The sequence below is a fragment of the Rattus norvegicus genome, chromosome 2 (assembly GCF_036323735.1).
Source record: "Rattus norvegicus strain BN/NHsdMcwi chromosome 2, GRCr8, whole genome shotgun sequence".
NCBI lineage: Eukaryota > Metazoa > Chordata > Mammalia > Rodentia > Muridae > Rattus > Rattus norvegicus.
The window spans coordinates 228,704,623-228,776,711 of record NC_086020.1 but is presented as its reverse complement, the minus strand read 5'-3'; the positions used below and the strand labels follow the sequence as shown (position 1 = coordinate 228,776,711).

The following is a 72,089-nucleotide window of genomic DNA, read 5'->3' as shown; positions in this document are numbered from 1 at the left end:
ATGAGGAGCTGAGAAGAAGGTATATCCTTTTGCTTTAGGATAGAATGTTCTATAAATATCTGTTAAGTCCATTTGGCTCATGACTTCTCTTAGTCTGTCTACGTCTCTGTTTAATTTCTGTTTCCATGATTTGTCCATTGATGAGAGTGGGGTGTTGAAATCTCCTACTATTATTGTGTGAGGTGCAATGTGTGTTTTGAGCTTTAGTAAGGTGCCTTTTACGTATGTAGGTGCCCTTGTATTTGGGGCATAGATATTTAGGATTGAGAGTTCATCTTGGTGGATTTTTCCTTTGATGAATATGAAGTGTCCTTCCTTATCTTTTTTGATGACTTTTAGTTGAAAATTGATTTTATTTGATATTAGAATGACTACTCCAGCTTGCTTCTTCCGACCATTTGCTTGGAAAGTTGTTTTCCAGCCTTTCACTCTGAGGTAGTGTCTGTCTTTGTCTCTGAGGTGTGTTTCCTGTAGGCAGCAGAATGCAGGGTCCTCATTGTGCATCCAGTTTGTTAATCTATGTCTTTTTATTGGGGAGTTGAGGCCATTGATGTTGAGAGATATTAAGGAATAGTGATTATTGCTTCCTGTTATATTCATATTTGGATGTGAGGTTATGTTTGTGTGCTTTTCTTCTGTTTGTTTTGTTGCCAAGACGATTAGTTTCTTGCTTCTTCTAGGGTTTAGCTTGCCTCCCTATGTTGGGCTTTACCATTTATTATCCTTTGTAGTGCTGGATTTGTAGAAAGATATTGTGTAAATTTGGTTTTGCCATGGAATATCTTGGTTTGAGGCTTGTACTTTTATCTGTTGCTGCTAATGTGGGTGATATACAAGTATGGATGTGTGTATGTGTGTGTGTAGTCGTGCTTGTGTTAGTGTGTGTGTGTGTGTGTGTGTGTGTGTGTGTGTGTGTGTGTGTAAGTGCATATACACATGGCACTTGTGTGGAGGGCAGAGAACAACTCTTCAGTCAGTTCTCTCCTTTAACTATAACATGGGTTCCAGGCTTAGAACAGAAATCCTCAGGTGTACTAACATGCTAACCTGAACTTTAAAAGATCTATCTATCTATCTATCTATCTATCTATCTATCTATCTATCTATCTATCTATCTCTATCTATCTATCTATCTCTATCTACCTATGCATTGTGCATGTACACACACATTGTGTATGTGTTTGTGTGTGTGTGTGTGTTTGTGTGTGTGTGTGTGTGTGTGTGTGTGTGTCTACGTATCTGTGTATCCATGTACAGGTCCCCATAGATGACAGAAGAGGGTGTTCAGAGAGGGTGTTGTTTCTCCTGGGGCTGGAGTGGGTGCTGGGAACTGAACTTAGGTCCTTTGGAAGAGCATCAAGGACTCCTAGTCACTGAGTCACCTCTCCAGCCCCTAGCTGCTCTTACAGAAGGTAAAATGGACTCTTTTCCTCAGAGTAAAATTTTGATAAAGTGTGAGGAGCATTTGTCCCATCTTCTCCCTCATTTCTGTTATCATTTTTCTCTAGTCAAATACTCATGATACTGTTAGAAAGGAAATTGAGATCACTGCCTTATCAATATTTTTGCTACTATATAGATACATTTCTGCTACTGTATAGATGCATTTCTGCTACTGTATATTCATTTCTGCTACCGTATAGATGCATTTCTTCTACTATATAGAAGCATTTCTGCTACTGTATACATTTCTGCTACTGTATAGATATATTTCTGCTACTGTATAGATGCATTTCTGCTACTGTATAGATGCATTTCTGCTACTGTATAGATGCATTTCTGCTACTGTATAGATGCATTTCTGCTACTGTATAGATGCATTTCTGCTACTGTATAGATGCATTTCTGCTACTGTATGGATGCATTTCTGCTACTGTATAGATACGCTGACCAAAGCAACTTAAGGGAGAGAGGCCTTGTTTTGGCTCACACTTCCAGGTACCGTCCATCATGGTGGGGGAGTCAAGGCAGCACCTGGAGCTGGAGGCAGCTGGTCACATTGCATCTGTCACCAGGAAGAGAACAATAAATGCTCACAGTCAGCTGGCTTTCTCCTCTGTGTGCAGGCCAGGAAGTAAAGCCAGCCAATGATACTTTAATGGATCTTCCCATTTCAATTAACTTAATCAAGAAAATTTTTTAGAGGCTAAACTGTCCCTCATGCATATATCTGAAGACTTGTCTTTCACATGATTCCAGATTCTGTGATGTTGACCGTAGCAACCATCACAGTGTTTCCGTTGTGCTTTGCTGCGGATGCTTCTTTCTACGCAGTCATTTTGATCACATTGAGAAAAGAGGAAGATACCAACGCTGCGTGAAGCCACATAGAACAATATGGGGAAAATGCCCCTTGCAATGGCTGACTGCTACAGTGGCCCTGTGTCTTGATCCTGCCTTCCTCAGTTGTGCAGTTTGAGAAAACAGTTTCAGTTTTCAATCAACAGCGTTTTGGTTATCCAGAGTGGAGCTAGGATGGAAGGCTATGTCCTTCCTCCCTCTACCCTAATGGGCAGCATTTCCTCCTATCCGTAGCAGCATATACCATTGCCGCCCTGCTCCTGGTTCTGACTTTTAGCAACATTAATGCTATGCAGACTTAGATGCTTTCTCTTTCCACACTGAAATGTCACTATCCACCAGGGACAGCCACACACTCGTGTTTACTAAGGGAAATATGCATTCTTCAAGGTTCAAGTCAATGTGCACTTGTATTCGAGCCCTTTCCCACTTTCTTTTCCTTGGAATTTCTCAAGCATCATGGCTGATACTGTTTCTATTGTAGCTAGAAGAGTCATCAGCGCCAGAGTCACCACTGGAACGAATGCACTCAGGGGGTCGCAAAGGAAGGATGCTCACGTACAATTTACTGAGTGATAGGACCTGTGCAGGATGTTTACTTAACTACAGCCTTGCACCAAGGTGAGCACTGACATCTGTCCAGCCCCTGCCTGGTCACCTAGGACTGTTAATCTCTGTAACCAAGGATTATTGTCTCAAAACAACTTACATAACCATCCTCATTTTGCTTTTTCCTTTGCCTGTTTGGCTCCACTGGTGCATTGTCACAGTTCATGGTGGCACCTGTACTTAGATTTACACGTCTTTTGCTTGTTCTTGAGCAAACTCATTTTTTATTTAGAGTCTCTCCTTATTTTTTATTCAGGTTGACACAGCCATTTCCTTTTTCTTATAAGTAGAAGAACTGATATACATCTTATTTTCCCCCATTAGTTTGTGAGATCCTGGAGGATCCTTGTACAGTCTAGAGAATGCACTTCATCACCTGCTGAATGCAGAAAGTTATTTCGTCCCCAAATGCACACATATCAAACTCAGGACTATTTACTCATATTAGTTAACTGCATTCCCTCTGATCTCAGATTCTGTCTGCTACTGTATAGATACATTTCTGCTACTGTATAGATACATTTCTGCTACTGTATAGATGCATTTCTGCTACTGTATAGATACATTTCTGCTACTGTATAGATACATTTCTGCTACTGTATAGATACATTTCTGCTACTGTATAGATACGCTGACCAAAGCAACTTAAGGGAGAGAGGCCTTGTTTTGGCTCACACTTCCAGGTACCGTCCATCATTTTCTGAGTTCACATTGTACTGTGTAGAAGCTTGTCAACAAAGACTGCAGTAGAGGAAAGCCATATCCTCTCATTAGCCATGACAACCTGAGACAACTAGCTTTGGTTTTCATAACGTGCTGCCTGTTGGTCTTAGGCCAACTCATAGAAATCGAATTCTTTCCTGTGCTCTATCTTCCAAAAATGTGTTTATGTAAGAACTGAAGAGACTAGACACGGCTTCTTTTATGTTTATGAAGATTTTTTACTGCATTATTGAGAAATTATCACTAGGTTTCATGAAGGAATAAAAATCTAAATTATTAGAGTGTGAAATGTCCCTAAGCAATACTTTTCTACAATCTCATTAAATATAACTTCCTTAACTTCTAAACTCTAATTTGATTCACGGAAGGCAATGTACTCATGTAACTACAAAAGTTTAAGACATTCAAAAGGATAATAATAATAATAAATGCTCAAGACCCAAGCCATTCATCCAAAGCAGCAAGTAATAAATGCAAAAGTTACTGCTGTCAGAAATGTACACAGAAGCATAAATCCAGGGAAATGGCGTGGGAAGGCTGCTCGCTGTAAGATATTAGCCAGTTTAGTGGCAAACTGATAAAGTATGGGGTATGGGGTATTTAATCACATTGTACTGGATCTCATAGCAACTTCATCTGGAGCCTCAGGGAGAGCAGCCTTCATTCCCAATCCTTTCATACACAGTGTTGGACAGAAAACATTCTAGCTACAAAGAGAATCTCACTGGCAGATGCTGCAAGGCCAGGCCAGGATAATAAAGCAGGCAGGCAGAGAGTGAAGGTGAGTATTTGAGGCAGTAGTTTCTGTGCAGATTCATTAAACACAGTGTGCCTAAGGAGACGTGGAGTAAATTTGAGAGCAGATACAATAAGGAAAGGCCCTGAATAAAAAGGAAGTAATATTATGGCCATGGGCTAAGACAATCCAGGGTATGTAGGGGAACTGGTGATGTGTAAATAAGGACTAGCCAGCCTGCAAGGAAGCCAAGGGGTAGAATTCAATGTCTGCCCCGCTGTTTTTGAACATGAAAACAGAAGCAGAAAGGACCCAGTTTACATTATCTTCTGAATTTAGACGTTTGAATAGATGTATACCCAAGGCAACTGTGTCATAAACTATGTTCGGTTCTTGTTGTACATGGATTCTCTCGCTTTTTGTTCTTGGTAAATTTTACTTTACACCTACAGTCTCAGCATAGGGAGATGCTATGGGAGTGGAGCTAAGAAGCGATTTGCATCAAGAATTCTGTGAGTAAGCAAAGCCAAGGATAGCAGCTTGCAACTACATTCTACTCACCATTACAATGTGCAATATAAACCCAGCGTCTTTATCACATCCAAACTAATTGGCTACCCGTTAGAATCCCTCTTTACTAATTAACAAGAAAAAAGAGTTCAATGTCCTATGGGGTTCACCAAGTCTAAGAATTTCAGTCTTCCATTTAGAAAATATTCTACCAGGTCATCAGGCTTCTGCCTTCTCCCCTGCTTTTCTTCCCAGCACAGACTTCCTTAGTGCCTGTCAGGAGCCTTCCAGCATCCTCAAGACCTTACTGACTCAGTATTGTAACACACAGGTCAAATATGTACCCAACGTGACCCCATTTTGCTTGGGCTCTTGCAGCCTTAGGGATGAAGGTGGCTTGGTGTAATCTATATCCTTTCTGGTTCTACAGTATGCTCTTTGATCTGGGTGGAAATTGCATTGGCTTTTTCCCTCCAGGACTTGAGCTTTTCTCTAGAATCCTTTGGGATGGACAGATGGTTGATAAGCAGTGCTCCCTGTTCCCTCTGGCCAGACTCTCAGCAACTTTGCCAAGTGTCATCTGCCTAGCAACAGTGACTTTGGAATTACCCATCAGGCTCTCCCAGCCTATTGCCCTGAGGTGCTCAGACTGTAGTCAGGGATTGGGGTAGCTCATCTCTTACTTCAGTCTAAACTGAGAGAGAGGGCAAAGGCCCCTTTCTGACCCTCAGTGCTTCAGGACAAAGCCCAAAGGAAACATGAGTGATATGTGTTAAGCCACTTCCGCTCCTCTGTTCTTCTCTCCTTTGCTAGTTCAAACTTGCTATGACCGAAAGGGGAGTATTTTTCCATTACCTTCCCTATATCTTAGTTTTCCCTCTTGAATCTAGACAAAAGCTTGGTAGAGGTTACTTTCCTTGTGTCTGGAAAGACTGTGGTAACTGACTCCTGGCTTGGTGACCAATTTGTCCATCGAGGTTAGTATTTAGAAAAATCATCTCTGAAAGCTAGAGTGTGGATTTTGTTGCATAATCCTCTCTAAATACTAAAACCTTTATATTTCTAATCACTAGTTACCTAACAGCTACAAGGAAATAATTTATGTAATGCACCTAGAAAGAAAGTAGACCCTGGAGAATGCCATTGAGGCTGGAGATATGGCTCAGTGGGTAAAAGCATTTGCTGTGAAAGCAAACATACCTGAGTTCAAATTCCCAGCACTCACCTAAAAGTTAGGTGCATGCCTATAACCCTAGAACTGAGGGTCAGAGACAGATGCTAGGCACTTGCTGGACAAGTGGCCCCAGTCTAGCCATAGCAGTGAACTTCAGGTTCAGTGAAAGACCATGTCTCAAAAATTAGGTGGAGATATATATAAGAAGACAGGTGACATCAAGCTCAGGCGCTCTCTCTCTCTCTCTCTCTCTCTCTCTCTCTCTCTCTCTCTCACACACACACACACACACACACATTACACACAGATACATTGACGCACACACTCTCAGGAAATGAATGAAACATACAAGGTTTAGGAAGTAAACAAAGCAAAGCAAAACAAACAAACAAACAAACAAACAAACCCCAAAACCTCAGACATCTCAGGAAGTTCCTGGAACTTAAAAAACTCACAAGGCATCTCCTCAAGGTTATATGAGCAATAACAGTTACTGGGGATTTCTGAAGATAGGAGAGATTCTGATCCATCCAGCTGTTCATTAGCGCCATAGGCATCTCCAGGGATTCAGCTTTCATGATTCATCACCCGAGTTGGGACAGACTTCAATAATGCAGCTGCTCTTGAATAGCCCATGCTCCTGAAAGTAATCCCAATGAACTGACTGATCCACTAAGGTAGGCTGGAGTGGAATAATTTCTGTTGTCTGTCATCGGTGTCCAATCTAAGGAGACATTTGTTGATGCCTCCCCATGAAAAGTCATGCAAAACATACTAATTTAAAAATATTACTTTATTTGCAAAGCCTTATTTCCCTCCTTTCAGCTTCCCCATAAAGTTATGTGTTTAAATCAGTTCAGTTTGAGGGAATCCCAGACTACAGCAGCCTGCAGCCTGGACACTAACAACACTGATTGCATAGTTGCCAGAGACAGATGAATACTTTTTGCTAAGAATGTGGAGCTTTGAGAAACTCTTGTTGCTTAATAATCGTTGCTAAAACCCAAAGGAAACACACACACACACACACACACACACACACACACACACAGACACATATCTACTTTTGTTTGTACCCATGTGTGTATGCATGTCAACATCATGTATATTTATATTTAATCTTAAACTGTATTTATTTTATAAGTATAGTTCTTGTTGCAAGGTAATTCCCCCAGAGAACAGAGATACTCCTGTCTGCATTGCTGGCCAGGAACTGCACAGGAAATGTACCCAAATCTGCCGCCCTGAGCCTTAGTTCTTTGTCCTTTATAAATAAAAACCACATCCTGACACACGTTGGTTAGAAAGATCAGTTATGGAGAAGTGAAGCTACAGAAGCCAAAGAGCAGAATGTTTAGGGACTTTGCTAAACCCTGGGACTGTGGACTGGGTCTGTGACGGATTAGTCTTTCTTCACAGTTTGCCAGGTATTGGGGCCTAACTGCTGGGTGCTAAGGCCCAAATGGTGCCTCTAAAATGGTGTCAGTTGTGCTAAGGTATCAGAACCTGTAACACTTTTATAGACAGAGATATAGTTGCCCTTTAATACAGTTCCATATGTTGAGGTGATCTCCAACCATAAAATTATTCTTGTTGCTACTTCATAACTATCATTTTGCTACTGTTATGAAAAATCTATGCCCAGTGTTTTGAACAATAATAAAATTCACTTATTCAATTTATGTTTTAAAGCAATATCATTTCCTATATTTGGTAAACATAAATGGCCAATATTAAAATGCTGAAAATTAATCTCCTTAGCATTAGTTTGCCAAATTCAAGGCTGTCACTTTCCGTTGTAGATAGGAATTCACGTCCTTTCCTGTGTGTACCACTTCAGGAATAGCCACCATGCTCCTAGCATAACATTTTTACCTTGATATCTGTGTTCTATGAAAAGTTGCCTGTGACTAAACTTGTATAAAGTTTTTTGGAGTTGAAATGCTGCATCTGGTGATATTTACCCCAAATTCCAGCAATCTGCTGAAGAGTAAAATGTCCCTGGAATCCCTGCTGTTCAGTTTGGAAGGGACGTGTGGCTGTATGCTCTCCCTGCAAGGGCTGCTCTCCAGAGGAAGGTGATAACAGCGGGGACCTGCCTTCCTCATTCTCTCTGCTTGATGTTGAACTTAAACGTTCCTTCTTACCATGTCTAGCTTTCAACTTTAGAATTTATCTCTTCCTGGTACTATTTCGATTTTTAATTGTTTTTTTTATTAGGTATAAATCTTTCTCTGTAACTTTTGCATGCCTTACCATTCTGGATTGTGGAGTTGGGACATCTCAGGGGCTGAGAGCACTTGGGACGCAAGTGCCAGGTCTCTGTTCAAAACCTGTAACCTTCTTTTACTTAATTTTTTCACTTATTCAATTTACATTCTACTCACCCCTGCTCCCAGTCATCCTTTCGCACAATCCTTTCCCTCTCTCCCTGCCCCTTCCCTTCTCCTCTGAGCAGGTGGGGGCCAAAGTCTGAAACCTTAATATTGGGAGGAAGAGGATTGGAGGAAGGAAGATTGTAAAGACTTGCTGGCCAGCCCACTAGTGACCCTAGATTCACTAAGAGGCCCTGCCTCAAGAGAATAAAGGGGACAATGAATAATGACACCCAGGCTTTCATGTGTGAACCTTTGAACACATGGACTTGCATACATATCCACCTTCCAACATTCCTTCTTATAAATAAAAAACCCTTCTGTTTAACCGTGTGTGTGTGTGTGTGTGTGTGTGTGTGTGTGAAGATTCCTCTACTGACCACTTTCTCTAAAACATATCCACTAATTAATAAATAATCAATAATTAAAATTTCATACTTAGATTCACATTTGGCTCTGTTGACAAAGGATAGGCTAAAATGGTTTGGCCAATTTCAACAGTTTTATCAGCTGTATCTAGAAAACTGTATCCCTCTCTGGTCTGCTCCCCTCTCTTCCCCTTCCTTCTAGACTGTTTCTCCTTCTCTCTTCTGAAGCATTTGCATCATGCCGCTGCTTTTTTTTTTTTATACCTTGCTCTTGTATAGACCTCGATAGTCACGGGATGCTGTGAAACTATGGTTTTAGCAGAAGTCCCCTTTGCACGGAGGAGATGTCTGTGAAGAAGGGATAGAGGACCATGGACCGCAAAAGCTCTGTGGGCTGGCCCAAGATTCCAGTGTTGCTCGGTGGAAGTCAGAGCATGAAGAAGAGACAGCTGAGACTGGGGCTTGGTCTTTCAGTGCATGGGCAGATTGCAGCACACTTAAACTTGGCTACTGCAGCAGCCACACAGCGGGGCTTTCGTCATATCTGTTTCCCTTTAGTTACTACCATTGGCCTCTACTCATCTCGAAGAGGTAAATGCTATTCCCAATTCTTTATGGATTAAGAGACTTATTTGCCCCAAGTCATAGTCAGTTAGTGTAGATGCAAGTGGTTTTTCTGATTCAAAGCTCCTGCTCAAAGCACAGGGAACAAAAGTGGCCAGGGTGCCTAGGGAAGTCAAAGAACTCAAGTAGGAAGACCAGAGGACTGTCAGTAGAGACACCAAACTGGATAAAAATAATTAGGGACTATAGGAAATGAGCTGCACTTGTTTTTTTTTTTTTTATGGTTCCAAAGGAAATAAAAAGATTACATGATATAAGTCTCTGAGCCACAGAAAGAAGGCCTTTCTAAATCCCTCTGGTCTAGAGGATTGGACTGGTATTGGAGGAAGTCTGAGCCTGTCTCTTGGCATTAGATAAGCAGTTATCTTTAAAAATCCTTTCAAATACACAATACATGGTTCCGCTTACTTTATAAGCTAGGAAACATGATCTGGAAGTTTGTGTCTTTTCATCTGATTTGTGCACAGTGCTGTTTCCCTAGTAACCTCGAGAATGAGCCACGAACTCTGTTTTTCTGTTTCCCAAGTGTTCAGTGGGGTGGATTTAGGAAATGTATGCCGTGGAGGTTGACATCTGTGATAGGACAAGATAAAGCTTTTGTTTTGTTTTTAGTTTTATTTTAAATTACGTGTGTGTGTGTGTGTGTGTGTGTGTGTGTGTGTGTGTGTGTGTGTCTATGCAGGTAACATAGGAGTGCCCCATGCCCGAGGAGGCCAGAAGAGGGTGTCGAATTCCCTGGAGGTGGAGTTATAGGGCATGGTATGCTACCTGACCTGGAACTGAACTTCAGTCCTTTGCAAAAGCAGCAGGTACGCTCTAAGCTGCTGAGACATTTCCAAGACCCATGCCTAATGCTTTCTGCTAAGTAAAAGTGCTTCAGTTGTAGGGTTACACGTCTACCTGTAGTACCTACTGTAGCTGCTGTCTGGATGGAAACTGTGTTTGTGCCCAGAGACAGTACAAGTGTTTTTTATTATCTTTTCTGAAGTGAAACAGTCACATGTCCAACGACAGAAGAATGTGTCTACCCATCTATAGAATGACTTAAGCTTGATGAAGCAGCAGCACCTGGGTGACGTTTCCTTTCAGTACCCAAATGCCTCTGGGAAGCTGATGTCTTTCACATCTCTTCAGTTGGGGTTTCCTGACTGGTATGCCTGCCATTTCACTTATGGTTGACTGTATAAACCTGGAAGCTGTGTGACACGATTACCAAGCAACGGAGAGTGATGACTTTTAGTCCACGGAACACACGGAACTCGAGAAGACAGATGCAGAATTTCTCACCGCCCAATCTTGCAACGCCGTACAGTCATTTAATCAAAATAATCATCATGCAAAGCACAATAAAGTCACAGAAACCCATGTGCTGCTTCTCAGTCACAACCAAGGAAAGGCAAGAAAAGAAGTTGCAGTGTTTTTAGGTCAGGTCCAGTATTCTGAAACCTTCTGTGGATCAAGGTAAGCATTCTGTAAAGATGATTTAGGGTAAGGGCCCAGCCTGTTTAGACTCAGAAGGAAGAGTGATAACCTTATGTAGTTCCTTCTCAGCGTGAGGCAGATGTCACTATTTTATATTCTTTTTCATTTAACTTACTAAAAGATTGATTGTTATGTGCATGAGTGTTTTGACTGCATGCATTTATGTGCACCACTGGTGGGCCTGGTGTCCATGGAGATCAGAAAAAGCAGGGTGTATTCCCTGGAATTGGAGTTATGGATGGGTATGGACCAGCATGTAGATGCTGGAAACCAAACCTAGCTCTTCTTCAAGAACAAAACTTGCTTTTGACTGTGGATCCATCCTTCTAGCTTCTTCGTTGTCTTCTTAAGGTATAGTTATCAAAAGTTTTTAAAAATTTATTTTTGCAGGTATATGTGTGTATGTGATCATGCTTGGGCCATTGTGCCATTGTGTGTGTGTGTGTGTGTATGTGTGTGTGTGTGTGTATGTGTGTAGGTCAAAGGGCAGTTTGCTAGAGTTGGTTCTTTCTTTCTATAATGTGGATTTTGGGGATTAATTTCAGGTCATCACCGTTGACAGCAAATGTCTATGTCCATTGTCTTAGTATTCTATCATTGTGCAGAGACACCCCAAACAAGGCAACACTTATAAAAGAAACCACTTAGATGGGGCTGGCTTATGTTTTCAAACAGTCCTTTGTGTCAGGGAGCATGGGAGCAGTCATGTTAGGTGCTAGAGCAGTAACTCTGAGCTTTACATCCTGATAGGCAGCAGGCAGAGGGATCCACTAGTCCTGGCCTAGGTTTTTGAAACCTTAAAGTTCACCCCAGTGACATACTTCTAGTAACAAGACCACATCTTCCAAACAGGCCAACAACTGAGGGTGAGCACACACAGGTATAAGCCTATGGGAGGGCGTTCTCATTCAAACCAGCTCACCCACTGAGCCTTCTCACTGGTCCCTTTGTGAGAGCTCTTAGTCACACTGTATTGTCTGTATTGTAAGTCAAACAATGTGGCCCAGTTTGCAGGACTCAAAATCCTGATTTGTACTTCTCAGATGTAGTTGCTTTTGACTTTTAAGTTATTGCTTCAACTTATACATCCCTAACAAGATTCCTATGACACCGTATCACCATGTTTCATTAATTGTGAAGCATGGAAAACTTGCTTTTATATACCTTCCTCCCCATATTTTCTACAGTCTTGCAAAATTGCTTTATAATTAAGATTATATTTGTAGTGTCTAATAATTTTTTTTTTGGTTCTTTTTTTTTTTTTTTGGAGCTGGGGACCGAACCCAGGGCCTTGCGCTTCCTAGGCAAGCGCTCTACCACTGAGCTAAATCCCCAACCCGTGTCTAATAATTTGATGATGTGAATACTTACCATCCAGTAAGTATCTTGCGCAAACTTTTATTTTTGTCCTGAACTTGACTACTTTTGGGTTTCTAGTTGAGGTTTCCAGAGTCTTCTAGCAGTGCTGTAAGTTGTTTCCCACACATTTTCTATCTTGTTTGTAATTCACCTTTGCTATCATTTGATGAGGTTTCTTCTTGAGCTGGGAATAGGGATCTAGGGCAGAGGTCTCACTGTCATGTGAAAAGTTCTTGATTTGATCCGTAGCCAAGAAAACGAAATGGTCTTCTCTCACATCAGCTCTTATTCTGCAGACGTCTTTGTTTTGAGGGGGTGCAATAGCTAGCAATCTTCTAGAGGGGAAGGGTGGAAATCAATTCTTTGTGAGATTTGGACCTCACAAAATACATTTATTCCTTTTAATGTTTGGTTGATATTAATTTGGATTTGTCAAAGGTCTTCCTTTGGGGGAAGTGGCAGGAGTTTACAGTTCCTTGAGAAAACTGTGTCTGGTGTAGTCATATTTAGGAAGAGTAACCAGAAAGATTCAGAGCCTGCACACAGCCGTTTCTCTAAATGTCTTAGGGACAAAATGAATTTATTTCCACTACTTGGAAACAACATTCAAAGCTGCTGGTGTGGTGTCTCCTTAGCTGGTCGTGATGTATGTTCATTTCTAGGTTATTTCTATTATTACAAGGAAATGGACCATACCGTGCTATCGTTCTGTGTGTGACTTAAATGGGAACAGGTGCTGCCTCTCCATTGTAAAAAAAAATACACTAGTAGAAAGGTCACATGATATGTATATATATGTATATATATGAAATTTTAGTTTTAAGTATTCTGTTTTGAGATATACCCACTCCTAGTGTAGCTGTAGGCATTTTGTTCCATGCCTGCCAGTTATTTCATATTGTTGCTGTAATTTGCCTGCCAGTCATTGACATAGAAAAATAATGGACTCAGATCAGGGTCCTGTTGACAACGTACCCTGTTATGTTCTGAGGTTTGTTAATCTTGAGGAATTTGACAACCGTAAGTTCCACTTAGGACCAATCAGAATAAAGGTCAGCTAGAATTCTTCTGTCTAACTAGCCCAAATAGCTTGAGTCAGAACTGACCACTGGGCAGCACTTCCTGCACCTGCATATGAGCTCACTGTGGTTTTTTTTTTCCCTTATAAGCTGGCCCTGAGAAATGTTCCAGGCCAGAGCCTCCACATTCTGAGCTATGACCCTGATGGTTTGGTCTTAGGGTGTGCATTCAATAAACCCTCTCTGTCTCACTGGGATCAGTGTGTGTGTGTGTGTGTGTGTGTGTGTGTGTGTGTGTGTGTGTGTGTGGTTTATGGGGCAACTCCTGGACATCAACATGGTTCATGGATTCTGAACAGAACTGGGCCAGAGTGCTGGTTTTCTTGATCCTCAGACTGGAGTGTTCCTATGCCAGTCTTATCAGAGAGGTGACGGGGTCATTCACTTCTTTCCCCAGAGAAGGCTCCTCCAGTTCAGTGTGACTAGGGGAGATCGCTCCTCTAGACACTGGTAGAAGATAAGTATCATTGCCCCCTCTTCTCATGATGTTAAGGAAAAAGTTGACTATGGATAAATCAGTGCAGCTTCAGAACCTTGGTGGTATTTTATGACTGGAATGTACACCAACCCTCAGGACAAAGGTATCCGTGTTGGAAGAGTAAACACGCCATTGAGGCACTTTGGGCCAAGAATCCTTGTTTAACTGATTTCTTTTGAAAACTCAGTTAATATAATTCTCTGGGAGTAGCCTTATTAACTGACATATTGTGATCATGAAACATGTAGTTAAAAATATTACATTTTTTGGGTATATGTATAAATGTGAATTCGCATGCCATAGCATAAAAGTATAGGCCAGAGGACAACTTGAAGGATTCTGCTCTTTCCTTTTTCCATGTGGTTCTCAGGGACTGAACTCAGGTAGTCTGGCTTGGCAGCAGACTTCTTTATCTGTCAAGCCATCTTGTTAGCCCACAAAGTCTTACATTTCAGTGACTAGCTACCTATCATTTATTACATGTGAATGTTGCTTATTGTTCACAAAATAGTTTTATGTATGACTTTATTTAGCCCCAAAACAACTCAGAACGTCAGCTTGTTATTATCTTGGTTTAAAAATGAGAAACCAAGGGCAGGGATCTAAGGAGACTTGCTTAGATGGACACGCTCATAAGTACAAGACGCAGAATGGGTGCATTTAAAGTCAGTCACAAACTCAGTTACTTTTCATCAGCCCACATGATCTGCTGATCCCCACTGACAGTGATGTCTTTTAAGGTGAAAGTGAAACCTGAGTTTCTGTGGTGATGGTGAAACCTGAGCCAACCATGCTGTCTTCAGTAGTTTGCAGCCTTATTCTAATCCCTTGCTGGGCAGGGACAGGCTGTGGACTTGTGGCTTCAGAACTGGCCAGCTATGAGATCTTTGGGAGTCTAGATAGGCCCAGTCACTCTCTTGCATCGTCTTTCCTCATTCTGAGTGTTGCAAGAGGGAAGAAAAGACATTACAGAGACTGCGAGGCAGGTGGGCCAGCAGATTTATCCTCCTCGGCGGGCTCAGTGTACGTTCTTCTTGTCAGTTACGTTGATCAACAAGGTTTTTGTTAAAATCATGACTCATCTAGATTTTATCCCAAGTGAAGTTGGCCTATGTAGATAATGGTTTCCATTTCCCTTATCCTTTTGGTGCCTGAGTGTGTTCTGACAGGTGAAGGGTTTAAACTTTAGTCCTGTTTAATCCAGGTCCAGGTCAGGACATCTCACCACTACTATGGATGTGTTGCAACCTTGATTTTCACAGACTCTAAGTAGGAGACGCTTATCAAAGAGCTTTTGATACTTTCTATGAAAACTAAAAGCTAATATTCTGCTTTGGTCTCTGGATAAGACACCTTCCCATTGGCATTAATCTGATTGTTTGAGGTATGGCACACACTGAGACTGAGGAACTTTTCTAGTGAGATCTCTCAGAGCCCACTCAAAAGAACCCCACTCGACTTCCTGTCCAGGGTACACAGCTTTGAATACTTAGGGTACCCATTTTACGCAACTGGAATTTTCCTCACTCCAACCTCACAGTTTTGCTTCAGTACTGTCTTAGTTATGGCTTCTATTGCTGTGATGGAGCACCATGACCAGTTGGGGAGGAAAAGGTTTATTAGGATTACACTTCCACACTGTACATCATTTACTGTACTCCGTTAAAGGAAGTCAGGGCAGGAACTCAAGCAGGGCAGGAACTCAGAGGCAGGAGCTGATTCAGAGGTCATAGAGGAGTGCTACTAACTGGCTTGTTCAGCCTGGCTTCTTATAGAACTCAGGACCACCAGCCCAGGGTTGGCACCACCCATCACAGGCAGGGCTTTTCACATCAATTATTAATTAAGAAAATGCTCTATAGGCCTGCATGCTTCCCAATCTTATGGTGACATTTTCTCAGCAAAAGTTCTGTTAACTGGCAACCTTCCATATTTCTTCTTTTAGATCTAGCCCTAAGTAGACCATTACTGGCTGTTCCTTGCTCTTACTTTGTGTGGGTTTGATTCTTTTGAAGTAAACTCCTGGGAGGATGTCTCCAAGCTCTAGACAGTCTCTTCTTAGAACACTCCTGCAAACTTGTACATGGAAGGGAGCCACCTAAGTGGGTGTGTATAAAGGGTTACAAAATTACTGGCCCTAATCCACCGGAAAAGAGAAAAACAACTTTGTTCAAACACCGTCCTCCTCCCCCATCTTTGTGGTTTCAGATGTTAGCACTTGTGGAGCGCAGGTACATTTCTTCCAGATTCCACTCTCTGGAGAGATGGGGAGAGGGGCAGGCAGTGTGTGGAAGCAGCTTAGCAAGTGCTCAGGTATGTGGATAGACCTGCTATCAACATGCTTTGCTATTATCTTTTAGCTCAGATTGTGGTTATGAATTCTTTGAAGGCTGAAGAGAAACCCTTGTACTTGACAACTGAAGGAACAGCTTGACCGGAGGAAGTTGAGCAGTGTTGAAGCCTGTCAGTGAATGTAGCTAACATATGTTGTATTTATAGACAGGGAGAAAACAGAACTTAGCAGGTCCTTGGAAAATGTGCAAGCTGTCTGACAGGTGTGACACTTTTGTGCAACAAGTAAGAGCTGTGCTGAGCCGCGACCATGTCTAGTGAGACCTGATTGGTCACAGATGGCCATTCCAGCTCACTGAAATGTTTCTTCAGGGTCTGCTGCAAGTAACACCAGAAGTCAAGTGAGGCAGACTACCAACAACAAGGTTGGGAATACACTCCGCTAAATCAGCAAAAGATGGCTGGAGAGAGGCTCAGTTTGTAAAGTGGTTGCTGTACAAACACGAGGGCCTGCGTTTCATCCCTTGGAAATCATGTAAGGGAGGCAGAGACAGGACAATCCTGGTAGCTTGCTGGCCAATCAGCACAGCTGAATTAGTAAGTCCAGGTTCAGTGAGAGACTGGATCTCAAAAAATATGATAAAGAGGAATTGAGAAAGACATCTAATATCTGTCTTTCACACACACACACATACACACATTCATACACACATGTGTAATCACACACACAGAAAGAGAGTGTGAGGAAGAGAGTGAGAGAGCAAGAGAGAGTGAGAATGAGAGAGAGAGAGAGAGAGAGAGAGAGAGAGAGAGAGAGAGAGAGAGAAAGAGAGCGAGTGAATCTAACTTAAGATGTTAGGTTCCAATGACAGAATTGAGCTATCCAAGACATTTCTCAGGTATGCCTACTTCTTCAGGACAAATTAGTGTAAAAGGTGTGGCCACTATAGGGCATCCATACTCTACTGGGTGGCTTTACACCTATGGGGATTTGAGCAGCACACATCGGACTTCTTGGTGTGTTATTAATGGATATAAATGGCATTGGAAGGGGGAGGGGAGGTGAGGATTGATCCCTGAGGAATTAGAAAGAGGAGTAGGAGTTAAATATAATTAAATACACTATGTGGAATTCTCTAAGAACTAGTAAAAGATACTAAAAACAAAGAGATGTTGTTTGATTTTTTTTTAGTGATGGCTGCATACATGTTGCTTACAAATATGTACGCACACCACACGCAAACATGTATGTATATCTTCTTGGTTTTGATGACTGCAAAAGCCAGAAATACTTTATAACCACTTGCTTTCTAAAGGTACATTCTCAGGAGACGACTATGAAGATACCATTGAAGTCTTTGCTTCGTTTCTATCTTTCTTCTCCAGAAATGGACTCTTCGATGTCCCACGCTGCCAGCTTGTTTTGAATTGTCAGACTCTTTTTTTTTTTAATTTGGCGGTTGATGACAAAATTAGTTTTTATCATTCTATTTCCAATATCTTGGATCAGAGCTTTTTGTCAAAATATTCCTATTTTTACAAATGTTTGGATTAAATACCTATTTTTTTGTTGTCTCTCAAACCCACTTTGTGAATTTCATCTATGCATGTGTATATTTGTCACCAATAATTCCACAAAGGCTTGTAACAATGACACAAATAATAAAATAATACTGCAAATGTAAAGTTAAGGTTAAGACTAAGCACACTCTGTTCCACCCCATAGGCTACTCATCTTCTCCTTCTCCTGTTCCTTTGTCGCTAGGTGCCAATAATTCCCAACCTATAGGCTGCCATGCTCCTCTGGGATCTTGCTTATCTGTGTTTCCACATTGATAAGGCCCCTGATATCACACCAGTCTCACTTTTTCCACCCCATTGGCTGACCAGTTCTTGCCTCTCACCTCTAGTTAGGCCTGTTTGTCAAGTTAGGTCTGTGCTCCAGGGAGGCTTCATTCCTTCCCACTGAATAGGTCTCCTGCCTCATCTGATCTAAAGTCCCTGTGCTGTTTGGATTCTTAACCTCACACATAACTCTCCCAGAATCTCACTCCCACTGCGCTTTGTCTGCTCTTCCAGGATGTCTCATCCCCGGGGTGAATACTAACTAATACTTTCCACTCCATAAACTTCCCAACTTCACACTTGGCTTCCTTGGGATCTCCTGCATTTCAACCTCTTGTTGACCAGAGATGACTCAAGGTAGGGCATTCAGGGGTGGAGAGCCAGAACAGAAGGTGGAGGACAAGTTCAGGAAGGGTTATGGGGTGTGCTGACTGTGGTGGTCTGAATGAGCTGTCTCCCATAAGTCTTATTTTGAATACATGATACTCGGTATCTAACTGTTTGGATGACTAGGAGGTATGGCCTTCATGGAAGACATAAGTCACTAGAGGAGAAGTTTGAAGTTCCACGTCACAGTTAGTTCATTCTCTCTGCTTTCTTTGTGTGGTTCACAATGTGAGCTTTCAGCTGCTACTTCAGCTGTCTGAAGTAGAACTAGCTGTTTGCTAGTTCAACTTTGCCATCATGAGCTCTTATCCTTCTGGAACCAGAAACCCAAAACAACTCTTCTATAAGTTGCCTTGGTCATGAGGTTATGTTACAGCAATATAAAAGAAGCTAATACTCTGGCCCTTAGATACTGACTTAGCGCAGAAGCAACAAACTCTTAAACGAAGACCAAGCAGAGAACCTGTAGCATGCAAAACCATTCCCACAGAAGCAAACAATGTCTCAACCCTCTTATGACTTAGTCTTCTCGTAAACACTTTACACAGATCCACTGAAAGAGGAAAGGTGATTTGAATAAAAAGAAAGGCTCAACTAAGATGCACAAGTTCCCATGAGGAAACAAAAGTAACATGGAAAAAACAAGACGGCATTCACACACAGTTACTAACCCAATAAAATCGACCCCCTCATTCGGATGACCTGGAGGAACTTCTGGATGAAAAAGTGTAGAAGGACAATTACAAATATGGTCAAGCACCTCACTGAGGACATGGATATACTCCAGAAGCACAAACGCACTGGGCTGAGGGAAAGGAGGAGGTCAATTCAGGATATGCAAAGAGAATGCAACAGAGACAGAATTGCTGAAGAAAACCCAACGTGAAATAACGGTAAAAATAAAAAACTCAGTAACAGAGAAAAGTTGAGTGTAAAGCCTCAGCAGCTGGAGGGACCATGTGGGGAATTGAGTTTTAGGGTTGGAAGACAAAGTAGAGAATTGGATCACTCAGTAATAAATTAAAGATAAAATGAACTGAACAAAAGAGAGATCAATAGAGAGGTCTCTTTTGTACGACATGAAAAGCTCCAACCTTCAAATTGTGAAGAAGCAGAAGGATAATACAACACCGAAGGTATGGAGAATATTTTCAATTAAATCATAGAGTAAAAGTCCCAAGCCTAGAGAAAGAGATGCCAATTCAGGGGCAGAGAGGTCTGCAAAAAAAAAAAAAAAAAAAAAAAAAAAAAAAAAAAAGAAAGAAAGAAAGAAAGAAAGAAAGAAAGAAAGGAAACAAATAGATCAGATCAGGAACGAAGCTCTCAGTGACATATTGTAGGTCAATCACTAAAAGCTCAGAGTGATGAAAAGTTACTAAAATCAACAAGAGAGGATGGTCAAGTCACTTATGGAGGTAGCCCATCAGAACAGCACCTTATAATCTGGTAGAAACACTTAAGCCTAGAAATGTCTAGAAAGGTGAATTCCAAGTTCTGAAAGATTATTTCTGTCAGCTAAAGCTATTAATCTCAATAAACTATAATTATTAAAGGAAAAATAAAATTATTTGATGATAAAAACACATTAAAGTAGTTTATAATCACTAAGCCAGCTCTAAAGAGAATACTGGAAGGAATTTTCTAGGCTAAGGAGAGGAATAAACACATTTAAGGGGCCCAAAGATAAAGAACGTTAGATAAGTTAACTAAAGATGTCTAAGGAAACACTCCCAAATTTCAGGAATCAAGACATAATTTTCAATAATAGCTCTGAATATAAATAGTTTCAATTTCATAATAAAATTACAAAGTCTAGCAGAATAGACAGAAAACAGGATCCATCTTTTTGTTGATTCCAGGAAGCATGTCTCAGTATCAAACATAGACCTCACCTTAAGGAACAAGGATGAAAAACAGTATTCCTTGTGAGTGGAGCTAAGGAACATGGGTGTAGTTCATGTTACATCTGACAAAATAGACTTATAACCAATACTAGTCAAAAGACATAGGAAGGGCAGAACTTATTTATTTAAGAAAAAAATCCACTAAGAGGATATTGCAATTCTCAACACAGAGTCTCCAAATACAGGAGGACTCAGTTTCACAAAAAGATGCTACTAGACATAAACCAAAGATTAAACCCAACAGTGATGGTGACTTCAATGCTCTACCCTCATCAGTAGGAAGATTGTTTAGATAAAGAGAGCAGAATTGGAGTTCAATAACATCAGAAATCAAATGAACCGAATAGACATTTATATAACATTCCACCTAAATAATAAAGAAATTGCTAATGTTCTCATTAGCCCTTGGAAATCTCTCCAAAAATCTGCTACATGTTAGGACACAATGCAACTATTAGCAAATATTAAAAAGTTGAAATAACTTCCCATATTCTATCTGACCACAGTGGACTATAGCTGGATTATCAACAGCAATAGCAAACACAGAAAGTATGCAAATCTGCTATACTGACTAATTTTATGTATTTTAAAAATTATTGCCTTAAAAATTTGAGGTTATACTATAAGTACATTATTTTTCACTTTCTCCTCCTTCTAAATCCTTCATATAACCCTTGCTGCCCTTTCAAATACATGATTTCTTTTTTCATTAACTATTGTTATATGCATCTCTCTATATATATATATGTAGAGGATATATCTTAATCTATATCTATAATCTATCTATCTATATATCTATCTATCTATCCATCCATCCATCCATCCATCCATCCATCCATCCATCCATCAATCTATCTATCTATCTATCCATCTATCTTTTCCTGAACACAACCCGCTCAAGCTAAATATGTTGCTTGCATGTAGTTTTCAGGGCTGACCTTTGGTATTGTTTAAGCAGTTGATGTGTTGTCCTCTGGGGAGAGTCCTTTCTCATTCTGAGCATTCCTTAGTTGCCCGTAGTTCTTTGTGTCGTCTCGGGGTCTCCTGAGCTTTCCCCTTTCTACTCTGGCATGTGTGTGGTGTTGTTTATGTTCAGGTCATGTTTAGGCAATCAGGGTGATTAGACTTTGTGTATGTAGCTTCTAACATTAATACAAGACACGATCTGACAGCACACTCTCTGATTCTGTCTCTTATAATCCTTATGCCCCCACTTCTGCAATGTTCTCTGAACCTTAGGCATAGGACTTGTTTGTAGATGTAGTCATTGGGAGTGGGCGCCACCATTCTGCATTTTGATTGGTTGTGGTTGTCTGTCATGGTCTTTATTTGTTGCAGAGGGAAGTTTTCTTGATGAAGAATGAGGACTATGCTTAACTATATGAATAAAGGCAAATATTTAGAATGGGGTTAGGGATTATGTTGATTTCATACTGGCTAGTTTTTATGTCAGCTTGACATAAGACAGATTCATATGGGAAGACAGATCCTTAGTTGGCCTAGAGGGTATTCTCTTTTTTAGTGATTGATGTGGGAGAAGGGGATAGTCCATTGTAAGTGGAGCCACCATTGGGCTGGTGGTTCCAGGATTTATAAGAAAGCAGGCTAGGTAAGACATGGGGAGCAAGTCAGTAAAGCAGCACCCCTCCATGACCTCTGCTTCAGTTCCTAGCTCCAGGTTCTTGCCTTAAGTTCCTGCCCTGACTCCCTTCAATGATGGCATGACCTGCAAGTGGAAATAAACCTTTTCCACCTTAAGATTCTTGTTGGTAATAGAAACCTTAACTAAGACACTCATGTAGAACAAACAACATGGTATTAAATGATAATTAAGTTACCGGAGAAATCAAGAAAGAAACCAATCACTCCCAGAATATGCTAAGTATCTTTTGTGTTATCGCATTTACTCTTTACAGAACTCGGTATGATGGTGTGTGGGGAACCATCTATTCAGTCATGAAGTACTTAGTATTTACTTGTTGTGGGCCATTTTTCTAGGCACTAGATGAATAGTAGAAAAAGACAATAGTTTTTTTTTCCTCTCTCTCTCATGAGATTTCTAGTGTTTTGGGGGAAATATAAATTAAGAAAATATCCAAATCAAATAACTTGCAAACAGTGCTAAAGCTCAGTGTAGCGACATTACTGGGAGCCGTTCTTGTCTAGGAAGACCCTTTAGCTCTATGGTGGGATAAGTGTTAGCTGCTTGTGTTCTGCCGCTTCGGTTAATGAAGCGGCCTCCTTTATAATGTAATCAGAGCGTGAGCAATTCTCTCTCCAAATATAAAATGACATGCATAGGATCTTGTCAATGAGTGTCCCTCTGGAAAATCACCAAAAACTGCTTAAACATACAACCTGACCTAGTTGTGTAAATCCAGACAGTTAAGAAAGGGATAGATAATTTCACGAGCGAGATTTTAATTCCTATGAAGGATGTGTAACAGTGTCTCTTTTGTATGAAGGTACTTGTTCTTTTTGGAACAAAGGAAGCTGTTGTGTAAATATGTTTTTATTTACCCCTTGTGAAACATTCTTATAATGGCAGCAATACATTTATTAATAAAACGTTAAGATTTGAGAAGAAAAAGACTTGGGACTTGGGATAAATAACAAAATTAAGCTTTTAAATTTTATCATCTAAACACTAATTAGTACAGGATAAGTCCTTGAGCAGATGGTGCTCTAGTAGGTCAGATCTGTACCCTAGTAAGTCAGATGTGCTTCTAGACAAGGCACTCTTCAGTCCAACTCAGAGCATACACACCAGGTCTCCATTCCATAAGCATGGGGTGCCTTTATATTTGATTGGCTAACTTTACTTTTATCTTTTCAACTCATTGTACACATTTTATACAATAAGGATTTTTTTTTTGCCTTGGGGCTTGGTACAGTTTGTACCCTTTCCTGATGGTAACTGACCACACATAGTCAGGGAGATAGGCTCCAGTATGTGGTTGAAGAACAATGATTATATTTTAAACCACAGAGTACACAGTTTTCATATTTTCAGAGATTCATAATCTACTGTCAGTCACTTTTTGATGTTCACATCGCTTCGAATTGGGTCTGACTTTGTAAAATGTGGGCTCTTTTAGGTCTGGAGGGTTTAGATGCAGTATGTAATGTTTCTAAGAGGAGACCAGAATCTCTGTCATTAACTTTCAAATCTTTTGACTTTTTCACATACAACTTGTCAGACTCCAGTGGGAAGAAGTATGCTTAACCAGAATAGCCTGAGCTTAGGTTTTTACGGCTTTTGGTTGCTTCTTAATTCATTCAAAATTTGAGAACTACAACCACTATCATTTGCAATTTAGCTTGAATACCAAGAAAAAAATCCTCCTAATTCACATGGGTATGGTTGTTCTTCATGGTAGAGGGTAGTGAAATGATAGCTATGCTTTTCTTTGCCACATTATAAAGATTCAATGATTTGCTTAGGACATTTATATAGAAGCTCTTTTAGTTAAAACAATAAGTTTGTCATGATGACGCAGAGTTTCAGGGCAGCCTTGGCTACAGTGTGAGGTTTTTGTCTCAAAACAGATATGTAAACAACAACAAAACAACACAAAGCACAAACTAAAGAAACCAAATCATATTGTCATTCATAGGCGTCTGTATATATAGAAACATTTTGTAAGGTTAGCTCATGTCTTCTGAACTTACAGTAAGAGTCAGTTTAGCCAATACAGAAAGGTTATTTCATTGGGGCATAATGATTGTACTTCCTCATGGATCAGTGGGGATGCTATTTCCACGGCCATTCAGAATGGTCTGTCACACATGGCAAAACTGTTTATATATAGTTGGTAGAAGAAATGCCCTGAGCTATTAGTTTGAGAGAGTGGGGTGAGGAGGGCAGAGCTATGTTCAAGCATTATTTGCTAGCGAACAGGATGTTGGGTATCTTGGGGTGCCTAAATAAGATGAACCCCTGTTTTAGAGGTTGATGAGTAGGGGGAAGGGGAGCCTTGATCAAAGCTGGTGCCAAAGTCTAGGTCACTGAGCAAAAGTTTGAAACAGCATAGCTGGGAGCAGCAAAAATAGTCAGACTTTTGGTCACCAGTTGTTTAGACCATGGGAAGGTAAACAGATTGAAAAACAGTTTGCTTATCAAGAGAACAGCTTCAAGAAATTACATGAGGATGAGGATAGACACTTGGGGTCATTCTGCTCTACAATGAAATTGGAGTAAGAACTCCCACAGACACAGTGCTGACAGCCAAGGGACCTTAATTAAGTCTGGGTTGTTTGTGTGCATTTGAGTCCTTGCTGTTTCACTCTGAGGAATTTTTCATCAAAGACACCCCTGTCCATCTGAGTTATCTATTTATTTTACTGGATTTTGTGTTTCTTGTCCAACTCACTTCCAGAATGGTGTTCTTGACGCAGTGGCTTCTAAACATCCTTTCTTGCTTGTGCTGTGATCTCATTGGCATTTAATTCAAACAAAAACTAGAAAAGGAAAAAAAAAGATACCTTTGTAGAGCAAATGTCTGAAACACCTAAGGTATTAAGTGTTAAATACAATGGACAGTACTTTGAATTTTGTGGTCCTGAAATATAAGAATGTGAGATACTGCTTCACTCCTTCTTTAAAAGGGGAACAAGAATACCCTTTTGAGGGAATAGAGAGGCAAAGATTGAAACAGACACAGAAGGAACACCCATTCAGAGCCTGCCCCACATGTGGCCCATACATATACAGCCATTCAATTAGACAAGATGGATGAAGCAAAGAAGTGCAGGCCGACAGGAGCCGGATGTAGATTGCTCCTGAGAGACACAGCCAGAATACAGCAAATACAGAGGCGAATGCCAGCAGCAAAACACTGAACTGAGAATAGGAACCCCCGTTGAAGGAATCAGAGAAAGAACTGGAAGAGCTTGAAGGGCTTCGAGACCCCTTATGAACAACAATGCCAAGCAACCAGAGCTTCCAGGGACTAAGCCACTACCTAAAGACTATACATGGACTGACCCTGGACTCTGACCTCATAGGTAGCAATGAATATCCTAGTAAGAGCGCCAGTGGAAGGGGAAGCCCTGGGTCCTGCTAAGACTGAACCCCCAGTGAACTAGATTGTTGGGGGGAGGGCGGCAATGGGGGGAGGGTGGGGAGGGGAACACCCATAAAGAAGGAGAGGGGGGAGGGGGATGTTTGCCCGGAAACCGGGAAAGGGAATAACACTCGAAATATATATAAGAAATACTCAAGTTAATAAAAAAAAAAAGAATGTGAGATACTTTTGATGGAAGTGTATACTGTGGAGGAGGGGGTGTATCTTAGTTGTGGTGGAGTGCTTGCCTACCACACTTGAGGCTTGGATTCCATGCCTGGCTCTACTGTATCTGGCTGTGATAGCACAAACCTGTAATCTCATCATTTCATAAATTCAAGATCATCTCGACATGTTCAAGGTCAGCCTGGACCACATGACATCCTGTGCCATGAATCAATGACCAAAGTAAGGAAGCAGAGCATCTGCCATCTGAAGTGATCTGAAAAGGGAATGCCTTGTTCTCAACACATTAACCATTATACAAGCTGCCAAAGGGAGGAAGAAATCAATAGTTTTACCCAGTCATGACACCTATGAATCTCAACAGTGTACAGTGTGGGAAGGTATTCATGAAGGTGCAGTAACTGACTCTCACATGTTGGTGGGAGCCAACAGATATGTAGTGGGACTTATGCCCACTACACAGGAAGGAAAACATGCCTAGGACTAGAAACCTTGCCAACTTCCCAGAGATAGTGAGGTCATAGAACATAGAAGAGAATCTGCTATGGCCACTTCATTAGATCAATATACTTCCTTACTACATCCTAAATCTTCTGCTTTTCCTAACAGGTACGTGTAGCTCCCATCTCTCATCAAAGAAGCTTCTCTTTACAGCAAATGCAGATCATCGTATAAAGTGACAACTGGACACAGTGCCATGACCAATGGATCATGGGGAGCATAGCCCTACTGGGTACACCTATGCTACAGCTCTGGCAACCATGACTTAGAACCATGAAAAAGGGACAGAAAGATTGTAAAGACCAGAATACTAGGAAGTCTACTGTGAAACAGCCTTTCATAGAAATGGCTGCATAAACATGATCTGAATAATGGCAGTGTTGATAGACATGTTGATGCGAAAGTGAAGAAATATCATGGGGTTCATTACCCCTTGGCAAGGTGCTACAGGCAACTGGTGGTTGTTGAGAGACAAAGAGTTAGCCTCTCTCAAGGATGAATCACCTAATACGTTGTCCAAAACAAAGTGGTCAGCACCGAAACCGTACACATACAAAACCTGACTTGGCAGCCTATATTTATATGTTTTTGCTTATGTACACAACATACATATGTACATCTATGAATACATACCTACCTACCTACACACACACACACACACACACACACACACACACACACACACAGACACAGACACACACACCAATAGTGATCTAGGAAGGAGGAGATCAATTTGAGAAATGGAGGAAGGACATGGAAAAAGCTGGCAATAGGGGACTTGGGAGGACCAGAGAAATGAAAACTGTTACATTTGAAATAAAAAATGAATGACAAAATGAAATGTAAGAAAAATTTCATAAACATAGAAAGTTATAATGCATTCAAAATCATTAGCAAGAATGCAGCTACTAGGAAGGAAATTTCTTTTTTTTTCTTTCTGTATCATTTTGATTTACTCCAATAAAAGTATGGAACCCTTAAGCAAGCCTTTTCTTCATTTAAAAGAAAAACAAAATAAAGAAGGCAAACGCATGCAGTGGTCTTTCCTCATGTTCACTGCACAGGTGAGTCCAGCTCCCAGAACTCTACGCTCTGTAGGATTTTGCAACGCGGGAGACCACTTTTGTTTTCTATCCCAAACACTCGACCTCTTTGGGAGGGTGTAGGAACCAATATTTCTGCAAGATTCACTGGACTTTTTTTATTTGTAATTAAAATTTCTAACACCAAAAGACAAAACAAAGAAGTCCTCTACTTATGATGGTTTTTGCAGCTGTGACTGTTCCTCGGTTTTGTAGCCGCTTCAGCCACACCGGACTCCAGCTCTGCTTTGATGTGTATAAACGCATTGCACACAGGAGAGCCCTCTGAAGCAGCACCTCGGGGAAAGAGATTTGGGAAGAAGTACATGGACTAGTGAGTACCAAGAAAGCAAACAGCCCAGTGCACACGAGGCAGAGACACCTCACTCAATGAGATGCTTTTGTTCTATTATTAAGATTTCTTTCCCATGATTATAATTTCTTTTTGTAACAACCATCTGGTCATCAGAATGGATCTGACAGTGCTCTGGAGCAGCGGTGGATGTAGCAAAGCTGTTAAGTTTTAAAGTATTATTTATACCTTTTACAGGAAGGGAATTTCTTAATGATTAATGAAATATTTCTCTTAAATGGCTGGCCAATAAATATTATAATGTATACTCATGCATATAAATATCACTGTTTATTTATGTAAAATAAAAATTATATGCCATTATGCAGTATGGCTTGGCATTTGATATTCATAAGCAACTTCACTTTAGTTGTAATACTAACATCTGTTTAATATGGCTTAGTGGAGGACATTTTTTCACAGCAGCTCACTGAGGCCTGAGAACTTGCTGCCGGCATGGTCCAGGTCACCATCTGTACTTGCTGGATGATGGAAACAAACTTCAGGCTAGCTCAGAGTTTATTCCTACTCACTCATCTCTAGCAGGCAGATCGCCAATGTGACCTGACTCGTGATGTTCTGATACATACTCTACTGTGACTCAAGTCTTTTAGTTCATTCTGGGCTTAGTGGAGTCTCTAGAGACCCAAGGAAGCAGCTGACAAATGTCTGATCTTGATGTCTGTCTGTCTCCCATGTGCACATGCGCATGAGGGGACACGTGTTTGCCTATGTGCACCTGTGGCAGTTAGAGGACAACGTTGTTCCTTCAATCGTTCACCTTTGCATTTTGAAACAGATATCTCACTGGCTTGTTAGCTATGCTGACCTGGCTGGTGTGTGAGCTCCCTGTCTCCCCCATCTCTACCTTTGCAGTCTGGGATTACAAACCACCCATGTTACCACTCCTGGCTTTTTTTCTTTCATTGATGTTGAAGATCAAACTCAGGTCCTCATGTGTGCAAGATAAGCACTTTATTGAAGGCTATGTCCTCTAACCCACCCCCTCATCCTTTTTCTCCTCCTGGGCTTTCTTTACCTCTTCTATATACGTATGTAGGTTCCCATAAATGTCAAATCTGTATGTTCCCCTGCAGTTGGAGTTTCAGGCCATTGTGAGACATACTATGTGAGTACTGGGAATCAAGCTTAGGTTGTCTGGAAAGGCAATAAACGCTCTTAGCCACGGAGTCACTTCTCCAGCCTTTTCCTTCTCTTCACATAGTGAATTGCTATTCAAAAATGAAAAAGAAAGAAAAAAATTAAAATGTATAGTTCATTTAGAATAATTATAGAGTTAGATAGTGATGGACAAGGGCAGGGGTAATCTCCTAAGGAAGACCAAATAGAACACAGCGTAATTAAGCGATAATGGGGGAAAGGTGACCAGGAGAGTTAAATAAAGAGGGAATTGGAGGGAAGAGTCAAGGAGGGAATATTGGGAAAAACAGCACACACTAAAGGCTTTATGAAAAGCCATATGGAAACTTAGGACTGCAGAAGCTTCTAAACTATAAACATACATGAAAGGAGGTGATATGGAGTTACCCTATAATGGGAAAGAAAAATGCTACCAAGTAAAACTTCAGTACCAAGAATGGGCTACATCTTGTTGTTGTTGCCCAAGAGTCCCATAGAGATCTCCTTGTCTCTACCTGCAAAGTGCTGCAATTAAAAGTGTACATCACCATTCCTGGAGTTTCTTTTGTTTTATGTGTATAGCTGTTTTGCCCGTATAGCTGTTAGAGCACCATGTGTGGGCAGTACTTAAGGAAGAAAGAAGAGCGTGTCAGAGTCCCTGGAACTGGAGTTCCAGATGTTGTGAGTCACCATGTGGGTACTGGAACAAAACCACACCAGCTGCGAGATTATCATACCGGTGCCCCTCCAGCCCCCACCGGAGCTTATTTTATTATCTTGTTTGTCATCCCTAATTTTCCCAACTTGAATCTTCTTTTCTCTTTATTTTGGTGAGATTAGTTAAGAATTGCTCGGGCTGTTTTATTTTTATTTATTTAATTTTCTAATTGTCTCCAAGTGCTGTTTTTTAGTCTCTGTTTTTATTGATTTTTTGTACCCATTTTATTATTTATTACTACTTACTATTTAGGGATTTGGTTCTTGCTTTTATTTTTCTAGAACTTTGAGGCATATTATTTTGATTATTTATTTTAGATTTGCTTGATTCTTCTTTTTTTATTTTTCTTGGATATTTTATGTATTTACGTCAGATGTTATCCCCTTTCTCCCCTCTCCCATACATTCTCCCCCTTTCCCTGCTTCTATGAGGATGCTCCACTCCCACCCACCCTCTTCCACTTCAACACCTTGGCATTCCCCTACATTAGGGAAATGAGTTTTCACAGGACCAAGGGCTTCTCCTTATATTGATGCTGGACAATGCCATCCCTGCTACACATGTGGCTTGAGTCATAGGGTCCCTCCATGTGTACTCATAGGTTGGTAGTTTAGTCCCTGGGAGTTCTGGTGGGTCTGGTTGGTTGATATTGTTGTTCTCTCTATGGGGTTGCAAACCCCTTCAGGTCCTTCAGTCTTTCTCTAACTCCTCCATTGGAGCCCCTTGTTCAGTCCAATGGTTAGCTGCAACCATCCTCATCTGTATTAATAAGGCTCTAGCAAAGTCTCTCAGGAGTCACCCATATCTGGCTCTTGCCAGGAAGCACTTCTTGGCACCAGCAATAGTGCCTGGGTTTGGTGGCTGTATATGGAATGGATTTCCACGTGAGGCAGTCTCTGGATGGCCTTTCTTTCAGCCTCTGCTTCATTGTTTGTCCCTGTATTTCCACCTGTGAGTATTTTGTTCTCCTTTCTAAGAAAGACTGAAGCATCCACACTTTGGTCTTCCTTCTTCTTCAGTTTCATGTGGTCTGTGAATTGCATCTTGGGTATTCCTAGCTTTTGGGTTAATATCCACTTATCAGTGAGTGGGTGCCATGTGTGATCGGGTTACCTCACTTAGGAGTGGAAGTAAGCATAGAAGTATTTAATGGGAAAATGTGTGTGAGCAAACAGAACAAAAGCTGCAGAGCTAGACCACTCTATATGTAGAAAAACAATTTATTAGGGAGCAAATTGCCAGGTTGCCTCTCTCTGTCTCTGTCTCTGTCTATCTCTCTGTCTCTCTGTCTCTGTCTCTGTCTCTGTCTCTCTCTCTCTCTGTCTGTCTGTCTGTCTGTCTCTGTGTACCAGCAGACTTCTTTGTTATACTTATCTTCTTTCACTTCCTAAATGTCTCAGTTTATTCTCCATTTGATGACCAAGGTTCTTGCTAGTTGATGTCTCCCAAGTGAGTTGGAAGTGGAAAAGCAAACAGAGTACTGGGTTTGTCTTTGTACTTTCAAAACCTTATTATTAATCACCCTGTGGAGAAGCTGCAGTTGTGGGAGCCAAGAATCCTGTTGGAACTACAGTGTTCTCCAGTTCTACAGTCCAGAACATTATGGCGGGTAGATGACTGCAAAGGTTGACATGCCCATTGACCTCAACCTCAGAGCTAGTAATCTCCAGAGTTCTTCTCCTTTGGGAGTCTGTACACAGGCACCAAGAGATGGAGTGAAGCTTCCCTGTAAACCCTGGGAATGTGGTAGACTTTGTTCACTCTTTCTGATTCATGGTTGTTCACCGTTGTTGGGTCTCCTGAGGAGCTCAGTTTTAAACAATGCTTTCCCTCTCAGGGTGGCATCCAGTCACAAACCCCTAAGACAGGGCACTTTGCTTTCTGACTAACACATTTTACCAAATAGCTATGGTTTAAGAAGTCTTTGAGACTTGTGAGAACTCCAGTGGTTTAGGCTACAATTTTTGTTTTAGTTAGGATTTCTATTGCTATGAAGAGACACCATAATCACCACAACTTTGTAAAGGAAAACATTTAATTGGGCTGACTTTCATCCCCAGAAGGTTAGTCCATTAGCATCGTGGCGGGAAGCATGGTGGCATGCAAGCAGATGGTACTAGAGAAAGAGCTGACAGTCTAAATCTTGATCACAGGCAGCAGGAGACTGCTCGCTAGGCTTTGAGCATATGAGACCATGAAGCCTGCTTCCACGAGGACACACTTTCCATCAAGGCCACACCTCCTAATAGTGCCACTCCCTATGGCCAATTATTCAAACACTTGAGTCAATGGGGTCATCTCTATTTAAACCAACATGGTCTTTTTTCACAAGGACTGCCTGTTTCAATGAACCTTTTGCTTCTCTTCCCTTCTCCAGAGGCTTGAGTTTGTTTGACTTGAATCAGAGTGTTATTGGATCCTGGACTCCAATAAGGACAAATTATAGTAACTGAAATAGTTCACAGCGTAGGAGATACCTCCCATCTCCTTTACCAGTAGTTCAGAGAATAGAACACATTTTTTTTGGTCATAAGATGTAGGACAAAGGAAGTCTCTTAAAAATTCAAATGGCACAAGAAACAGTGAATTATACAATTCTTTGCACCATTTTAATTTCTATTTTTCTCTGATTTTTTTATGTAAAAAGTCTTGCCTCCATTTCATCTGTCAGTTGTCCCTCCTCTCTTCCTATTAACACCTTTTTGTAAATTATGAGGAGCCTATATTTGAAGCATCTTCCTAAGAAGTCGTTTGTTTCCTTAAAATTGTTCCGTGTTCTTTGGATATCACAGTTCTGTCCTTCCCACTCTCCATCCTTCATTTCGTTTCTTCATTCTCAGTCTTTCTTCTTTCTTCACTTCAGGTAACCACAGGAACTGCAGGAACTGTGGATGCAATTACATTCAACTCCATCCTTCCTTGGGCTTCACAATGTCAAGGTTAGAGGATGGATGTCCTCTTGGCTTTGGGCTGCATGATCCACTTTAGGCCAAGTGAAAATCAGTCCTTGGATATTTTAGAAAACTGCACATCCATTTCCAAAGGAGGACATAGCAGGTATGTGTGGAATCTGACCAGAAAGTACCAGGCAAACACTCTTTTTTTTTTTTTTTTTGGTTCTTTTTTTCGGAGCTGGGGACCGAACCCAGGGCCTTGCGCTTCCTAGGTAAGTGCTCTACCACTGAGCTAAATCCCCAGCCCCCCAGGCAAACACTCTTAACTCCATACCCCTAGGCTGGTAGGGAAGAGCTGTCGGGAACTGCCGTCCTACAACTGTGCTCTCCTAGTTTTCTGTCTTCTCAGCCTTAATAATTGTGACTCTCAGAGGATTCAATGCTGCTATACCAAGGTTGAACTCTAATCCCAACCTTCTAATTAGCTCTAGACCCTCATTGAAACTGTCAAAGCTCTGCTTCTTATTTATTGATTGACTTACAAAATTCTATGTTGATCTCAAAAGACTCAATAGAACATAGTCTCCTGTGAATTTTCTAAAGGCCACAAAACTGAACGTGCTGCAAGGATCCTCTTTTCCTGTTGTTTACCAAAGTCAGTGATTGAAGCCCCCAGTTCATCTTTAATTTCTTCCCTTGTTCAGTCTCTCCATCTAATTGGTTATTTAGGCCCATTCAACCTTCACACTGACACCCAAACCCCACTAAGTCTGCTACAGAATCCTCTGTTTGAAGGAAGTCTGAATATGTTACCCTGTTACTAAAAGTCATTTGGTGATAGTCCTTGGGTTGCAGGACTGGGGAAATTTTAAAGTATGCCTGTCCTTTATGCCGCTGTGCTTCGTACATGTTGAGCCTAGTTATGACCACTTCATCTGTGTTAGCAGACTTAGTAGAAATGAGGGGCAAGGATATTTCCATTTTCATTTTAATATGGAGAATACTGAAAGTATCTTAGACTGCAGTTAATAACAAGTATGATATTTTGACAGCAAAGGGTGCATGTAATCACTTGTTTATCTATTAATCAAATAAATATTATCATTAATCCATTGAATAGCTATGCTCATCCAGACAGTGCAAAGCTCTGGGGAAGGGGGACGACTCGGATCTCACCTTAAAGAACAGACAATGGGAGGCAGCATGATAAACGCTCGGTAAGTGTTCATCCAGGTGATATTGGAGAAGGGGGGTGGCTTTCCGGGAGAAAATGACGTGACACCCAATCACAGGAGTTGGCCAAGTAGGAACGGGGAGAATGATTTCCACACTGAGGGAGGAACATGTGAAAGGGCCTGTGGATGAGGAAGCAGAAAACTGGAGATAACCAATGGGGCAGGGGCATAGCCTAGAATAGACATGCTAGACAGGCAAGTGACCGTACAGTACAGTAACTGGGACCAGGTAACTGACGGGCTTTCTCTCTAATCATAGGCCCCCAGAAGGTTGTTCTGCAGACACTAAGGAGATAAAAAAGGAGGGGCATAGTTATCTCTCTGTTTCAGTAGGATAGTTCTGTTCACGGTCCAGAAAATAGCACAGAGTAGCATTCAAGACTTAGACAAAAGAGTAATTAGCATCTTTCTGTACAGTATTAAATTTGTATTAATACGAATTAAAGTATGGGTACAAATTAAATTTGATTAAAATTGAGGAAGTATCCATTGTGAAATTCTGGACAGCTAACTTCCCTTCGTTTTGAAAGTTGTACATATTCATGGTTTGTATTTACTTAATCCAATATTTTATGGTCAAATATTTCAGATAGAATTAAATCTCTGTTTTCCACTCTAGTAAAAAGGAACAGAAATGTAGCAATATGAACTGTTAATATTGATAAGATTAATTTAAAAGTAGTGTCTGAAGATTGCATATATGTTCTGGTTATTTCAAAATTTAGGAACTTCAGATAGCTTAACATTCATTCCTCAACAGCAAGGTGAAACGATGGGAGAATTCTTGAAGGTGAAGAATTCTCACTGTTGTTTTTATCTGTGGACCAGAGTAGTGCTTGGCTTACTATTTAATGTTTTTTATCTTTATTTATGAGATCCAAACACAAGAGAAAACAAAGGCTGATTTGGTAGCAAAACCTGACTGAGCTGGAAACCTCTGTCCACAAAACATGACCCAGGCTGGCAGGAGACAAGCTTTCATGTCAACTTGGTATGAGTCGTTACACACTTTGCTGGAGAAACATGGGTGTGTTGGCACTGTTTAATGTTAAACAAACATACTTCAAATGCACTTCCTCGTTTCCATATATTCATAGAGAACTGTAGACTCTCAAGGAGTTGTCAGAAGTGATAGAGAGAGATACAGCTTGTGGCTTTTGTTCATTTTCCCGTGTTAACATTTGTACGACCACAGTACTGTATCATAACCAGTACATTGAAACACCTCATTTCCCCTGTCTGGATTTCACTAGTTTTATTCACTGTCTCTATTGTGTTTCCCCATATCTGTGTATGTTAAGTTCTGTGCAGTTTTGCCTCTAATTCTGTTTGTAGGATCATTACCTTCCCCACAATGAAAGATAGCCTCATGCTCTTATTTAGTGGCAGTACTAGCTAGCCCCCCATGGCTCCTGCCTGCTTTCTAGCCCGTGACAAACAGTAATTGGTTTTCCATCTATCATATAAGTGTTTTAACACTGCTGGGTAAGTGGGATCATACATTATGTCACATTTGGTGAATGGCGTTGTTCTCTCAGCACAAGTCCTTCAGAGAGCCATATAAGTTGGCACATGCATGAGTGGAGGAAACCCCTGTACTCCCAGCCCTACTTGCTCCAGAAGTTTCAGATGAGAGGCTCTGGAACTCCTTGTTGCTAAGGAACTGGGATGGCAAGAGCTGCTGCCCCCATGACATTGGCTCTATTCTGCAGTCCCCCTCTCATTTACCTCACTTGCTGTGCCTGGCCTATTCTTCTCTGATTTCCTTCTGGGCTTTCTAAATCTTAGCTCTAATTTGCAGTCTAATTTCCCCAGCCTTGGCAGTTCATTTCCCCGCGACTGCACCTGGCTCCCTACATCACGGAATACTGACGCAGATCAGCATTCAGATATGAGACTCGGGGTTCAGATTTCAGGCGGTGAGTACAGGAGTCCAGCAGACTTCTAGAGCTGGATGCTGGGTCTTCTTGGGAGAGCTTTTTGGTAGGGATACTCATTATCATTAGAGTGGAATTTTTGGTGTGAATAAAATAAAGTTGTAAATATAGTCCCTGTTAACACATTCTAAAGTGAGATCTGCCTTACTTGAACAGACATGCTGCTCAAAAGTAGTTTAGTAAATTCTGTGGTGGAAAGTTTTCACTAAATTTAATAAAATTATATGCCTTTCTTGACATTTGACAAAAGTACCTGTCTAGCCGTGCGTGTGTGCATGCATGGGTGCATGTGTGTGTATAAGATAGAGTTAGACAGAGATAGAGTCAAATGGTCAATGTTAAAGGAATAGAGAAACATGGTGAACATTGTTCAAAGGGTGACCCTGGTCTCATTTGTGCTCCCACCCAGTTCGGTCCCCATGATGCAAGACACCAGAACAGCTGACGTGATGCTACTCTCTCAAGTCACGGTTAATTTACATCTCCCTCTTGGATGAGGCTAAACTGAATCTGTTGCTTCTCATGAAGATTCTGCCTGCAGCTGCGCTCCCCGGATTATAAAAACACTCTCAGGTGGAACACAGAAACTTCTGCTCCAGCCATTCCAATACTTTATCCAGTTGAAATAATTGTCTAGGAAAATTCCAGATGTTCAGATGTTTCGCTTTCCCATCTGGAGTTCTCATCCTGTAGGATAGCTTGTCATTGATCTGCCCTGCTACACTGGCGATGACCAGCAGGGGTCTGCTCAAGGACCAGCAAGGGGATCCACCGATTCCCAGGAGAAATCAAGAAAGATGAGGAGAAGGGCAATTTCTAACCCTAGTCTACTCTCATGTCCTCTTCACCCAGAGAACCAGTCAAGGAGGAGGGGCAATAAAGACAAAATAAACATATAGGGCAGGACCTGGAGAGACGGCTGAGCAGTCAAGAGATCTTGTCGCTCTTGCACAGGAAGGACCTGGCTTCAGTTCCACAAGGTACACCACAATCTCTAACACCAGTTCCAGGGGATCCAGTGACATTTTCTGCCCTTCAAACAGGACACGTGGTGCACATGCACATACATAGGTAAAAAACCTCACATGTGATATAAAAAGAATACCTTCAGTAAGATTTGAAAATATATAGGGCGATTTAAGCAATGCTTTAAACATTTGCATAAATTAAGGGGGCCTGCTCTCTCTAAGCGGGCTTTGTGGGTTTTGTGGTGTAATGTGTAAAGGATGAATGTCTCCTTTAAAACACTGTCTTGAAGTCCTTATGCCCCAGTGTTCTAAGAAATGTCAGAGATGACAACACTTTTCTCTAACGATCTTCTGTAGCAATGCATTGACTTCCATCACTTTTTACCTTTAATCAAAATCCCTGTTTTTCTCTTTTTTGAAAAGTGACTCAACTTTGACGATGCAGCAAACTACTTCACAAAAAAGAATTCTACCTGTCAGACTGTCTTACAGACGAAAGAATGAGGAAATACGCAATACGTAAAAGAAACAATTAAGTGCACCTGTCTGGTTGGTGACCCTCCTGGAGTTGTGAGGTCAGGGGAAAAACCAGGGAAAAGGAAGACTGACAATCTGCTATATTTTGATTGTAAATTATAAATATACACATGTGTGTTTAGCCCTTTATCATATCAAATATTCAAATCACAACTTCCAGGACACCTTACAAATGTACTGTTGTTGGCGGCCCAGACATCAACAACATCAAGGGCGCTGGCATCAAGGGTGTTGAATACATACATGAATGCATGCATGAATGCATGTATGACTGAGTGTTCTTGTATCTACTCTTTTAGTCATTAAAAATACCCAAGGACTGAAAAGGAACTTTGACCAGAGCAGATATTCATTTCTAAGTTTGGGACTAACCTTTAATTTATTTTATCAGATGTTGGGGGAATGTTTTGCTTGTGCAAGCTTAGTCGCACATAACACAATATCAATCTTCTTTTATACTTGCAAAATTAAAAACTCTTTTCTATCTGGTTAATTATCTCATTAGAATTTAGTAAGCTTGGCAGAGGCTGCCCTTTGGGGCTCATTAAGCCAAATTTCCACTTCAGGATTAAAAAATGCAGCAAGAGGGGGAGATACATTTAGAGTTGGGAGCCTGCCTTACAGACAGTCCCTTGGTTGCTATGACACTGTAAGGAGAGAGCTGCCTTTGGACCAGGGGTGAGCAGGCATCTGGTGCAAGAATTCCTGGGTGCTTGGGACTAGCTATGTAGTACAGAAGAGAGCCACCTCCGATGGCTAGGATCTAGGCCTCAGGGCATTGGATTTCTGAGGGCTGAAGAGCAGAATCAGAAAGCTTAATGCTCTGAGCAGGCTGTCCCCTGGCTTTGCTGGGGAAAGGGGCTCAGTTACAACTCCCTCTGGGTTGAAATCTGAGTTTTGCTGGAACGCAAACTCTGTGCTGCCGCATTAGTGCTGGGAAAAGCTTCAGTCTCTAGGGCATTGGGATCCAAATCTTTCTACCAACTTGAAAGTCTCCCAAGAGTTTATGGAGTTGGAGGAGAAGACGGAGGGGGAGGGGGAGGGGAAGGGGGAGGGGGAGGGGGAGGAGGAGGAGGTAGGAACAATAACAGCGTACAAGGCCAGGAGGTTATTCTATTTCGATGTGACTCATGCTACTTTGAAAATAGAATTTATAGCTTGCTGCCTTAGGAAGGGGACCTTAGTCTACTGTGTATTTTTCATGGTTACTGTTCTGTGAAGCTCTTCACAAGTAAACAGCAGTGCTTTGCACCTGGATACAAAATGCCGCATGTCTCGATGACATGGTAGCGTGCCTCCCTCTCTCAAAAGGCCAGCTCAACCGCAGAGAGGTACATTTCCTCATCATAAAGCCACTGACTTGTCATCCTTTCTTGGGCCCCAAAGACTGGATTTAAAAATGCCTCGGTGACCTGTCATTTTGAGATTTTTGACTGTATGGTGTGCAGCCCTAGGAGGAATCGTTTCATCCTTTAAAACTGTTCTGTTTACCCAGGCTCTCACTAAAAGTGCATCTCCATGGGAATTTACGGAGCCTTCCAGCCCCAGCCTGCTGCCCGGCTCTCAGATTTGGCTTCTCTGCAGGCTCCTTTTACTGGTTTTTGGCAGGTTGCTGAGGGCATATGTTTTACACTTCGCCGCTCTGATTTGTGAGAATCTGCTGACATCCAAGAAAGTGCTACAAAAACCTGTTGCTCCCATCCAAGGGTATGTGTTTTATGGCAAACCCATAGGGCTCAAGTTTCTTGACAACACGTCTTTTTTTTCCCTTCCAAACCACAAATCGCCCTGTCTTATTTGTAGTCCATACTAACAACACATCTTATTTATGGAGAAACAAACACAGGCAGTATTGTACGGGGCCATGGTGCCATCCTCCTGAGGACTTTTGCCCTGTGTGTGTGTGTGTGTGTGTGTGTGTGTGTGTGTGTGTGTGTTTCTGCATGCCTGCGAAAAGGGGCACAGGTTTTGTTTGTCTCTGTGTTAGGTTTTTGGTGAACATCTCGTCTTTTAAGTATGTTGGAGAAAGGGTTCTCACTGCTGCCAGCTGTCATTTATTGGCATACACCACATGCCAAAAACCATGCATTGATTTTCTTTTTTACTGGAAGATTGCAAGAGAAATGTTACTGCCTCCTGCTGAAGAGGAAAAAAAAAAGGTTTATTGGGCTTATGCAACATTTGCAGCATTTTATGGACCAATGAAACCAAGATACAAACCTTGGTGTGTTTTGCCTCTGAAGTTAATGATTTTATCCCCGTAAAAGGCAGGAGCCTCTTTTTTTCTTTGTAATTTTCATAGTATTTTATAATAAATTATTAAACTCGCACAATGTCACAGAGATCCTGTCATGATCAGACATCATTTCTTTCCTCTACAGACACCAGAGTCATCTATTTTAAATGAGGAGCGACTTTGCTCCTTCAGGGAAGACTTTCCAAGGTCTGGAACCATCTTTATTGTCATGCCCAGCAAATGTAGAGCACATGACACCTACTGGGTAGAGACTGAGGAGGACAGAGCTTCTGCTTAGCATTCTGTAACACACACAGCATCTCCAAAATGCTAGTACTGCTGGGGTTGAGGTGTTTTGGAGGGAAAAAAAAGTAATAAAAACAGGAAATAATCTTGAGATTGGACTTTACCTTTAGCGATGATTTGGTAGATTATGTTACCTGTTCTAAATACTTTCTTTTACTTGGCTTTTCCTGGGGTTTTCTACATGGTGGAATTATACCTTGACTGGCAGTTTACTTTCTTTGATAAATAAAGTATGGGAACAATATAGGAAGCCACTGTGTGGTGCTGGCATCCTTGTTTTGCTTCCGTGAGCAGATCATGAGGCTCCAGACGAAGTCGCCTTCACTTCATATAAAGGCAACATGGAGGACAGAGCTGGCCTACTCAGAAAGCATCGGTGTTATAACGAAACTGCACGTCTTTTGAAAGTCCCTGGGATGCTCGGATAGCTTATCACTATACCGTAGATTACATGGTTGATATTTCAAAAGATGAGGTTAAGATTCAATCGTAATGCAAGAGAAAACTGGAAGGAAAGATTGGAGTCAATGTATACTAGCCAGATAATGCTGGGTTTAAAATTTTATGAATGGGAAGTTTGGCGGGCGTGAGAAAGAAAAGGTAGGAACTGCCGGGATAATTACCTAGACATGGATACCTGTAGGATGCAGAGCTCCCAGTCAGGCTGCGATAACAGTCTTAACAAGAGGGACAGGAGACTCCACATTATTGGGTCTAGGTAAATAAAATTGTGTGACCTTATATGAGAAATGCACATACACACACATATGAAGCTCATGGAAAGATAAGATCAAGAGTTTGAGCAGGGCTATCTCGGAAGATGCTGCTGCATCAGACTGTGTTTTGGAGTGGATGCGGCCTGTTTCTCTAAGGTTGTTGCATGTGAGAACAGTTGGTCTATTGAGTGAGGAATACTTGGTGTGGCTGACCCTGAGGATCTGGAGAACAGGCATTGTGGTATGAATTTGGGAATTCTTTGTGTAAAGTACAGGGTGGACATTATCCACAAAGGTTGGCTAGAATGGAAAGAGAAAAATGAAGCCAATGAAGTGGGAGTTTTGGTGGAGAGATGAGGGGAAATGCAGGCTTTTCAGTGGAGAATGTTGACTTGGCTGGTTGGTAAGAAGCTATGCTTGGCACTTTGAGAGGTGCTTGTGAGGATGAGGAAGCTGATGACTGGCTACTTCTTGGTAGGTAAGTGCATGAATACCTTTGAAGCTACTCCAAAACAGATAAGCCTCTGGTTTGGAAGAGTTCATAGTTCACGGTTGTAAAATCAGGGGTTCTAAAACTCAGGAACAGAATGTGAATTCCAAATTTTCCTCAGCATGAAAGTAAAAACAATCGAAGAAAAAAAAAACACCCAAACGTCTTGTGTTTGAAAATTCATAGTTTTAAACATTATCGTGCCTTTGCTATTGCTACTAATTTGAAGTGAGCTTACTTTATTAGTCATACTTTTAGTGTATGTGTGCGTGTGCATGTGTGTGCCTGTGTGTGTGTGGTTATCTCAGTATGCACATTTGTGTATGAGTGTACCCATGTGGGTACCTGTGGAAGCCAGCAGTTGACATTGGGATGTCTTCTATCATTCTCCACCGTAGACACAAGGTCTCGCTGAACTTGAGTGGGTAGTTTTGGTTAGAGCAGCTAGTCTGTAAACCCGCCGAATCCTGTCCACACTCCCTGTCCTGGGGTTACAGAGGGGCATTGCCATAGCTGCCTTCTTATGAGGATGGTAAGGATCTGACACCAGGCCCTCATGTTTGTGCTGTGCTTTACCCACTGAGCTGCCCTGAAGTCCCCGAATGTTTTCAATTGCTCTTTTCCTATTAGTTTTTCTTCCCAGTTTTCACATCTTAGGGACACCTCAACAGCAGATATTCACAACTTTCAGTGAAGGGATGCCTGTTCCTGTCTATTCTCTTCCTCATCCCCTCCAAGCTCCTTGTTCGACGAACTTATTATGAAGCAGTTTTCCAAGAGCTGCTCCTTGGATAAAACAGATCGGCAATATGGAACCTTCCCTATGAAGAAGCCAGGAGAGATCCCCTTTCTTCCTCTGGCCTCACTTCAGTATAGGAGGCCCTTGGCGTTATGGCAGAGAAGTGGGCAACTACTGGCTTCTACTAGCTAGCTGCTGGCTGTAGGATTGAGTACACAGCACTGGGAGAAGTCAAAGAGATACATGAGATTTCCCGGGAAGGGGGGGGGAGCATTAAACACGCTGGTGTAAAATACCACTGGTCTCCATGAAGACTAGCCCATCCCTCCGCAGACAGCAGCCCTGATCTGAGCAAGTCCATCTGCAGTAATGATTTTCTTTCACTTCTCAACCAAAATGACTCATCTAGTTTGCATAAGGTCACAGGTCTTCTCTGAAGCTTGGGAGAGTTTAGAACATTATGGTCTTTGAAGAATCTATGAACTTGTTAAGTAAACCTGGTTGGTTGAAATATCTTCATGTTTACACCCAGAGAAGGTGGTTTGCTCTCCACTCTTTTCTTTAACAAAGCCTTTTTACTTTTTTTTTTTTGTAGTTGGTAAAATACTTTTTCTAATCACACAGTAAATTGCAATTGTGGAATTCAACCATGAAGCCTTGTGTTTGTTTTTAGGTCTTAGATAAAAAGTTCTTCCAGTTTCCTCTTCTTCCCCTTTCTCCCCCATTCTCCTCCCGGCCCCCCTCAACCTTAATGAGATGAGGTCTTGTCCTGTAGCCATGCTGCCCTTAAAGTCTTAGCAATTGTCCTGCCTCAATCTCCCTAACGCTGGGACTACAGGCATGGAGCCCCATACCTTCTCACAGGATTCTACCTTACCTTCTTTGACCGTCTTCCTACCAATCTTTGTGGGCTTCGGATCTCACAACCCAGCAGTACCCTACATTTTGTTTCTTGTTCCTGATGTCTTCTTGCCATCTCCGAATGTTAATGGTCACACCCCCTCATGGAAACTCACTGAAGGCTTGCTGTCTAATGACTGAGCTGTGTTTCCGTCTATGTCCCTCTCAAGAGAGTTGGTTGGGTTGCAAACCCTCATAAAGCTTTCACCTGAAAACACTCATCACTAACAGTGTAATGTTAGGCAAGTAGAGATGCTTCTCAGAAGCCTTTAGGCCTTTTAATTACCTCACACTAGTGGTCAGCTCTCTTGCCTCTCCTGTGTACATGTATGCAGATTGATAACTGAATGCCATTTCAATGGGATTGAACGGAGATTAAGCTGTGGAACATTACTAACATTGTTTCATTGTTAATTGGTGTGGAGAACTACTCATAGGAGCTAGCTTAAGGTAATTTTCAAGATTTCCTCTTCCATATAATTCACATTACAAACACCCCTTTGAAGACACTGAGTTATTCACAAGACCTCAATGAAGACAGACTGCATAGACCCACAGTATGTCCTAATGAGGAATGCGGGGTCTCTAATCTTGCCATTGGCACCATCTCTCTCTACTCTGTCTGTGTAGCAGGAACATTATGCAAATCATTATCTCAGTGGCGAGGGTGTGATGGGCTTAGGATGCTTAGAATGCAACATGGGGGGGGGGTTGGGGATTTAGCTCAGTGGTAGAGCACTTGCCTAGCAAGAGCAAGGCCCTAGGTTCGGTCCCCAGCTCCAGAAAAAAGAAAAAGAAAAAGAAAAAAAAAGAATGCAACATGGGAAAGTAAAGGCAAGGGCGTGAGGAACAGAGATGTGAAGGGGCTGTGCCTTCACATAAATGTAATGTTTGAGAAGGAAACAGCAGGAACAAGGACTGGGGACAAACAGCCAAGACCAGAAATGGGCTTAGACCAGAGCAGTGTTCCCTCAGTCTGTATTTCTGGCTATTTCTGTATGGGGTGAAGCCTACTCTTTGACTATGGTGTTCTCCCCTGTGCATGCAACTTTGCATTGTCCAGGCCTTAGCCTCTTTGGGCCTCTAAGAGTAAGGGACCAAGCTCAAATTTTCTTCCATTCAGAGGCCAGAAATATATATCTGTATTACTGATGGGGTTAGATGGGGTTGTCCACATTGAAGAGCTAATATTTTAGCTCTTACCTTTCAGTTGGTTTTTCTGTGCTACCTCTACTCTAAAATTTCACAAAATAACAAAGCTAAAAATACTAAAATATAACTAGTGATGTTCCTACCTATTATCTCTTTTCCAAAGTCTACATATGTCATGGGTGTTTCTTTTCTTGTCTACAGCTGGTGAGGATGCTAAGCCAAGGATTTGGCATGGAGGCAAATAAAGCATTTTCCTGGGAGGCTGACAGTATTAACATTGGGAGAATTTGTGTCATGGGTTGGCAAATGAATCAGGTGGTTGTTACACCCAAGATAAAACAAAATGAGCTCTCTCTGTACCACACTGCCTAATCACTGACGCCTCTCAGAATCCCTTATACTCTAGTCTCACTTGCTTCTATAGGTGAACATCTGCACCTCCAATTGTAACCGTCTCCCCACTTGCTCACTAGGCTACACGAGTTCTCCTTCACCAAAGGACATTACTCCAACAATTCAAATTTATGTTCTACCGATCCAATACACATGCATGGCCTGGAAACTGTAATTGCTCTCATCTTAAAAGCCTTCCTTTGATCTCATTTCTTCTAGTTATTTCTCCTCCAATTTGACCTTGTCTCTGAGCATACTCCAGAGACCACTGTTGGCAAGGTAACAGACGACTTCTCTGACACTAAGCATCATGGTCAGCCCTCATTGCTTATTGTTCTTGTTCTCTCAGAAGAGTGACAGTTGGTCACTTTTCCATCCTCACACTTTCTTTACGTGGCTTCTGTGGCATTATGTAAGTGGTTTTCTGACATGTCGGGATTCCCTTTCTGTTTTCTTGACTCTATTCTAGCATCAGAGTGTCACATAGTACAGCCATGGGGTCTTTTCACGTCTGTCTGCGTTCATTGCCTTGATGCTTTTTCACTTGTATGGCTTGAAATGCCACTTATATTCCAGAGACTCTTCAATTTATATCTTGAGCTCCATTTTGTTTTTCTATTTGGCCTTTTCATCTGAAAGTCTAATAGTTTGGTCTGCCCCAAACTCAGCTCCATCTTTCTCTCTTAAGCTGAGGTCTTTGTACTCTTACTTCAGCAATGGCGTCTTCAGCCCTCACTGGCTCAGGCTGGAAACCTGAAGTACCCTCAATGCTCCTTTGTTCCCACCTCACACCCAGATGTTCAGGAAGTCTTATTTGCTCTAAGTTCCCACCTTCTCCACTCTGGCCTCACTGTGGTGAGCGGTGTCATTGATCATGTGGACTGCTGCCATGGCTCTCTCTCACTCACAGGCTGGCCTCCGCCTAACTCTTCTGGAACCCAACTTTCCCACAGAAGCTACAGCGATCTTTCCACGGTGCAAGTCAGATCAAGTTCCTCCTCCATTCAAAACTCCAGGTGATTGCCATCGTAATTAGAGTAGAAGCTGAAGCCTTTCTGTGCCCAATTACCTTTCTGAGCTCACTTCCTACCATCCACTCGTCTTCCCTTCCTGGCACATAGCACACAGGCTTTTTTTTTCTTTTTCCTTTTGCCTGCAATGCTTTCCTCTCATTACTCATGTGGGCAGCTGTGCTCTAGTCTGCCTCTGGGGCATCTTCTGAAGGCCAGTCCTCAGGTTGGTGTTCTTGGGTGACGGAAGTGCCTTTAAAAGGTGGGACCTATAGGGGGTTATTAGGAACATGTCTTCAAGGGGCGTGAGGGAACTGCCGCCTCATTTGCTTCTCTTATTTGGACTCTTGAGGTGAGCAGCTTGCCTCTTCCATGTCTTTCTGTCTCACGTGACGGGCTGCTTTCAGCACAAGCCCAGAGACAATGGGAATAATCCCCTGGAGCCTGGACGCTCTAAAACTGTGTTACTTAACCCTGGATAAGTTGATCATCTCAGGTATTTGCTACCATACGGGGGAGGGGAGGAAGTTAATGACTCCAGTCTCCTTTAAGACTTTCTTTGAATGCTTCCTCTCTTGAGTTGGCATTGGTAATAACACTTCCAGTTGCCAATCCCTCTTTCCCCAAGCACCCAGAAGTCCTGTTTTACTCTCTTTCTCCCCCTTCCCCATCGCACATGTCAATTTTTAATAGGCCATAAAATTGGCTCATTTATACTGTCGATTGTTTGCTGTCTCTTTTCTAGAACATTGGCTACACAATGGTTCTTGTGTTCACGGATGCTCAAAATGCTTAGAAAAGCTTGTCAGCATTTAGGTGATTAATAAAATGTTTGCTAAATGAATGAATATCATCTTTTACCAGGGGTGGGGAGAGAAAGAGAGAGAGAGAGAGAGAGAGAGAGAGAGAGAGAGAGAGAGGGAGAGAGAGAGAGAGAGAGCGCCATTATGGGGTGGAAATGTAAGGGATGTGGGATGGGAACACAGAGCTTTGGACAATTTTTACGTAGAGATTTTAGTTCTTTGGGATAAAGTCTTACCTTACCATGCAAGCTGTCCTCAACCTCGGCCTTGTTCCCTTTCCACATGCTGGGATGATAGGACTTCATCCACCATCCAGGGCCAGGGCTTTCTATTTGCAGTGTAGTGGGCCTAGCAGACGCAGCCACCTGCGTGGTGTCATGTGACTTTACAGCATCTCTCTGACCTTGCTTTTTCCACTTGGTCATATTCAAGCTCAAGATTCAGACACACTTAGACTGACCCACAGCGCATTGGTCTGGAGGGACATTGCTGGCCTTAGTCTCATCCTACATACTCAGCAGTGCAGTCAAAAAGGCTGTTAACTCCCCAGGGTTCAAAGATGCATGACTCATGTGGAGCCTGCCGACAGCCAAACCACAGGCCCGTTTTCATTATTTTTTTTTCCACACAAACTACACTTAAACAAAATCTTTCCAGGTCTGTTATTTTTAACTCGTATGTATGGATTTTATATTTTTCCTATTAAAATGTATCTTATTTAGGTCCAGTATTCATGTCACTATCTCACTCAGTATTTTTGTAAACCATCATGGTTTTTTTTTTTAATTGTCTGAAAACTGACAGCTAAAAACAAAAATCATTAAGGTATTGATAAAATGTCGTCCTGGCCAGGGCCCAAGACTGGACTAAACCTGTGCCAAAATATTACAAACCTCCTTTCCCACAAGAACAGGACCTCCTCAAGCCAGCTATTTCTTAATCTTGCCCACAAAATTGTTACAGAATAACTTTCAAATGCATTGCTGAAGCTGAAGTGAGCGACACCTCCAGGCTGCCACTCACTTCCCAGCCCATCGTTTGACCCGAGGAAAAAAATAGGCCAGTCTGGTCTCGCGCTGCTAGATCAAGCACTGTTGCCTCCTGGGAGCCATTTCTATGAGTTCACAAACCATCTTTTATTAAGCCTGCTTTAAGGTCAGGTTTACTACCTGCAGTTTGAAGCTTTGGTTTTCTTTAGCCCAGTGACATCATATCGTTATTATTTTATGACTTATACTTGGAAGGAACTGTTTACATACTACTGGGTGGGTGGTCTCCGTCATTTAGGGATGTAAAAATTTATTATTTTATGTGAATAGAGTTTTGAAGACTTATCATACAATTTTGTGTCTTTTTTTTTTTTTTTTGCCTTGTTTTAAAAATCGGTTTTCTTCTTTTGCTTCTGTGCATTTTAGCTCTCTAATCTTTCTCAGGTCTTTCTGTCTCAGCATCTAACCGGTGTGTAAACAGTAAACATTCCATGCAGCATTCCAGTCGTCTCCAGACTCTTGCAGGCCAGAACTGGATCTGTCATATAAGGAAAAATAGGACGAGCATAGCAAAAGTTCAAAAACAGGTTTTTTTTTTTTTTGGTGGGGAGAGAGGGGGACACATAACAGGGAGAGGTCCTCTCTGGCAAGGGCCTTATTTTAATCTGGTTCAGTTAGATTAGTATTTATAAAACAACAAAAGGACAGTATGAAACTTTTCCTAAAAAAACCCTCAATTTTAAACAGATATTTTAACCAACTATGAAAAGCTTTCTGTGTAGTTATGGCTTTTATTGCTATGATCTAAAAAATCATAACCAGAAGCATCAGGAAAATGGAAGGGTTTCTCTGAGCTTTCAGTTCAACATCACAGTCTGTCACCAAGGCAAATCAGGGCAGGAAGTAAGACAGGACAGGAACCTGGAGGCAGGACAGGAACCTGGAGGCAGGACATGATGCAGAGGCCATAGAGAGGTGTTGATTTGCTCCTCACCACTGTTTCATTCTGCTTCCTTATAGCACCTAGGAGGACCTGTCCACTATCAGCACCCCCGGCAATGATTTGGGCCATCTCACATCAGTCACCAACCATGAACGTGCAACCCAGGCTTCCTCATAGGCCAGTGTGTTGACAGTGTTTTCTCAGTTGTAGTTCTTTCTTCTCAAATGACCCTAGCTTATGTCAAACTGATATAAAACTAGCCAGCACGCCTTCCACATGTATTTTGTGGTTGTCCCACGCTTTGTGAGCTTTCCCTGTCTTATAAGATGTTCTTTGTGTGTCCAACTTCTTTGTCAGACTCCTGTCCATCCTGCTCTGCCTTCTACAGGACTTCAGCATCATCGTGTGTTCACTGTATGTGCTCTTTACTCGCCCTCCAGGATTGTTAGTCATCAACATGTGTGCTCTGACAGTTGTCCTTGTGTGTGCTCTGACAATCATTATCCTGGGTGTTCTGCCATCACTGGGTATGCTCTGGCAGCTAGCTAGTCCTCATTGTGCACTCTGACGGCTAGCTAGTCCTCATTGTGCACTCTGACGGCTAACTAGTCCTCATTGTGTGCTCTGATGGCTAGCTAGTCCTCATTGTGCACTCTGACAGCTAGCTAGTCCTCATTGTGTGCTCTGACTGCTAGCTAGTCCTCATTGTGTGCTCTGACGGCTAGCTAGTCCTCATTGTGTGCTCTGGCAGCTAGCTAGTCCTCATTGTGCGCTCTGACCGCTAGCTAGTCCTCATTGTGCGCTCTGACCGCTAGCTAGTCCTCATTGTGTGCTCTGACCGCTAGCTAGTCCTCATTGTGTGCTCTGACCGCTAGCTAGTCCTCATTGTGTGCTCTGACAGCTAGCTAGTCCTCATTGTGTGCTGGCAGCTAGTTAGTCCTCATTGTGCACTCTGACAGCTAGCTAGTTCTCATTGTGTGCTCTGGCAGCTAGCTAGTCCTCATTGTGTGCTCTGACGGCTTGCTAGTCCTCATTGTGTGCTCTGACGGCTAGTTGTCATTGTATAAGATTGGATATTTGTTGGGATGGTGAGGATCGCAGACCCCTTCCCTGTTTGAATCTGGTTCCATAGCATTGTCCGTGCTTGGTACTGTACATGGTCCCAAGCCTCTGGAAGATATGAGAATTTTTCCATTGTCTACTTCCAGAAATCTGTCAAAATGGAGTGGAAAGGATTGAGGAGAGGGGAGTGCTGGAGAACAGTCACCGGGCTCCTCAATACCACCTGGTCTGCACTCTAGTCATCCTTGGCACTTACATTAGTGATTCCTTACTCTGGCTCTGAGACTGGGGGCAGGCCGAGCCTGTTGGCTGACAACTACAGAACCCGCACCATCCCATAGATTTTGCTTGTGATCTCCGTAACATCAGTTTTGTAGTTAAATTTCCGTGTGCTGTTTGAGATTGCTGGACACACATTGGGGGTGAGGAGGCAGCCCCTTAACCCAGAGCCAGCATGGTCATTTCAGTGGAGAGAGGACCAAAGAGCTAAGGGTATTGTTGACATCAGGCTTTTGAGAATGGTTGGAAGGCAAACTCCTCCCAACAGAAGTTACCGCTCTTTAACTTACAATATAAGTAATAATATGCATGGGGGATGAGAAGCTGACACTCATCTATGGGGACAGCTCTGCTCTCCTGGAGACTCTCAGTCCGGAACCCTAGCTTGTCAGTTTCAGCTGGGCTTAGTGCCCAGTTATTTCTGCTGGATGTTATAAGTGTCTGATTTCATAAAACGTTGCTATCTATTGGCTTCTGATAAATTTTCTTTTACTTCTGTTTGACATACACACACACACATATACACACACACACAGACAGACACACACACAATGTAGTTTGTATTTCTAGAATATATATGTATATATACTCAATTCACTCACTCAATGACCAACGTCCAGCTATGCTAGCTCATTATCCACTTGGATCAACCACCTTAGCCTTATTTGTCTCCATTCACGGAGTTTGGTATACCAGTTGCCTGACTTTTCCTTCAGAGTTCTGCCTGTGACATTTTCTGTATCCTTTTTATAAGGACAAACTCAGAAGCCAAAGAAGGTAGGTGGAAGAAGTCTTAGCTTTAAAAGTCATACTCAGTCTCCAAGGCGAAGTGACTCAGGGCCACATGCAGAAAGCCAGGGGCAGGATCTGGGATGGGGCCATAGAGAAAATGCCAAGGAGCAAGAAGGGAAGTGGCTTGAGTGAGGCAGCCTATTCCCTAGAGAGCCAGCCTCCTTGGGCTTCTTAGAGGAGGTCCTGAACTTTTTTGTTTCCCAGAAAGCTTCCACTCTGTTCTCTGTTTTTCACCACAGAAGCCTTTGCCTCACAGCTGGGTCTCATTTGGTTTGGATTCTCATCTATAAATTGCTGTCAGCAAGGATCTTTGGGAGTTAATTGGTGAAAGTGACCTGAAAAGGGACCTCCAGAGGGACTGCAGTGCTCTGCATCTCCTCTCTTCCCCCAAGAATTTGCCTTCCCAGTTGCTGAGAAAATATCATCTTTGAAGCACGAGTGGGCTTTTCTTCAGAAGCTAAAACACTCCTTAGATGAGACACCATTGGGCAAGAGTGTGTCTTGGTCCCAGAGAGTGTGCGGGACAGCTCGGGTTTGTGACTTACAGTCTCATTTGGACACACTTCAAAGAAACACTGCAGGCAGAACTACTAAAAGCAGAGCAGCAGGACACAGGGCTCCCAGTGGCTGGGGCCTGGGCTCAGTGTCTGCATCAGAGGCGAATCTCTATTGCCTTCCTTCTCATCCTCTGTGCAGCCTTTCAAAGGGAGGCCAGTGCACAGCGGGACACACAGACTCACAAGAATAGCAGGTCACTTGTAACAATTTGACTTTCCTTTTGTAAGGAAAGATCTTTGCAGTGATACTGGCACATGACAGGAGGACAGAAATTGAAGGCTGGAATGAAGCCATTCAGCTCTGGCAGTAGAAAGGCGAACATGCCATCGAAGAACCAGTGGTTTCAGGGGCTGTGAATCTCAGTGCACAAACTAAGCAGTCCAATGTCCAATCATCCAAATTTCCATTTTTATACAACAACCAAAGTTTTTGATATATATTTTTATTAGGTCTCAGAATTTCATAGAATGTATTTTGATAATATTCACCCCAACTCCCAGATTCACCCCCAATTTGCTATTCTCTTGTTTTTCATTTAATAAATTATTAAATTAATTAAGCACACAATTAATAACTGATGAGTATTGCCTCTCTATCCATTGGTGTGGGACCATTCACTGGAGCATAATGGACCTACCAGGGGCCGTGTCCATAAAGAAAACAGACCCCTACCACCACCGCGCCAATGATCTACATTGTGCAGGAGTGTTTTATAGATGAATCCATTAGGGCTGAACTCCGTACCTTTGCATTTTGATTGGTTGTGGTTTCTTTTTAATTGAATATTTTCTTTATTTATATTTCAAATATTATCCCCTTTCCCGGTTTACCCTCTGCAAATTCCCTATTCCATTCCCTCTCCCCCTTCCTCTATGAGAGTGCTCCCCTACCCACTCACCCACTCCAGCCTGGCATTCCCCTACACTGGGGCATCAAGCCTTTCTAGGACCAAGGGCCTCCCCTCCCATTGATACCAGATAATGCTTCTCCGGCTCCTTTCCCTAACTCCTCCTTTGGGGTCCCTGTGATCAGTCTGATGGTTGGCTTTGAGCATCTGCATCTGTTTTGGTTAGGATCTGGTAAAGCCTCTCAGGAGACAGCTGTATCAGGCTCCTGTCAGCAAGCACTTCTTGGCATCAGCGATAGTGTCTGGGTTTGGTGTCTGCATGTGGGATGGATCCTCAAGTGGGGCAGTCTCTGGACACCTTTTCTTCAGTCTCTGCTCCACTCTTTGTCTCTGTATTTCCTTTAGACAGGAGCAATTCTGGGTTAAAATGTTGGAGATGGGTGGTTTTCTAGTTTAGTCTCTGTGTGTTACAATGGCTGAAGATACAGTGTGGAGCTGGGGAGGTAGGATGAATGGACAAAGTGCTGACTGCTAGAGTGAGGACCTTTTGTCTTTCTCTATCACACATGTTAACAGATGGATATAGTGGTGCAAGTCTGTAATCCCAGTGCTGTCGAAGCAGAGAGAAGAGAATCTCTGGGCTTGGTGGACCGTCAGGGCACTGAGTTTGAACTTCAAGCACAGTAAAAGCCCTGCCTCATAACAGAAAAGAGAAAAGGGTGGGAGAAATTGAAGAGGACACCAGATTTTGACCTCCCCCACCTACACACATGCAAGCATACATGTTTACCACACATGCACACACTCTCACACACAGTCTAAATACATACAATTAATGGCTAAGCAGTTTGAAGTACTTACTGATTCAGTGCATGGTACCATCCCATTCCATTGCTACTACTTATAACTTTCTCAAAACCATCCACAGAAGATGGTGAGCAAGTTCGTCATTACTTACTCTTGGTGGCCAGTGGTTCGCCTTCCATAGTGAATCAACAATGACTTCTGTCTGCATTCAGAGTGACATGTATTTGTTAGGTGTGCTTACAAATTTTATATCAACTTGACACATCAGAGAGGAGGGAGGACCAATGGAGAAATGCTTCCACGAGATTGGTCTGTAGGCAAGTCTATATGCCATTTTCTTAACCAGCAATTGATGTGGAAGGGTCCAGACCATTGTGAGTGAGGCCATCCGCAAGTTGGAGGTCCTGGATTCTATTAGAAAGCAGACTGAGGGAGCATTGTGGATCAAGCCAGTAAGCAGCAGTCTTCTATGGCCTTTGCATCAGCTCTTGCCTCTAGGTTCCTACCTTGTTTGGGTCCCTGTCCTGACTTCAGTGATGGATGGATTGCCATGTGGAAGTGTAAGCCAAATAAATCCTTTCCTCCCCATCTTACTTGTGATTTTGGTGTTTCACCAGAGCAATAGGATAAGACATTAAGTAAAGAGTTAATGAGCTATAACTCAGCAACATATGGTGGGGAGGGGAATAAGGATCCAGATCTAAGTTCCTGATGCTCTAGGCATTTTCACACATACCTCCAACACCATCACGTCCAACAGTAAAAGTTCTTAGGGTCAAGAGTTGAGGGACTTTGTTTCTGAGGTTATTTGGGTAAAATCTGTACAAATGTTTCATTGATTCCCTACACAATTTGTCTCTTGTTAGCATTCTACTTGTCTTCAAAAATAACTTCATGTCTTTGAATAGTAATGGGTATTCAGTAGATAGTTGCTTTCTCAAAAAAAAAGAATGTTTATCTGACCTTGGCCCCCTGTCTGGTAAGTGCTCTATGAGAATTAAAGGCAGATGTTAGTGGCCAAACTGATAATGTCCTCTGCTGGCTTATATCAATGGCCAACTGTACAGGTCCTCCAGTCACCAAGAAAAGGAGCTTCTGGGTATGTTTGTGAGGTGTCATTTAGATCAGGTTCAGATGTGGGGAGACCCATTCCTGATGTGGGAATTGGTTTAGTCTTGGACTGAATAAAAGGAAGGGAGGTGAACAGTCCACTTCCCCTCTCTTTGCATATTAACCATGAAAGTATGTGACTATCCTCAATGTCCTGTTGCCATGACTTCCAGATCATGATCACTGTCACCTGGAAATGATGAGCCCAAATGACCCTTCTACTGTTAGCTGCTTGTGTCAAAGTATTTTATCATAGCATCAGGAAAAGTAATATACAGACTTCCTTAGTGGACTTCATGAAATCATTCCACAGATGTCCTTGTGATCTGCACACTTTCTTCCCTTCCCCCAAATACAGGGTATGCTTCTTTGCAAATAATATATTCACTCCTAGTTAAGGGGCCTTGTTTCCAGAGTATGGACCTGGAATGGTAGCCAGAACATCCCCTGTAAGTAATGTATTAAAGAGAAATCAGAATAAACCCCTAACCAACCAAGACACAAAGATGACGGATTTTGTGACTTAAAAAATGTATGAGGCCAGGGTGTGGAAAGACAGGAAGATAGGAACAGAAAGGCAATTCAAAGGTAGTTCGGGGGGCGGTGGGAGGGAGACTTCAACTGGCCCTTGAACAAAGAATAACATTTCTGCAGGAAGATAAGAGGTTATTGCGGGGCTAATGGACATTCCAAGAAAACCCAGTGGTTTATCCTGGCTCCAAATCTCCAATTTAGAAGTCTTCCCAGAAGCCCAGCTGGGCCTAGGGTCAGCTTACAAATGGGAATACAACATGTGTGGTTTGGGTTTCTCTGAGGTTTGAATGTCTCAGGGCCAGCTTAGGTGTACCTCAAACAGCGCCAGAGCTCCAGATTTATTTCCGTGAACTTCTGATGTGCTGGAACCACTCCTGACCACAAGGTCAGTCTCTAAGCAAGTGTGGAGAAGGCTTTCAGAAAGCTCTCACAAACATCTCATCTCCTCACCCCAGAGACCCCTGGAATGGCTCCTTGCTTCCTGGGGTATCACACTGCCAGCTTAGTATATAGAGCAACTAATCCTGCTCTGGGCTGTTTGGGAAGGGATCTCTTTTGTTCTATATGCCCAGGCATCTCTTGAGTCCCATACTCCCCTAGCCTCTCTCTAAAAGGTATCAAATGAATTGAATGCAAATGAAGATGTGCTATTCCCAGACCCAGCAGAACTCATGTAAGCAAACTACCTTTCATAAGTGTTACGTGGGTCTCACATAACTCTCCAATGTAGATTCTACTTTATTACAGTTTTATTCCTGTTTTGGTTTCCTTTTTCTACTGAGGTAAGAAAACGAAGACTGATTAAGCGATTACAATTACAAGGGAATACTATGTTCTGCCTTGTAGAATTAGTTTTAGCTCATTGATTAGACAGGGAAACAATTCCTGAGGAGAGCTGGGTTGACTTACTCGCCAAGTCTGAATTCCATGTGGCTCACACAACAAGTGATGTGAAGTCAGATACACCTTTGTTTGGAATTTCGCTCAGTGCCATACCATCTTTATGAGTGCCCTTATTAATAGCATTTGTTTCCTGATGCCAGTGCGATGCCCTTATTTTTTTAATGAGTGTAATGAACACTGTTTGCCAATGCCTTTTCACGATATTTTGGTTAACCTCCACAATAGCTTGACGAAAGAACATGTATTTGTTGTCCTCATTTTTTAAGGATGAGGAAATCTAAGAGACAGACGATAGACAGACAGACAGACAGACAGACAGACAGACAGACAGATAGATAGACAGACAGACAGACAGACAGATAGATAGATAGACAGACAGACAGATAGATAGATAGATAGACAGACAGACAGATAGATAGATAGACAGACAGACAGATAGACAGACAGACAGACAGACGATAGGTAGACAGACAGACAGACAGACAGATTAATAGGTAGGTAGATGGAATGGGTAAGATGGAGTGAGATGCTAAGTGGCAGCAGAGCCAGTATGCCAACCGTCAGTCACTAGCGATCGTATCAAGTGTGCCTTAGTCTCTGCTGTGCCCGGTACAGTAATGTGTGGACAGAACGTGTAGGAATTGATAGTCTAGAAATAGATAACAGACTGTGAGCCACAATACAGACACTATAAATGAAGCAGTAAGGAAAAACAGGTCAAGGACTAGCTAAGACAACAGTGCCAAGGCTGGCCAGATAATTTCAAATCACACAATGGTAACTGTGATGACAGTTGATCTGAGACCTGAAGAATAGACTACCAGGATGAACAGAAAAGAAATCATCTTCTCAGCCGTATCTGACTGTGCCTTCAGACTCTCAGAGGTGTGGAGCTAGGAAGCCAGGGAAGTCCCTCATTGTATATCCTTTGTAATCTGTCCAATATACTTATGCCTGTCTATATAGTAAAGCACACACACACAAATTTATAAATGTATATATTATACTACATATCATTACATATATTATTTTATAATATATATTTTATAAATGCACACATATATACACTTACATACACATGTATTTATATTAAATTTAATATTTATATGCAATATGTGATATACAATATGTGATATAAGATATAAAATATAATATATAGCATATAATTTATGGCATAATATATAATATATTGCAAGCTATATGTTATGTTATACATCGTATATATCACACATCATTATATATTATTACATATTATATACTATAAATTATGTATCATACATTATGTATAATATATTGCATATATTATATCATATATCATACATCATAGAGTATATTTATATTAATATGTTATATATTATAATTCATATATAGTATCTTACACATTATAGCATATTTATATATAATTACATGTATATGTATAAATTATATATAGATATATTATATATTATATATTTATATACATGTATTGAATATATTTTAGATTAGTTCAGACTATTCTAAGTCCAATATAAAGCACATCTCCAGGTTCTTAAGGAGCCTTCCTGACCATGTCAGCTAAAATTTTCTTCCTAGTTGAGTGAGGAGAACCAGTTAGTTGGCTCTCTCACAGCACACACTGTCTTAGGAAGGTTAATTTCCCCCTGGATATATTTCAAGTTTCATAAGAATCTAGAAAAATGAACTCTCATGAGCTGATACTAAGTCACAAGATGGAGACTGCTTCTAAGCGAGCTTGATGTACTAAGGTGATTTTGCCTTGTCAAGGGATGTATACCAATACACAGAACAGCCAGCAATTCTGGGAGCAAAGCCTGCCCTGATCCATCTGAGAGACGGTCAGAAACACAGAGGCACTGCCCACTGGGGTCAGGGTTGGGGGGAGTTAAGGGCAGTGTAGGGCATGTCTGTCTTTAGCGTCCCAGGCTTACCTGAGACTTACTCTTGCTTAGGATCAGATCTGTATCTTTCTGTGGAGCTGTTCTTTTCCCTGGATTTGGGAAAACCGCATTATAAACAATCCTATAGGCCCAAGTCACTAAAATACTGAGGAACTCCAAAGAACCCCTCATCTGTGTGAGTTAATGTTTGCATCTCGTTTTCTGCAGGTCACTTTACTGACTAGATAGATACCTTTGGGTGACCCACAAGCTTGAGTATTAATGGAGCAAGACAGGGGCCTTGGCAAATCTGCTACCTGCCCGCTGCATGAGTGCAGTCATTCTCAGGATATTAAAGACAGCTGCAATAATGACCGTGTTGGAAACTTATTTTCCATAGAACGTTCTAGGTGGTTTGTGTCATAGTACGCCATTGATGCTGTCTTTTTTTTTTTTTTTTTTTTTTTTTTTTTTTTTTTTTTTGGTTCTTTTTTTCGGAGCTGGGGACCGAACCCAGGGCCTTGCGCTTCCTAGGTAAGCGCTCTACCACTGAGCTAAATCCCCAGCCCCTGATGCTGTCTTTACATGGTTTTTATTTGTTTGGCTATCTATGTGTCCATAAGCAAGTATGAGAACAATGTGGTCCCTACTCTGTTAAATTAAAAAAAAACAAAAACAAAAAACTGGGATCCATGTCAGAGCTCATCAAACATACTTATAAACAGCATGAACTTTGAGATAGCGTGCACATGCCGGGGTTTATGGGAAACGCACCTTTGTAGCGGTGATCAAGAGCCATGGGCTAGTGGAATGGGAGGCCTAACAGGAGCGAGCAGAGCTGTATTCGGGTGTTTTTCATCTTTTGCTTCCTTTTTGACTTTAGAACACTTTCTTCAAGCAAAAGCTTTTGTAGAAGCCCAGATACATGCAAAGGGCATCTAGGGGTTTCGGGCTTCCTGAACCTTCCCCGGAAGAACCGTGTCTATAGAACAGGCGTAAATTGGAGAAAGAGGAACACTCCTCCATTGTTGGTGGGATTGCAGACTGGTACAACCATTCTGGAAATCAGTCTGGAGGTTCCTCAGAAAATTGGACATTGAACTGCCTGAGGATCCAGCTATACCTCTCTTGGACATATACCCAAAAGATGCCCCAACATATAATAAAGTCACGTGCTCCACTATGTTCATCGCAGCCTTATTTATAATAGCCAGAAGCTGGAAAGAACCCAGATGCCCATCAACAGAGGAATGGATACAGAAAATGTGGTACATCTACACAATGGAATATTACTCAGCTATCAAAAACAATGACTTTGTGAAATTCGTAGGCAAATGGTTGGAACTGGAAAATATAATCCTGAGTGAGGTAACCCAATCACAGAAAAACACACATGGTATGCACTCATTGATAAGTGGCTATTAGCCCAAATGCTTGAATTACCCTAGATGCCTAGAACAAATGAAACTCAAGACGGATGATCAAAATGTGAATGCTTCACTCCTTCTTTAAAAGGGGAACAAGAATACCCTTGGCAGGGAATAGGGAGGCAAAGTTTAAAACAGAGGCAGAAGGAACACCCATTCAGAGCCTGCCCCACATGTGGCCCATGCATATACAGCCATCCAATTAGACAAGATGGATGAAGCAAAGAAGTGCAGACCGACAGGAGCCGGATGTAGATCGCTCCTGAGAGACATAGCCAGAATACAGCAAATACAGAGGCGAATGCCAGCAGTAAACCACTGAACTGAGAATAGGACCCCCGTTGAAGGAATCAGAGAAAGAACTGGAAGAGCCTGAAGGGGCTCGAGACCCTATATGTACAACAATGCCAACCAACCAGAGCTTCCAGGGACTAAGCCACTAACTAAAGACTATACATGGACTGACCCTGGACTCTGACCTCATAGGTAGCAATGAATATCCTAGTAAGAGCACCAGTGGAAGGGGAAGCCCTGGGTCCTGCTAAGACTGAACCCCCAGTGAACTAGATTGTTGGGGGGAGGGCAACAAGGGGGGGAGGATGGGGAGGGGAACACCCATAAAAAAGGGGAGGGGGAGGGGGATGTTTGCCCGGAAACCGGGAAAGGGAATAACACTCGAAATGTATATAAGAAATACTCAAGTTAATAATAAAAAAAAAAAAAAAGAAAAGAACAGGCGTAAATCCGCAGGGTCATCCACAGGGCTAGCTGCCTTGCGTCATCTCTAAGGAACCTGACCAGACTCACCTAAGGCTATGGTGTAAAGACCTTCAGAGCTTGCCTCCACCTAACCACACCACACCACTTCTTAGTTTTGGTTTTCCCTCACTGAAAGTTACGTGAAGGAAGGACTATGTGGTTAGTGTTAATAATGTCAATTAGCTTGCTTAGATTCCTCACGCTTTCAGAACGGAGTTGCACAATAATAATGAGCACAGATATTCATCTCTCTGTCATTCGCCCAGCATTTGGAGGGATCCATTTTGTTTAGAGAAAGTCGTAAATTCTTGCAGTTCTAACCCTAGCTGTCTTTGGGCACTGCTGAGAGCACCATGGCCCACATGGTGCTCCAAGGTCTCGGCATGCCATGTGACCTCTTTTTTCCCTCAGGATCCATGTGTCTTGGTTCCTTCTCCCCCATCTCCTCCTTCAGGCGCTTCTCTCTTGCAGGTTTGCAACTAGTAGTCCAGCGCAGAGGTTCTACTTGTGAGCTGTGGGTCACCTAAGCCCGTTGGTATTTATTTATAAATACCATGATTTATAAAAATAAAAAATTTACTGTTAAGGAGTAGCAACAAAAATAATTTTATGGAGTCATCACGACATGAGGAAATGCATTAAAGAGTTGCAGCATTCGGTATGTTGAGAACAACTGTTCTAACGGCTCGCCACTCAGTTCCTCCTTAAGGCACTTCAGAAGTCTTTCTTGGTTCTTTCCAGCCTTCCAACTTTTCTGCAGATAAGCTGCTATCGGAGATGGCCCAAGTTATTGTTGACTAGTGTCTGCATCTCTTTAATATTCAGTGTTTGAGCCGCACGGAAAAGCAGAAATAGTTTTACTGCCAGGTTTTCATTACCCGCAATGACAGATGCATAAAACAGGTGGCAGGTATTAAAAGTAATTAAAAGTAAGTCAACTGAAATGTTGAGGATTGCAGGGGTTATCGAGCTGTTCACCTGGCTCCTGGTCTCACAGCGCTTAAGATTTCATTTCGAAATATTGCATCTCAGCTGATGTGTTATTGTGTTATTAAAAAATTCTTTTAAAAAATCCACTTTGAAAATAGATTGGTTTTCGTTAGAAGTATGAAGGCACTAAGAGCTAATTTACTTTATGTATATGCACAGATAGGTAGCCAACGATTCGTCACCTGTAGCACACGAGGCAGATGGGTATCGGTAAGCTTTTCACTTGCTTCTTGCCCCATGAGAGACATCAGTAGGACAGTTACCTATATTGTTGGTCCTTCTAGAATAATCTTTTGGAAGCTTTCCGTTTTCACCAGAGACCGTGCGGTATCACCCTTAGGAACACGGCTGTGTTCGAGTCAGTTTTACTACCAAGTGCGTGAAGCAGGATGAATAATTTAGCCTGGCGTCACGTTTCCGACTTACATATGAATAAAGACAATACTTCCTCAGGAGAGGTGCAATGACAGAGTAAGGTAACAGTTAAAGTGTTTAGACCAGGACCTGGGGTATAATAAATTCTAATGCCCAGATCTCATAGCTATCCTTGGGTCCCTGCGGGCTCTTTGGCATATTACTGAGCATTAGAAGTGCAACTGAGTTGAATGGGATACACGGAGGAGCGTCCTGAGGAAGTATTTCTACAGAGGAGTGGAACTGGCTGGTTCTTGGGGCACTGCTATTAGAAAAAGTTTGTGAACTGAAGGGCGGTGCTGCTGGTGGTGTGGGTGTGGCTGCAGCTGGTGGTGTGGGTGTGGCTGCAGCTGGTGGTGTGGGTGTGGCTGCAGCTGGTGGTGTGGGTGTGGCTGCAGCTGGTGGTGTGGGTGTGGCTGCAGCTGGTGGTGTGGGTGTGGCTGCAGCTGGTGGTGTGGGTGTGGCTGCAGCTGGTGGTATGGCTGCAGTGGCAGCCGTGGCGGCCGTGGCGGCCATGGTGGCTGGTGCTGCTCTTAAGTGAGAGGCAACCAGTCTCGGCAGCTGCACAGATCTCTGACGTAGGTCTTTTTCATCTCCATTAGAGGGTGACCAGAATTGCATGTCGAAAAAAATCATTTGAGAGCGAGAGACTTGCTGGTGGTAAAGAAGTCCAAATAGAGGGTCAGGATAAATGGCTCGCCTGCTAAAGCGCCTGCTACCACAAGCCTGAGGACCTGAGTTTGGATTCCTAGTTCCCATGGAAGAAGCTGGGTTTAGCACTGTGCACCTTACAGCCAGTGGGAGAGCAGATAGAGACAGGCAGATCTCTGGTACTCGATGGCCAGTTTATCTAGTCAACAGGTGAGTTCCAGTTTCAGTGACAGACCCTGTCTTGACAGATAGGGTAAATTGACATTTGGCTTCCACGCAAGTGCAAGAGCATGCGCACGGACATGTCTAAACAGGATCAATGGATGAATGGTGAGAAGAACTGTCTGACTCAGAATGGCCATCAAACTGACTATTGTTTATGGCCCTTAGGAAAGACGCAAGCTCTCCCAAACAGCTCTGGCTGTTTTTAATGACTCATTGCTTGCTTTCTTCTGGTCTGCATAATGAGATTAGCCTCGGTGACCATTTTTCCTGTGTTCTGAAATTGTGCAGGTTTTTTTCATTACTGTTCTGAAGCGTGGAACTGTAGTAGAGAAAGGCTCTGTATTGTGCGTCACTGTACACATAGAAGATTCTTCTTCCACCTTGGTTTTAAACGCTTTGTAGATATATATGTGTGCACAGGTAATGCTGCCCCTCGCCTTTCTGAGTGCACTTCCTCCTTTAATTAGTTAATTCAGCACCACTTAAAGATTTCCCGTTACCTTCGCCATGCTTGCTTATAAAGGCAAATCCCATATCACATGTTTATATCATATTTGATATATTAGATAAGAAACAAAATATGTTTTTTAGAGCTAGAGCGGCAAGAAGGTAATCAAAAAGAGACGTTTAAATTTATATATTATTTTTGAACCATGACAGTTATGTTCTAGCTGGGATCCTGGCCAGTAGCTGTGCAAGGGGATAGCTTATACAAATATCTAGACAAAAGAAGGCCGTCCTTTAAAACGTTTAGACAGCCTGACTACATCACACTAGAGAGTTCGATCTGTGAGAATATCTGAATGAAATACTGAGGTTATTTTTATTTTAGGTTATGATCTGAATGTGGCCTCGATACAGGGATCCCTGACTAGATGCTTCAGTCATTTATTGGAAATCTCTAACTCTGCCCTCTTTTCTTTTTTCTTTTTAACTAAATATTTTAATGAGCTTTCGAGAATTTCACACTTTTTAACCACATTCACTTCCAAGCCCTTTCCTTATCTCCTCCCAGATCCATTTCTGCCTTCATATCCCTTCAATTTTACAACGGCTTTTTAAAGTATGTGATCATTCACGGACTTTGGTTTGTGTTGTCTACATACCTGTGGGTGTGGGGCCGTCCATTTGAGAGTAGGCAACTCACCAGGAGCCATGTCCTTACATCAGTGGTTCTCAGCCTTCCTAAAGCTGCATCACTTTAATACTGTACCTCATGTTGTCCATAGCTCCTTAGGAGATAGGGCTCATAAACTCTTTTCTATGGTAGAACATTGGCTGGGGCTTGTCCTTGTGCTGGCAACCAGAGCTGATGTGAGCTCATGAGAGCAAGATCCTTGTTCTCTCTAGAAGACACTGCTTTGCTCCAGTCCTCACTAATGTGAGACTCTAAAACAACCCCCCTCCCCCGATCCCTAAACCTTAGTTATAGGGTATGACATTGAGGTCCCATTTAGTATTCTCATGCCTTATTCTCTGTGCTTTGACCACTTGCAAATTTCTGCATTAATCATCATCCATTGTACAAAAGAAACTTCCTTGATGAGGTTTGAGAACTGTACAAATCTATTGTGTCCATTATCAAAGTAGTAGTAGTAGTAGTTTTTTTCTCTGGGGCATGTGAGCTTCTAACCATGGGTTCTTGGCCCAAGAACATGTTTTCTCCTGTAGACTCAGCCTCATTAAACAGTTGGTTACCTTCATAATGTTTGTGTCACTATTGCACTTATGGGCATATCTTCCCATGCTGGTCATTATTGTAGTTCATACTGTTTAGCACTAGATAGGACTACTCCCCAGTATGATGACTCCTCCTACTCCCCAGCTCTGGTACATACTGCCTTCCAGTACTGTGAGAGCTAGCCCGCAAGGTGGAAAATACCTGGTCAATGTCAACTTCATTTCTCTATGTCCCATGAACAAAGAATGTGACGTCTTCAGCAATAGGATTTTAGCATCAAGTCCCAGTGGGTAACTGAAAGCAATGACAATAGGTTATGTGCTTGGAGGGTGGGTGTTTTCTAGACACTTCTGAGCAACAGGTCCAATGTAGGATTCCCATACATGTCTTCCCATCCCTCTCCCCACCCCCCTCATCATTATTGCCCCTTTCCTTTCACATTGCCTGTGTTCTACTATCGCCTGCTCCGTAAGACATTTAGTCACACTCCTCACCAGCAGTCCCTTCCTAGTTTCAAGGAGTCTCCTGATACTCCCAGGTAAACACACAAATCAAAAGATTCTACACTGAGATTTACATATGACTGAGAGCATGTAACATCTATTTATCTGAATCTGGGTTACCTCACTCAGCGTGTTTTCTAGCACCATCCATTTACCTGTAATTTCATAACTTTATTTTTCTTAACAGTTTAATATTCTATTGTGTAAAGGCACTACATTCTCATTGTCCATCCGTTGATAAAGATCTTTGCTGGTTTCCTGTCTTAGCTATTGTGAATGGAGCAGCTTTGAACACAAATGAGCATGTGACTCAGAGTCCTTTGGGTACACACATAGACACACACACACACAGACACATACACAGACACACACACACACATAGACACACACACAGACACATACACAGACATACACACACACATAGACACACACACAGACACATACACAGACACACACACACATATATACACACAGACACACACAGACACATACACAGACACACACACATATACACACAGACACACACACAGACATACACAGACACACACAGACACATACACAGACACACACACACACAGACATACACACAGACACACACACGCACACATACACACACAGATACACATACAAAGATACACACACATACACACACATACATACACACACATACACACACATACACACGCACAGACACACACATGCATAGTTGGGTACATGGAGAGTTCATTTTTCATTTACTAAGGAACCATCCTGATCCGCACAATGGTCGTACCAGACTGTATTTCCACCAACTCTTTATGAAAGTCTATTGAGTTATTTTAACCCTGATATAAATAGTTGTTCCAATGGTTCTACAAATGGTACACTACAACTTGGAAAAACTCATTTTGTCTCTAGAGAAAAGAAATCAAGGCAAATGTTCTGTGATATTATCTAGAGCAGTGGTTCTCAGCTTATCACATATCCTGCACATCAGTTATTTACATGATGATTCACAATAGTAGCAAAATTATAGTTATGAAGTAACAACAAAATAATCTTATGGTTGGTTGGGGGGCTGTCACCACAACATGAGGACTGTATTAAAGGGTCATAGAACTAGGAAGGCAGAGAAGCACTGTCTGACGTTACTATTAAGTCTGGCTCTATGCATATTTCCTAGCTAAGCTGAATCTCGGTTCTGGGTGACGCACATATATTCACACCAGAGTTGCTGTGAGAGTAACTATGGAAATCTGTGACTGTTCTAAGATTTGGTGCAAATAGGAGTATTCGACAGTAGCAGGTGTATGGTGGGATTCATAATTTGGCTTTTGGACAAAAGCGTGAGGCGCTGTAGAGTAGCTGTGTTTAATCATATAATACTTGTGGTTCAGTTGCTTGATGCTTTTTTTAGCTCATTATTGAGCGAAGTCGGTTTTACTTTCTTAATAACTAAATCTGAGGAGGCAAACTTTAACTAAGAATGCTTGACCAAAGGGGGAAGCTCAAGTTAACAGTTGACAGCCTTTTGCTCATCTCTGCTATGGGAAACAATCTCTTTCTTGCTCCCCCGTTGTCAGAAGAGAGGCAAAGAGCTGATTGGACAGGGTGGAAAATGGCTATGAAAACTGTGCTCAAAACTTCATGATTTGCTTTCCAACTTGCGTAGGATTTTGAGAGATTTACAAAATTTCAAGTAGTTTCAACTTATTTTTTATTCTTCTAACTAACGTTTGGGAGGGGGAAAAAGGGCATATCCAGGTAAGTTACTTATGTGTTATGGATGCAGGAGTGACAGGAGGGGTTGGGGTTATTAAGCACAATCTCAGAGATAAGGTGATGAAATGGTCCTGGTCTCCAGGTTGCGATGGGACCTGGAGGGTTGGTCTGGAAAAGCTGGGGCAGTAACTTCCTGAGAATGGGCACTTGTGGCTGGAGTAGGGATTTTCAAGGGGAATAACAAGACAGGGTCTAGAATCTCTGAGTGTGATGCCCGGATGCGGGTTCTCTGACAGGTAGAACCTCAAGCTTCTGCTAATAGATGAAATAGCCACTGCCGGGTGAAGGGCATATTGGACCTGAGTAAGATATGAATACGTGAAGATGATGTATAATTCCGGCTCCGACGAGTACAGGTTCCATGTGTACACATGCTAGGAAAGGAGAAAGAATAGGTTGCTCTGCAGAATATTTACTCCATTCTGCTGCTTCCTGAACAATGTCTTGAAAGAGAAATCACATTTCTCTATCACCCTCAAAGGGCAGAGGTGTGGGAACTGGACAGATAGAAAAGGAAGAACCAGGAAGAGAATTATATTAGAGAGTCTGTATACTTACCATTCCTGGCTGACCACAATCTGTCCTCAAAGAAGGGTGGACAGCACCTTGTAACCAAATGTCAAACCCCTGTGCTAAGGAATTTAGCCAGGCCAGGCTGACATGCACAGCTTATAACTGCTGTCGAGGGGAGATCAGGCAGACTGACAGGTTAACTCGATACCCTTGATTTCAACATCATCGTTGGATAAAAGACAGGCATAGCAAGGGTGCGGAATTCAGAGTTTCTATTGCTTAAGGAACACTAGAGATGGGCGCTAGACAAAACTGTCTAAAAGAAACCCATCTGTGTAATGCATTGACTTCATTACATGCAAATCTGAGCACAAAGAACATAAGAGTAAGGCTGCCCTTCCTGCTGCTTTGTTTGTCTCTCTCTTTGAGAGACAGTGAGGCTCCCCAAATTATATAAACATGTAGAACCTCGGGCCACTTTTGGAGAAGGGTGAAAAGAGACCTGGCTGAACCAGCTTCCTAAATGACTGCATTATTTTACCCTGATGGTTTCAATTAGAGAAAAATAGCAGCATCGAGACCATCTGCATATTCATAACGTAGAGCATATGGCTGGCTCTCCCGAGTTTGAGAAGGAAAGTGCATTAATAACCATGCTTCTCTCCAGGCATTTTTCACATTCCAGGTTATTTCTTCAAGAAAGAATATATTTGAAAAATATGTTTACTCTTTACAAGAGCCAAACGTCCTTATTTCTTTGGACTTTTCTGTGTTGTGTCTACCACTATTGTATATTTTAACAACAAATGCTGAAAAGAGAATATGATTGTTTATTAAGGAGAATGTCTCACAAGTAAATTCATAACAGTTTTGTAGGTGCGTATTTATGCCAACACATTGTCTCTCATTCAGCATAAGTTTTCTGGAGTGGGAATTTTCTGAGTGCATGATAAGAACTCAAAACCAAAGTGTGTGTGTGTGTGTGTGTGTGTGTGTGTGTGTGTGTGTGTGTGTGGTGTGGTGTGTGTGTATGCACAGACATATCTGTGCGTGTCTGTGTGCTTCTGGGTCCATGCATATCACATAGACCGAACAATGTATCTTTAAGGGTTACTATACATAATGACTAGCAAATTCAAAAGGTAAAATGATTAAGTACAGAGAAAATAGGTCAGGCGTCCTGTTATGCTGGTCAAAGAGTAAGTCAGAGAATGATTTTTTTTTCAATTTTAAATTCTTAATGGAAGAAAAAGTAATCTCCAGTTATATTAGAAGAAAATAGGAAACTAATGGAACTTTTGCTTTTATGTCTGGCTGTTCAGGTACTCAGTGGATCAATAAATCCAATTCCCAATGTACAATAACAAACAAGAACCAGGCAGAGAAGAAGAATTGGTACCTCTCTGCCTTAATAATATAGCAGAAAAGTAGACGTTGGGGCGAGGGAGATTAGGAAAGAAATGAAATTTTGTTCCTCTGAGAACAAGGCACCATGTTTGTCAAGAAAAGGTAAAAGGGGAACAAGAAAACAGTGTAGATGGGGGATGTATGTGCTGTGTGGAACCAGCTCCCATGTGAGCTTTGGGAGCACTGGAGTCCAACAGCATCCACGAATCGCAGTTAAGATGCTGTCAGAGCCCCATGAGCTCAGAGTGGGAATTTCCTCTATTTAGGCCAAAGGAGATTAGGAGCTTCAGTGAAGTGGTTCCTACTTGTTGCTCGGTTTGGAGATTTAACGATGCAAGCTTTCAGCAAGCATTGTACATTAAAAACAGAAGGGCTTAGATAAGTATTACACTTTTGTGTCAACAGTCTACTTTGCAGAAGGAAACAATGTGGTACTACCATTTATTTAGGAAATATCATTTGGAGACTCACAGTATTTTATACAATTTGCTGGGTGACTGTCAGATTGGAAATGAGTCTGCTTAGTTACTGGGGACTTAGTTACTGAATGACTATTTTTCAAAGAAGGCTGTCTGAATTAGTTCTCTCTGTTTTTGCCAACCCTTCTTCCAGTTGAGAGACCATGGTAGGAGTTGTGTCAGATCTGGTTGGATCCTGTTTGTAATACATGGTGTTAGCTCAGTTGAAGAGCCTTAGCCATTTTGAGTGGCAGAAAAGTTGATTCCTATATTTTACCTTTTAATATTTATCTACTTCAAGAAATGATAGCATAAGGTTAATAGCTTTCTGCTATGTGTTTTAACTCCTTTATACACCCTTAAAATTCTGTTTAGCTTTTTTATTTACTTGGAATTATGAACCATTGCACAGTGGTTTTTCTTATGCGTACACTTATTTTGGATGTAAAATGTGTAGTCTAAATATTATTTTGGCTTTGGTCTCAAATTGTTTTATTCATTTTACTAATCATGACTCCCCGCACCTTTGTGAGTTTTATAGAGTTTGGAATTCGGTGTATCTGAAGACATTGTGTCTCTTTAATTCAAGGGGTGACGTTGTGCTTAGATGCAGTTCAGCTACGTTTCATGATATCAGGAACAATTGATAGATCGATGTGAATTTCTTATTCCTAAGGATTGGTATTTACATAGGTACCATGTATACTAAAGACTTTGTAATTCAGTACTATGCATGCTAAGTACTTATGTCTAATAATTATTTTTTAAAGTGCTTCAATCAAATTGATTATTCGATATGAAATGGTTAAATATTCTAAAGTAAAATTTCCCTTTATAAAAATTGGGATAAAATGTATTTCAAATAACAAAACTTACCATTTTTATCACTTTAAGCACTAAACTACCCCATCACTGTTACATTTGCTGCTGAACAGCTATTACGACTTAAACTCCTATCACCCCGATAAACTTCTATCATCCCATAAACTCTTATCACCCCAATAAACTCTGTCCCCTCCAAACAGCCACTGTGTATTGTGTCACGCTTCCTGTTTCTATGCATTTAATTATTCTAGACACTACTAGAGATAATGGTATTCCATACTCCATTTTCTAGAAATTTTCTGTCTTTAGATAGATATTGAAGCACTAGGTGAGGACTTAGACCCTGGGAGTTTTTTCTCTATCTCTGCTTCACTTTCTGACTAGTCCCTGAAGTATGGTGGAGAGATTCATAATGACTTTCTTGTTAGACCCAGTGAGGATAGACCACAACGACTATCATCAAAACCAAGTTCATTTTACATCTATCTATGAATGCATCATATCAATATGAGATTATTTTCTGTTATACTAGATAGGAAATGCAAGCACGTTAGCACTGATGTGACTGAAAGGATTCTGTCTATCTGTCATATATGCATGTGAGAGGTATGCTCACAATGGAGAATTTTTCAAATGACTTTCTCATAGATATTTTCTCATCCTGTCATAGCCTCTGAAGAGTAGGCTGTAGCCCTATGTTTAAGTGCTATGACCATGGCTCATTGAAGTCATCACACGTTCCCAAGGCAAGTGAGTGGAGATGTTGGGCCTCAGGGCCATCTCAGTGTCTGGCTGTGCTTTGTTCTACTCTGGTGACCTGATGGGCAGATGTGCAGCTGTCCCTTTAATTTGACCTTCCAAGTACCCTTCTACATTTTTTTCAACACTAGGCTCCCTTGCTAGGGAGCAGACACTTGACCCATTCTCTGTGAGTTTCCACATGGATCAGCAACTTCTCACGTCTGGCAAACAGCTTTCCCCAGCAGCTGCAGTTAAGGATCACGCTCTCCCTTCTCGTCAAAACTGGGTCACATTGTAGATAGCAGGGAAGTAGTGCGGAACCAGTTCAGGGTGGCGGTTCACCAAGTTCTAATACTGGCAACGAAAATGGAAAATGGCCTTGTGTCAAGCTCCAACATGAAATTGCACATGATTAAAATAATAAAAAAATGATGGCAATGATTAAAAAAAAACCTTTCCAAATGTAAGGAACGTGGTGTAGGACATATCAGTTTACTCTGCCTTCCCTCTCCTACACCTCTATGAACAGGCTGTATGGGAAACACAGCCAAGGCAGAAAGGACCAAGTGGAAACCTCAGCTCTGTGCTTTCTTGACTCTTGCAACTCACATCCCCAAGAGTATTGTCAGAGTGGTTTGATTTTTTTCCTCTTCAGTGTAGTTTGGCAGTACTGTAAAAGTGTTTTATTTTTTAAGCCCTTGCTGGACACGGCCACTGACAGACGAGTTCTTCTGGTGAGGGAGAGCTGCCAGGACAGGAAAATGAGTTATTCTGCGCAGATCCATCTCTCAGCTCCTTCTCGTTCGCTCCCATTTTCCAAGACTCTTTGATCCTTCCTCATTTTTAACTCCAAATTGGTCCCTGTGTATCCTGTGCCAATAGGCACAGTCCTATAAAGAAGTATCTTGCTAATAATATCTTTGCTCTTCTGAATCCTCCTCCATAGCCTCCTTTGCCCTATCTGGGTAGCAAGTAGATTTCTCCAAATTCTACTCTTGGGGATTGTGAGTACAAGCTGGGCTATTTAGATTTGATTTGAACTTTTATTTATAGATTCACCAAACATCTTTGTTCTCCTGGGTTCAAGTTTCTTCAGAAGCGACTTCTCACCAGACAACACTTCACGATAGTGCTTGACAAAAACAAAGTTGTCGTAGAATCTATAGTGTCTAGCTTGTTAATGGTGCCTACTAAGCTTATGTATTTGAAATATAGTTTTCACTTTCGAAAAGTAAACCTTAGAAAGAGACGGGCTCCGTGCCTGTCTTCCTCACGGGCTGTGCTACACTGGACACATTTTATTTTGTTTTGCCTTTCCTGGTCCTTAAGTCTGTGGGGAAAATAGGATTGCATGAACCTCTCGCCTGCTTCTGAACATTAAAACACAACAGTCTATGTGCTTTTAATAGAAGGAGAAAACTTGACATGCTGTCTGGGGACTCTTGGGTGTTGACTGTCAGATACTGTGCACTGTATTTTGGCAAATCGGTTTCTTTTAAATTTTTTGAAAATCTTTCCCTCCCCAACTCTCCTTTTCCCCTACCCTTGTGTATGTGCAGTTGTGTGTGTGTGTGTGTGTGTGTGTGTGTGTGTGTGTGTATTTGTATGCATGGGCCTATGTGTGCATGCATGGAAACCAGAAATCAACACTGAGTGTCTTCCTCTATCACTTTCTATCTTGCTTTTTGAGACAGTGTTTCTCACTGTAACTGGAGCTAGGATTTTGTTCAAGGCTGGCTAGGCAGGCAAGTAGCTCTCAGGATCTGTGTGTCTCTGTCACCCTGAGTATCAGGGTTACAAATGCACACTGCTGCACCCATTTTTCATAGAGATTTGGACTCAGGCCCTCATGAATGCACACCAAGAACCTTCTCCACAAAGCCATCTCCCCAGGCTTTAGTATACAATTCTATCTCTGGATCTTTCTTTCTGCTCACTGCAATAGAACTAAACTAACTTCTTTCTTGAAGCCAGCAGCTTCCTTTAGGTTTGAAAACACAGCTGTATCACATAGTGGAGTCGCCCCATGAAATCCTGAGAAAAGGGATTTTACAGAAGAGGACCTTTAAGGCAATGGCGTCCTGTTTTTTTGTTTCTCATAAATACGACTTCTATGCTGTTTGAATGGTGTGGCTGGGTATGCATGAATATTTTATCACTGTGCATTAACTTCATCTGGGGCATGATTTTTTAAAGAGTTGTGTTTTGAGCAATGTTTCTATTATGCCCTGGGCCCCATTTTTCTATGGAAATGTACTTTGAATGTAACAGAACTCTACAAGAAACAGCACTAAAATGAGAGCACACCATTTGAAGAGCAACTTTCCTACAATGCTGTGCAGTGCCCCAGTAAAGATCTTTTATGGTTTTCAGGCTCTTAATATTTGATAAAATAGTGATGGGTTTGAGACAACAATTTTATGTTTTATGGTGGTAGTGTATGGAGGTTCTTAATAAAGGAAGATGTCTAGACTGTTAACAACCCTAGGTTTATGTAGCATGTAGTTTTGCTACCCCGCTTTAAGCTCTGGGCTGACTGCACTGCTAGCCCCTGCCCAGAGAATACTGGATCATGGATGAAAAACACAGACACAGATACCCACATGTGTGCGTACAACACACACACACACACACACACACACACACACACACACACACACACACACAATTTCAACTTGCCTTCTTGCCTCAATTGCTGAGCATGTCTAATTTACTATGGCTAATGTAATGTGTCCGTCCCAAAACTCTTAGCTCAGTACCCTACATCTGCCCTTAACTTAGTTATGGTTCTCAGAATCAGCCTATGGCTGCTCCACTCGAGCTCTCACATGGTTGGTCACCTTTTCTCTCTCTGAAGAATAGTAAAAAGCCTTTTCCTTTCCCTGTGCCTCCTCCCCTCCCCTCCAGGGACCGGGAAGTCCTGCCTCTTTCTTTTCTTTTTTTTTTTTGTCTATATTCTCTTTTTTTTTATTACTTTTTTTTATTAACTTAAGTATTTCTTATTTACATTTCGAGTGTTATTCCCTTTCCTGGTTTCTGGGCCAACATCCCCCTAACCCCTCCCCCTTCCCTTCTATATGGGTGTTCCCCTCCCCACCCTCCCCCCATTGCCGCCCTCCCCGCAACAATCTAGTTCACTGGGGGTTCAGTCTTAGCAGGACCCAGGGCTTCCCCTTCCACTGGTGCTCTTACTAGGATATTCATTGCTACCTATGGGGTCAGAGTCCAGGGTCAGTCCATGTATAGTCTTTAGGTAGTGGCTTAGTCCCTGGAAGCTCTGGTTGCTTGGCATTGTTGTTCATATGGTGTCTGGAGCCCCTTCAAGCTCTTCCAGTTCTTTCTCTGATTCCTTCAACGGGGGTCCTATTCTCAGTTCAGTGGTTTGCTGCTGGCATTCGCCTCTGTATTTGCTGTATTCTGGCTGTG

At 41.9% G+C, this 72,089-nt stretch overlaps 2 long non-coding RNA genes across 2 annotated transcripts; one reads left to right on the top strand and one right to left on the bottom strand.

Annotated features, from left to right (window-relative positions):
• Nucleotides 1-28,480: 28,480 nt before the first annotated feature.
• On the bottom strand, nt 28,481-46,100 carry LOC120100949 (uncharacterized). The gene is made up of 3 exons (XR_005501324.1): nt 45,844-46,100; nt 33,362-33,540; nt 28,481-28,665 (listed from the first exon to the last, which is right to left on the bottom strand). It is a non-coding gene; the product is annotated as an uncharacterized LOC120100949 (long non-coding RNA).
• LOC134485976 (uncharacterized) lies at nt 35,122-39,648 on the top strand. Its single transcript, XR_010064452.1, has 2 exons — nt 35,122-35,339; nt 35,767-39,648. It is a non-coding gene; the product is annotated as an uncharacterized LOC134485976 (long non-coding RNA).
• Nucleotides 46,101-72,089: the final 25,989 nt, after the last annotated feature.